This window comes from Cololabis saira, chromosome 9 (assembly GCF_033807715.1).
Source record: "Cololabis saira isolate AMF1-May2022 chromosome 9, fColSai1.1, whole genome shotgun sequence".
Taxonomy (NCBI): Eukaryota; Metazoa; Chordata; class Actinopteri; order Beloniformes; family Belonidae; genus Cololabis; species Cololabis saira.
Window position 1 is genome coordinate 21670289 of NC_084595.1, and position 72089 is coordinate 21742377.

The following is a 72089-nucleotide window of genomic DNA, read 5'->3' on the forward strand; positions in this document are numbered from 1 at the left end:
TGGTAATGGCCCTGTAATGGCCTGCAGGTCCTTGGGCATCAGCTGTAGGGACCATATTATTGGACAGTCACCTCTTGACTGACAGTTTGTGTAAATCTGTTGAATTTGCCATGAGGCAGGGGAAACCATCCACTCAATCAGCTAAATTGAAAACAAGTCCACCAAGAACGACACTGATGAGAGAAAAAGCAAATATCTTACAGCATGATGAGCTTATGGTAGTATTTTTTTTAGTGCAGTATGAAAAGTAGAATTTTATCATCACAGAATCAGCCGGCACCTACGTGAGGTTGTTTCTACGCATCTACCGCCTATAACTTTATTGTTTTAGACAGAATTCCTCCTGCTGAGATCATTTAGCTTTCAGATCATTTTAGATTGAGGTGATGTTCGAATTTCAGCTCTCAGACGCCATAAATTAATCCAGTCTGATCACTGTGATGCCATTTGCTGGAGTATCTTTGTTGTAAACACTAAAGATGGCTGGCACCTGTCTCTGCATATGCAGCACAACATTGGCACCCAAGTGTGCTTTGCATATTTATGTTTTAATCGTATTTCAACCCGCATGGTCTATTAATGTTGATCTGTTCCAATTGCTGGAGTGACTCAAATGCGCCATGTTTCCCATCAGCGTGTAGAAGGATGGCTCGCTAGCCTGAAATATGGGAGCTATGAATAAAAAGTAGTGCTTTGCATTGTTTGTTTGTTGTTGTTTTTCCCAGAATGAACTGTAACTATGTTACAATGCAGCAGTGGAAGCACACGGAGTCAAACTAGCATGCGGGGAACAGAAGCTGATGCATTGGCTTAGGAGCATAATCTTTGAGGATTAATGACTTTTTACCTCCCAGAGTGACTATCAAGTGGTTTTTATCTTCTGCATCATGCCACACAGACTGAAAACTTGGACCAAGTGGATGGAATTCAATGTTCCCAAGGCAAGTTGACAAGAAATGTCAAGAAGAGACATGCACTTTCAAAGGCGAAGCCACAGGCAAGGGTTTGTGGTTAGGTTTCTGTGAGGTGGCAGCTTTCTGTCAGGGCTTGCTGCCTCCACCTGCCTCTGGTACTAAAGCACCTGAAGACAGTGCTTCTTCGTGTAAGTCAGCAGACTCAGATCAACAACTTAAAGGAACATTCCAGAGTTAAAGCAACTCTAAGTTTATTATTAGATAGCAAACAGTGTAAACTTTTGTAAGGAACACTGTGTCTCTGTGCAGTTAGACCCCCAAAGCACTTGTTGGTCAGGGAGTTTCAGATGGGAGCTATTGTGTTGTTCTTCATATTCCTCAAAAGATAGGCAGAAAAAGCAGAAGCTACAACATGTGAATGTGGTTTTGCTAAGCTTCGTGTAACTCAGTCCCATTTAGTTATACTGTAATACCTGAACAAAGGGAGACACTTTATCTCCCAACAATGTCTAAAATATGGAGCAAAGAAAACAAGAAAATGTCATATATCTCCTTTGGCAGAACCCTCATCAGTGTGTTAGCATTATGAGCGGTTCTCACACACTTCCTTAAATTAAAAACCACAAATTGAAAGCCAACTTCAGTTTAGTTTGTTGTATGTTGGGCCATCTATAGCTCAGGAATTCGGGAATTCATTTGTCAATAAGAGAATCAGAAGCTCCTTCCTGGCCTCGGTTTCCGTTTTTCAAAGCGTCCTTGGAGCAGGCACTGAACTCAACATGGCCTCCGACACATTTATAGATGGGTGATTGCGTGAATTTGAGTGAAGGGGGCATGTTTAGACCTGGTAGAAAAGTAAACCTTTGTATTTTGCCAAATAAAAGAATCCATTTCCATTTCAACTTTTATATACTTCCCACTTCCACAGAGTTTAACTGGGACAACAATCACGCTCAACTTTGAGCTCAGCTGGAGGTTAAACTTAAAATGTTTAAAGGGGACCTATTATGGCATCTAATACCTATTTTAAACAGGCCTTGAAGCTTTAAACATGCTTTTGATTGTTTTTGCTAAATAAATGAGAAATTCAGCCTCTGAGCCATGTCTGCAGCTTCCCAGTCTCTAACCTCATTATCTATGCAGGATTCTGAGTGGGAGGGGCTATGATAATGAGGCTCTGTGCTGATTGGCTGTCTAAATGACGCGATACCCCGCTACAAAAAAATGGCGGAAGCTCCGGCCGGTGGAGTTAGTTGTGAGCGTGGTTTCACGCATCGGAGGCCAACCGATGTAAATCGTATTTTCGTTACGTAACGACGGGAGCAGAATCTGAACGGCTCGTAGAAGCCACATCAGACTGGATGGATCATCCGGGCGGCTGTACAGACACTGCAGAATTTGGTTGCTTTCCTCCTTCTCTGAGTTGGCAGGCTGAGGAGAGACCACTGTATATATGTTAAAGCAGGGGTTCTTAACCTTTCTGACCTTGGGGCCCAATTTTTTCAGTACAGAGTGGCCCGGGGCCCATTAAATATAAACACTCTATAGCAGGGGTATTCAACTAAAACTTTAAGAGGTCCATTTAGAGAAAATTTACTCAAGCGAAGGTCCAGAACATCATAATATATATATATATATATATATATATATATATATATATATATATATATATATATATATATATATATATATATATATATATATATATGTGTGTGTGTATATATTCAAGTAGCCTCATAGTTGTATCAACATCTGCATCTGACTGTTATATTAAAAAAAGTACATATTTGCCAATTAACATGTTTAACTTGAATTAAACATATTTTTTTCTCTTAAAAATAAAGTAGATTTTATTTTATTTTTCAAATGCTATCTTATTTTATTTCTCTACCAGCAGTTTGAATTTCCCCTTTTCTTTGTTAATTGTCTCAACACATTTTTATACTAAATTAATATAAACACATCTTAACAATTTAACAGTTTTGCAGTTTTTCTTTCTTCCTCTCTTATAATCTTATGCCCTCACTTTCTGTTGTTCAGTGAGAGAACTGAGCTCTAACTTCTCCTGTCAGGACTTTAAATCTGGGCTGGATGGTGTCAGGTTCTCATATGCATGTGGAGGTGCTCATTGATGAGCCTGAAACGATATTTAGTTTTAATTATGTTCACTGTGGAGAAAGCTGCTTCACAGCTGTATCTGGACCCAAACATGGGCAGGATGTTTTAAGATGGTCAGTTTATTTTTCTGTGACTTCAGTTCAGACTTGAGTGGATATGTTTGATGAAAAACTTTGTGTTTTGTTTCAGTGGCGTTTCACTTTCGCACTTTGAACGCCACAGTCTCTGAACGTATGAGACACTGGTTTTGTCCCAGTGGGAAGACTGAATAGGATGAATTTGTCCATTCCGGGTTGCATATTTAAAAATACAGCGAGGACAAAACTTAGTTTGATTTTACTTTAAGTTATTTACATTAATAAGTTGTCAGGACTCAGTGTGTCGGGTTTCATCCGAGCCTAATCAGCTGCGACGGGCACAGCCCGCACCGCAGCTCTCTGGTCGCGCTGCAGCAGTTACTTTCCGATGCTTTTTCGAAAGCCCGAACAGTCCAGTCCAGCAGACACGACAGCCCACGCATCTACATCTACCATCCTTCAGCAGCATCCTTCAACGACGGAGCCCACCGCCCGAGCGGCAGCCTCAGCCGACCTCCCCGGCCGCGGGGACACGTCGGGATAAATGAGCACGCCCTGCTCGCTCGCTCTGGGCGCAGACCCAATTAATCGATCCCTAATCCTGGCGGATCTAAACCTACTCTGTGCAAAATGAAGGATTTTCTCTGTAAAGACACACCATTTCTCTTACTATTACACGTACAGTTAGCTGAGTGTCTTCTCCTCATTTGGTCGGGAGTTGCTATGCAGTCCCACGGCCCTCGCGGCCCAAACGTACAAAACTGAATTTTTTTTGGCGGCCCACTAGATGGCGCTCGCGGCCCAAGTGTGGGCCGCGGCCCTATGGTTAAGAATCACTGTGTTAAAGCAAGAAAAAACATGTTTTTCATAATAGGTCCCCTTTAAGTAGCATTGTCTTAAAGCACCTCTCAGTTATCCACGTGCTAACCGAGCATGCAACCGTTTTCCTGCTGGAAGGACTCAAGCCAAACGCACATCTATGCCCAAAATAGGGCCGAAACTTAAAACTGACTTTGGGCTATGTTTAAGATTCATTTATCACACAGGGGCATGCCTTGGTCCTACAATGTACCATCCCCTGACCACAAACATTTTAACTTCAGTAGGGATGTTTAAAAAAACCCTTCGAGCCTGGCTCGTAGGTTCTACATGTTCCTGGTCTTCATGCCACGTTAAAACTGATTGTAGTCTTTTATTTACCATGTAGACATAGCCTAGCTTTTTTAGCTCTCTCATGTATCCATCAGACATCCCTGTGCTCTCATAAAGAGAACCGCATGCTGTGTAAAAGGTTTGGTAAAACCAAATATTTTCTGACGGAGTTTTACTTATTTTATTTCGAGGTCCTGCTCGGTGGCTGGAGCCCAACGCTGAAGGACTGATCGGGTCTCGTTTGTCAGCAAAGGAAGTCAACAGAGTGCTTTCACCGAGGTGGGCACGGCGAGTCTGATGACATGCATGACGGTGGGAGTGAGGAACATGTGAACTCAGATACTGCTGTGCTGTTTTGGGAGTCAGCCAGCCAGCGCCCCAGAGGAAGCACGAGCACGAGGACTGCAGAATTCCGGGAGCTTGTTCCGATGCACCACCGTGAAGGTCTCGCACCAAGCAAGAGTTCGGGGAAACCTGAGCCTGGTGCAGAGCCACACATGCTGATATGCACAGCAGAGAGAAGCACACCGGCTGGGGAGAGGGCATGGCTGAGAACAGATATTACTCTTTGGAAAGGAAAAAAAAGGCATCATAATACATGGCTGTGTTCTACTCTGTGGCTCCAGTTAGTTGACTGACTGCAGTGTAATCAATATTTACTCATAACAGCCACGCTGAGAGGTCACAACCTTTATTGCTCATTGCTGGTTATGATCCTGAGTTGGCGCTCACAGATCCTGATCTATTGAGAAGTAAAAAAAAAAAAAAAAGAGAAATTAATAAGCTCAATTAACAACTTATTAACAACTGAGTCATCCAGCTCACACCTCACACGGCATGCAGCTTCACATTCAGTCAGGAAAAACCTGTCTTCTTTTTTTTCTTATTAAAGTTTGTTCTTGTGTGGTCAAACAATCTGTATGTTTTCTTCTTGTGGCAAAGCCTTAAAGGTCACACTGTCTTTATTACACTCAACATTTCATCTTTAAATCCATCTTCATTAAACACCAAAGGGAGGACAATGGCCTTCCATGAACTCCCAACACTTAACCTCACCAGGCACGACAATATTGTAAAAGTGCAAATCTCTCTCCAAAATGGCCCCACAGTTAATAATTAAGCCTTGACATTTGGGGGAGACACCAAAAAATCCATATGGTGAGATTTACTAACCTTTTGAAACGCTAGCGAGGGACGGCTGTTAATCCTCTGTTTATTTGGGCCGTTTTGCTCCTTATAATAAAACTGTCAAAAACACACCAAAGGCCGAGCGGCACACAAAGGATGATTGCCTGCCGGTAGCTGCGCGAGAGCTGGAGGCTAATCAATGCTCGGCACATCAAAACTCAATTAGAGAACCCCCCCCCCCCCCACACACACACACACACACACACACGCACTCACACACACACACAGATTTGACAGAAAGACAGGAGAAACAAGTAATATTCACATGTAACACTGGATTATTATTGTCATGATGACCTGATAATCATGTTGGTTTTTGCTGCACTGATAAAGGTCACATCAGGGCAGAGTAGCACTGACCTCTGTCTTCTGAAAATAACTATCGCGTAAAATAGGGTCACGGAGAAAATGAAAAACAGCGGTCATTAGACAAGCTTGTTTACAAGCACAGTTTTAAGAATTATACCTAGAGATTACTAATAACTGGATCTAACTGGCATAAACTAGCAGAAGGAGTGCAACGTAACAGACTTCTTTTATATCGTCCGTGGTGAATGATAGAGGTCAAGCTGTATTTCAGATCAAAACATCTGCCCTAAATCATAGATGTCCATATAAAATCTCTCATAGGAGCAGTTAAGGGTATATACAAAATAAGGTATACAGGACAGGATGTGGAGTTCCTACCAATGTGGTTTAGTACTCACTGGCTGTTGACTTTCAGATTTACTGTCCACGCTCAGCTCCGAACGTACACTGCAGGCGATTTATCGGACTCACAGATGACTTCTGTCAAAACAAATACATACATTTACAAATATCGCTCGGCTGAGGCTTTCCTCCGCTATCCAGAGGAAATATTTGTGAGGGCAGTGAACAGCAACTCTGATCGAAGTCATGAGTGGGTCAGGAGAGACGGCCTCCCCTCGTCTTCAAGAGAAAGACATTACAGTGAAATCAAACTTTGGCAAGCACTGGAAAACAAAAGTTCTTCTTATCATTATTAATATTATTGACTTGTCTTGTAAATCCTCAGTGCCCACCCTCTTCTGACTTTTCATATCTCCTCCAGCCGTTATGATTGCTGCCTTTCACTGCTTCAGATTTAATTCACTTTTCCTGTTTGACAAAAGTTAAAATATCAGGTTTGCCTTGTTACTATTGGTGTTCTCTGTTTGCAAAGATATCTATTCAAGGAATGAGTGTAAACACGGAGGTATCAGTTAGTTATATAAGTCAGCTTTGCATGATATGACAGGGAAAAACACAAATAACTAATCACCTTTCCCAAGTAAAATGTGTGTGATCTATCTTGCAACTGGTCTCTTATTATTAAAAGGAAATGTCAACATCACATGTGTACGGGAGAGAAAAACCATCACTGTTGCACAGCCAATAATAACTATTAATCCAATTTGTGGGCCTACGTATCATCAGGATTTTTCTTCATAAAATTTAAGAACATTTATTAGCCTGCGTTGCACTTTGGTCCAGTTGCTAATTAACTATTGTAAACATGCGAGAAAGTTTAATTGAGATGGTGGGCATGACGTAGCCTCTGATCTACGATATAAAGGCCAGAGGGGAGAGTGCAGTGTTTGCAAAAAACACTTTTCTTTCTTCAATTTCTATTTCTTGAATAGAAATCGAGGGGAACAAGTTGATCGTTTTACTCTCATCATGTTGCTTAGATCAAATCTAAGCTTTATGCTTTATAAAGTACAGTTAGACTGAAACATACAAGCGAAAACATGGTCACAAGTAGTTTCCATGGTTGTTTGTAAGATTCATTGCTTGCTAATAAACTTCTTTTTTTTTTTTTCCAAAGGAGGACGATGGTGACAGCCAAGGGCTTTTAAAAGGAAAATTCACAAACTAACACTTGATGTTATGATGGGTTTGATTTGTTTTTTACATATATAATTGTTGATGGGTGTGCAGTATCCTTTAGATCAAAGACATTGTTTAGCATGCCAACAACACAAGTAGATGTCAGCCTCACATCGCAGTTGTGTCAGCTCAAAGCTTTACTGCTGCTTGTCTCACTTATAAAAAGTGGGTGAACTCTTGTTAAAAGTAACAGAACAAAGAACATTTATTATGCTGCATATGACAACTATATTCAACATTTGCAGTATTTGAACTATCACTAGCCTTACACAATTAACCTGTTGTAAATCATGGGATGTTTCTTACCCCTTGTAGTTAATATGGTTTTTAACAAACAATTTGTTCACTATACAGTATGATGATCCATTTGTGATCAAAACAAACTAAATTATAGGAAAAAATAAAAAATAAAACAAGTGCCCTAATTCAAGCTGCCCGCAGCTGAAATCTTAAATACATGAATAAAAGAGGTTTCTAAATCCAAAACTGACGAGTTTGTGGGCTTCCATTTGAATGCCTTTGGTTTGTCTTGTTGGCTGTTGCTAGTTTAGTTTTTCGCAGCCCAGACATCAAGCATTGTTATACTCTTCACTTCACTGAACTGAGGTTTACCAAAATACACATCCTTTTGCAATGATCAATAGATGACAGCAGCAATTCAGAATGTGTTGGCAGCGCGTATCTTAAGACAAAACATCAAGTTAGATCATTTTGTGTAGAATCAAAATGCTTTCTGGATCCAGTTGGGTTCCTACCCATCTGGCCATTAGAAAGAACATTATGAATGTGAATGAGTGAGTGTGACAATAGGAATATTTATGTTTTTATTTTAAATGCATTGCCATATGATAAAATATCATAACCAGGACATTGTTCAGTTACCAGCTAAAGAGGCAAGTTTTTCCTCGGTGCCTGAGGTTGGAGAGAGTGCAGGACTTTGGATTCCAACATCAAGGGAGAGGCTCCTGGAGGTTAGGAGTGCTGGCTTGTGTTAGACCTTAAGGTCATCATTCCTTCGGCTAATGCCCCTGGCATCACCTTCCTCCTTCACTTCAAAAACCCAGGCTACATTCCTCGACCGTGTACCAATAAGCACTAATAATGCAGAAAAATGAAAACCAAAACAGATGGACTCCAATAGTGGTGGGGATTACTGAGCCCTATCCAGGGCTCTATCTACACCCCTGGGCACTGAAAAGTGAATCCCACACCATCTTTTTCTCAGCATAGGAACAAAGGTAGGAGGTGGAAAAACAGTTGCAGCAATATGTTTACATGTTTCTGAAATGTCCATGAAAAGGTTCAAACGGTCATCTTTTCCAGTACACGAGACTACTGTATGTGATTCAGTGTGGATCACTACTGAATTCTCTTTGAGTTGTGCCTTTCTTGCATATATTTCTTTAATATCACTTATAAAATCTTCTCCATTAGCTGTATCTGTGCTTATTTTTTGGTTTGCGAGTGCAATAGCGTCCTACATCTGAATGATTGTCACAAAAGACACTTTCTGCTTCTATTAGATCTGCAGGATGCAAACACTGCTTTCTGCAGCGCACTGCTGGGAGAGCAGGGCTGGATGTTTGGTTCTAGCCCCTCACTGCAGCCCAAATTGTGGCGTAGCCTCTGATTTGATTATACACAAGCCCTCCGGGCTCAAAGAGTATGTGTCAGACATTGGTTAAAAGTCTCCCCGAACAATTAACCACACGCCATGGAAAATGCCCAGTGAAAACACCCAAACGCTCCCCCTCCGTTTCCACTGGAGACTGGTTGTGAACTCCAGCGAACCCTGTGAAATCATGAGAAGAAATCTAGACTGTACTGAAGCCACAAGTGTCTGAGTGTCTTTGGCCTGGCAAAGCATTTGGGTTTGGTTACTTAAAAAAATGTAATATGGGTCGGTTGTAAAAGCATGTGTTGGGTAATGACAACTGCAAACGCCAATTACGAGGACAATAAATCCAAAGCAACTGTCTTTTTTTTTTTTTAAATAGTAGAGTTGCATTGTTTGAGCAAACCTCTCGCCTGAATGAGTGTGATGAAATGAGTGTGAGATGTGCAGCCATGTTGTTCACTCTTCGGCTACTGTCTTCAGTTCCCGCTGTGCTTTTATGGGCCAGAGGGTCAGAGGCTTGCTTTAAATTATCCTGAATAACAAACTGAGCTCCATATGTTTTTCATGGGCTGGGCGAGAGTAAGCTAAAAGTTAGGAGTGTAAATGAGTCACAAACTTCCAATTGTGTCTCAGGTGGAAAATTTCAGGATTTTGGTTATCTAACGAAAATATTGTTGATAGACTCATTTCCTATGTGGTGCCAGAACGGCAGAAGAGTAAATGTGTGAACAGTGTACTGAAGGGTGACTCTTAACTCGCCGTGAATTTGTGCGTCGCCAGCTCAGGTTTCGAGGTGACTGTTTTCATATCGAGGCCACGCTTCCCCAACCTCTTTAGCTGATTCACGCCCAACAAAAATGTGGCAGTATAGTTGACACTCATTCATCTCCTGACTGGCAACAGCGAGCTGGAGAAAGTCAGAGGTGAGGAAAATACAAGAAGTGGATGGAGATATAGACATATATTTATATCTATATATACAGAATGAAAGGGAAATTGTTGATAAAATGCATGGCGAGCTTTACTTCTGTTTACCCAAGTCTGCTGCCTGTGATTCTCTGTACCTGAATGCAGCGTGCCAAGATCTTGGGCTGATAGATACGCTTTGTGAAACTGACGGAGTTGCAAAGTAAGTATATAAATAAATAAATAAATAAATTGGTTTCCAAAGATAAGTATCAGGAACAAACTGAAGCTCTAAACCAAATATGTAGCTTGATTGTAGGTCTTGATACAAGGTTAAGCTAACAAGTGTTGACTACATATTTACTATACAGACTTCAGAGTGCCGTTAATGTTCAGTTTGTGAATAAATGATTGCAGCAGACCACCACGCTGAACTAATAACATCAATTTTATGCTCTGCTGCAGCTTTGTTGAACAGAGCGACCATGTACTTGTTTTCATTTGGATTAATCTGCTAAACTCAAGCACAGGAGTGGGCAGTTTAGAATAGCAATACAAATTAAAAATGTGTTATCAAAATCACCATGTAGGAGAATTTCTGGGTTTTTGAGGGTTTAGTTTCACGTTTCCTGCACAATGTCAGCGGGAGGACCTTCAGTCCTCCTTTCTATCGAGACACCTCTCCGTAAACTCACCTGGCCGGCATTGAAAAGGGTGAATTTCAGCCAATTGTACCATCTATTCCCCGCAAACATAATGTGTGCGTAGCAGCCTCATCCATGTTTACTGTAAATGGGAGTCTTTGTCACGTCTGTTTACTCAGTCTTTGGCACTTTAATCCTTATATATAGCAGGAACCTGATGCAAAGCTGTCCATTGTCCTCATAGCGCTTGTGTCACACACAAAGGGCGCACATGCACGCAGGCTGCTTTTCTTGTCCATCTGACAGTTTTTTTGTTTTGTTTTTTCATCTGTCTAGCAGCACCATATACCTGTTATCAAGGTGTTCGTCTAGCAGTTATCTTGACTTTTATCATCTCTACAAGACTTTCTCATACGCTCCTTCAGCTCAGGAATCACAGCCAAGGTTGTTAAACCCTTTCATGGGTATAATATTAGCAATATATTGAGTCACAGTAATGCAAGACACCTCAAATGTTTGGCAGTGCGGTCACGTGACTACTCAGACAGTGCGTGGAAGCTTGCCTGGCCGCAGTGAAAAGCTGTCAGAGAGATGAAGCTCCCAGATGGTACTTCCAAGCAACCGCCTGACAAGCCCCGAGGTTATAGGCGTGGATTGCTCTGCAGTCGTTCAACTGCACTGGAATGTCACCTGAACTTCACCGACCTCGCACTCACTGCACATATATAAGCTTCTGTCTCAGTGTCCTCGTTCCCTCTGCAGACACGTCAGACACTGGAGCAGAAACGTACTTTATTACGGAGTCCGACTGCTGAAGTAAAACCATAGATCGGTGAATAAAGACAGCTGAAGCTGTAAATGCATTGGACTCTGTAAAATATCAGTGTTCTAACATACTTGCAAAGATAATCCTGTCATTCTGATGTTTGGTGAGTATTTCAGTCAAACCCACTGTTTGATTTTAGGCAGAATTAAATACAAGCTTCATTAAAAGTCTAGACGTCATCTGCATTTTTATAATTCATCCTCATGGAACTATGAATGTTTGTACCAAATATAATGACAAATATACGAGCCACTATGAAAGCAAAAATAAAAATAAAATAGAATAGAATTCAAACATATCTGGGAGATCATACAAAACTGGAAACTATTACCACGTTTACAGTCACTGGTGGGTATTTATTTAATGTTATCAGGAGAAAGACATTGTTTATTTATCAAACCAGTCAACTTTGGTCAATTAGCAACTTTTAACATTTTGAGAATGCACAATGGACAGAGACAACAAAAGGTTTATGGTGTGTACGAAATAAATAGCAACTTTGCTCATTTACAGCTTGGCTGAGAGGGAAAAAAAACAAACAAAAGGGTTAATCTTCATATTAAAATAAGATATACAGATGAGTTGTCATACTCGTGAACTCACTAATTGCGCAACAACAACAAAAAAAAAAGGATCTTTTTAAATAAAGCTTTTCACTTTTATAATGTACCTTCAAGAGCCTGTTATAGTTAAATAAATAGAATGCTTTCCATTTTTAACATGCACATCCAATTTGCCTGGGGAAAGTATTTACACTTCACTGATCCGACTTGCCCACCCAATGCTCCGCTTTTTCCTTCGCTAAACAACTCGTTCTCATTACGACCTCTCATACATACACAAATGTACAGTCACTCTTGCAGACATGCTGCGACCTATTTACTATTAACACAATACCTAAACCTATGGCAATTGATCAAAATGCTAACGGTGAACATGAAAGTCCATGTAGTGTGAAGAGAAAACAGTCCAAACACCACATTCTTAACCGGGGGTGGAGGTTGGAGGGGGCTTACAAAACGTTTTAGTTTACAATTGATCATGCACTGTATAAAGTCACTGTGTTATTTGGTTTGAGAGTGTGTAATTGGTGGCTTCAATATCTACTTATTTTCTATAAGTGAACCAAAAAAATATCCCTTGTGACAATTAGGCAATCCTACCAAATAATCTCTAACAATATTTAGGTCTCCCCCTCCCCCCGATTCTTCACTTTCCTACGACAAGTGGTTTACGATCTTTGAGTAAGCATCCGCGCGTAACCAGGGGCGTCGGCGCGGGCCGTGTCCGTTGCAGTGTGGAAGCCCCCTGGTCGTCGCGCTGTAGGTGGAGATGGGCAGTTTATTCTGTGCTGATGCGTGTCTCTCTGCTGTTTTCACGAAGCAAAGTAAGAGTTCTGCATGGAGTAGAGGCGGTCGATGGGGTTCCCTATGCGGGCCTGCAAGGAGTTGACTTCCGATGACGCCATGAAGCAGTCGCTGAGGCTGGTTAGAGACGTGTCGCTGTCTATATCATGGAATGCAGAGTCGTTACCTGCGGAGAGAGAACAAGGAGAAAGCTGTCAGGATCTGAGGGGGGGAGGCAAAAAAAAAACACTCTCAAAGCCCTCTGACTGAAATACTCTTGTAACTGAGATTTATAATAGGGTTGGGAAATTGTGATTACTAATAGTCAATTTGGGAAACTGCTCTTGCGTGTCATCACAATTGTGAGAACAGTTTTGTTAGATATCATCAAAGCTCACTTTTTGCTGCCCTCCCTGGAACAATCGCAGTCTTTGAGGAAGCATGTAAACAGGGGGCATCCTCCTAAAAGATCTGGTTAATAGCAACTGTTTACGCCTTTCATAAAACCTCAACGTGTTATTTCTCTGGGGGGAATAGTTAACTTTATTACACTCTGGATCTTAATGATAGTGTTGCAGAAAATGGGGACAGTGTTTTGAGAGATATCTTTTAATGCCTTGCCAATATTGTTCTGTTCCCCAAACCAAAGGAGAGTGATGAGACGGGGGATTTGGTTTCTTACTACTGAGAAGAACTAAATGGAAGCAAATTATAAGGAAGTTATGAACTTCAGGAAATGGTCCCTTTGGGACCTGTTAAGGACATCACTCAGAAATGTGTTATTCCAGTTACATCCTGTGCACTAACACTTGATTGACTGATTTTTCTCCCCCCTCCCCTTCCTTGTTTGCGTTTTAATTCCTTCTTGTATCAAACAAAAATCAGAGACTTTTGTTTTTTCCCATTGTGGTTTCATTAGATCACACAGTCCTCAATCCCTCTTTGGTGCGCCGTTTATCTCGAACCGTCCACACATACCACATGTTTTCACCAACATTCGGAAAACATCATCAGTAACAGGGCCGTCTTAGAAGTGGAGGCGAGGAGTTAAAACCATATTAAACGGATTTGAGAACACACTTCAAAACCCGAGAGCTCACAAGAACACTTGTGTTATCTCGTGTGGGAGGGGAAGCTGCTCGTTCGTCTCTGAGAGAGAGCTTAAATCATGGAGCTGCGGCCGGAGCACATGTCCCACACCGAGGAGCAACGAGGTTGATCAAGGGACAGGCATGTGTGTGTTTGAGTGTCTTGGTCCGTGGATGCTCACCATATGGGTTCATATGGTCCCCAGGCATCTGTGGGGGGGTGAGCCCCTGCTGGAACGGGTCTGTGCTGTAGCCGTTCTGATCCATGGCGACCAGCTGCTGCTGCGGCGGAGCCAGGGGTGTGAAGGAGTTCATCATCCCCTCCATTCGATTAGACATCACCTCTGCAAGGATGGGAGAGAACATGGAAAGACTGTCACACGAATGTCTGGTGAGGGGGAAAAGCCACAAGGAGCATTATGAGCGAGGACAAGTCCCTGCCTACTAGGAATGGGCGATATTTTACCGTTCACGATATACCGTCCAAAAAATTGCTCACGATAAGAATTTGTCATTTCGCGGTAAAAACGATAAATTCCCTTTGATAAAGTTTTTGTGTAAAAATGATTTATGGTTCTGCGTTAAATCCACAACGTACGGGAAGGAAGGAAGGAAGGAAGGAAGGAAGGAAGGAAGGAAGGAAGGAAGGAAGGAAGGAAGGAAGGAAGGAAGGAAGGAAGGAAGGAAGGAAGGAAGGAAGGAAGGAAGGAAGGAAGGAAGGAAGGAAGGAAGGAAGGAAGGAAGGAAGGAAGGAGGGAGGGAGGGAAGGAAGGAAGGAAGGAAGGGAGAAAAGAAGGGAGAAAAGAAGAAAGGAGAGCAGGAGGAGAGAAGGAAGGAAGGGAAAAAAGAAGGAAGGAAGGAAGGAAGGAAGGAAGGAAGAAAAGGGGAGAAGGGAGAAAACAAGGAAAGGAGGAAGGAAGGGAGAAAAGAGGAAGAAAAGAAGGAAGGAGCGAGCAGGAGGAAGGAAGGAAGGAAGGAAGGAAGGAAGGAAGGAAGGAAGGAAGGAAGGAAGGAAGGAAGGAAGGAAGGAAGGAAGGAAGGAAGGAAGGAAGGAAGGAAGGAAGGAAGGAAGAAAAGAAGGAAGGAGCGAGCAGGAGGAAGGGAGAAAAGAAGAAAGGAGAGCAGGAGGAGAGAAGGAAGGAAGGGAAAAAAGAAGGAAGGAAGGAAGAAAAGGGGAGAAGGGAGAAAACAAGGAAAGGAGGAAGGAAGGGAGAAAAGAGGAAGGGAAGAGGGAAGGAGAGAGCAGGAGGAAAGAAGGTAGGAAGGAAGGAAGGAAATGAGCCTGAAAGAAAGAAAGAAAGAAAGAAAGAAAGAAAGAAAGAAAGAAAGAAAGAAAGAAAGAAAGAAAGAAAGAAAGAAAGAAAGAAAGAAAGAAAGAAAGAAAGAAAGAAAGAAAGAAAGAAAGAAAGAAGGATAAATTCCTGTTGATGACGTTTTTGTGTAACAAACATGGCGGATCTGAGAGCGAGATAGATTTATAGTTGAAAAGGTGGAGTTGAATTGGTATTTTTTTATCGTTATCGGGATAAATGCCGGAAATTATCGTGATACATTTTTTAGTCCATACCGCCCATCCCTACTGCCTACGTGGGTCAGGATCGCTTGCCTGCCTCTCTGTTAGTATTTCCATGGAAACACCCAGTAGTTCTCTTGGTGACATCCCACAAGTCCCTTTGCAAACATATCTCTTGGTGAACTGACTGACTGGTGGTTGTGGGGGGGGGTAACCCATCCCCCGATGCCCCCCTTTGAGGTGGTTTTACAAGAATGATCTGTGTCATTCATTGTGTTTGGTTCCCAAACAGAATGTCGCACTTCTGAAGAGCCCTTGTTTACCCACTGAGATATCTGTAATCTGCTGTCCACTGTAATTATTGAACACACATTTGATTACAGTGCCGGAGGAGGAGAGCACATATTTTCTGAATCAGTGGTCACAGAATTACCCTCCAACAGTTTTGTAGAAGCCTGATTACACTATCACGAGAAAACATATGTATTGATACACAGTACATCACTATAGAGGGCAACTCAGCGACTATTTTCCCCAAATCCCACCTGCATATGTTGCCTGGGATCTGTGCGTGTGCAGTGCCGTACCTTGGCCGAGCCGTTGAGAGTTCTGTTGTTCTTGCTGTTGCTGCTGCCTTCTTGCCAACTTCTTCATCTGAAACGAAGGAGTCAGAGTTGTGAGGAGCCCCCAAAACTAACACGCTGCCTTTAATTTAAAAAGGATGCTCCTCGTTGTTCACCCTTGAATGAACTGAAGCAAGTCTGTATCAGAGTGCACTTCATTGTCAACTATCAAAGGTCTCTGCGAGATAATCATCAGAAAAAAGGAGGGCGTAGACATTTATGCGAGGGTGAGTTGGATCTCCAACTCCTCGCTCTGCTCTTTGTATTTGTGGAAGGAATGCAGCGATAAGTTTAACACACATAGTTGTGGTGATTTATTGGCTGGACTTTAAAATGGTGCAAAGCTGCATTTTTTTTGTGTTTTTTTTTTTTTTTTGAGGACACAAAATGTAGTCCATCCTGCGTTAGTTCTCTCACCTTAGCTCTCTGGTTCTGGAACCACACCTGGACCACCCGAACACTGAGTCCCGTCTCCGCAGCCAGCGTCTCCCTCACCTAAAGACACAGAGGCAAAATGTTTTCAGAATCACATCAGGCAACAGGACGACTGAATACACCCTGAAACACTTTACCCCCTTAACATTTCTGCCACATTTTCCAACAGGCACACTGTTTTTTTGATTTGCTTTGAATCTGAGCAGTGGTCTCTTTTGGACCTCTTGGTTATTGCTTCTTCAAAGCCTTGGACCGAGCGCAGCGCCCCGGCTACCCGGCTACAGCGGCTGCTCTCCTATCTCAGTGTGACATTTGATGCAGACGGGCCGCGTTACAGCGGCCTGCCTCGGCTAACGCAGACCAGAATGCTGCTTGCCACTTCAAAGCTCGGCTTGGTGATGGGGGGGGATTTTTTTAATTTGAGAATTTTATTCGTCAAACTACCGTTAGCTTCGTGGGCCGCGTCTTAATCTGAGAATACAAATCGAAAGAAGCCCTCACTTTGTCATTGCTGATGAGTTAAACGTCGCCTTACCTTTCTGCAGGGCTTTGAGGACACTTCAAAGGAGGCCTTGAAGGCCCGTCTCTGCTGAGTGGTCAGAATGGTGCGTGGTCTTTTGGGCCTCCTTGGATCCTTCCCATCATCCCCTTTCCCCTGGCTTCCGATGCCTTTCTCTGGTTTGATGTCCAACTCCTCATCATCACTTTTCTCTGCAGAAATAACCATTTTTTTTGGTGTCATCAGAAGGAGCTTGAACTGACTACGGCCTTTTAGCCGCTGATAAATAGATTTTCATCCATTTCTATTCTTGCAGATTCATGTGGCACAAATGCTTAATCAAATGAGCCACATGTGTTTTTGATACTTCAATATCAATTTACTACAAAAAGAGAAGGCCACATGTACAACTGCACTTGCAGAAGTCTGTCAAGAGCACAGTGAAATATGTCCATTCGTCAGTGAACTGGACGTAGTGTCACAAGTTATTTATTGCTTTCAGCTTTGCCTGATTTACACTAAATCAATCTCTTACAAGATACTACATCCAGCATGACATACAAAAATTCAACAGAGGCTCATGGGGGAAATGCATCCCCCTTCAGCTGATAAAGCAAATGTAAGCCCTGCTCGGATTTAACTCCTCAAAATAATGACAAACTCTGTACTGATATCTTTATTATCTATAAAAAGACATTATAGCTACTCCTTTTTTTCTACCTCTATTGTAAAATATCCCAAGTCTTGCATTTATCTTTCCAGAAATTTGCAGCTGACACAAATTCAAGCCTGAATATTTAATAATCTCCAAGATCAATAGATTTTTCTATTGAGGAGGATGCAAACAGAATGAAGGTTTTTCAGGCGATATACATACATATACACATACATCATTAATGTCGAGGAAATGAATTATATGTACTTTCACTTTGATTTTTAGTTAAAATTTTTGGAAATATGTGTGGTTTAAATCTCCAGTGAGGTTAAATATTTCTAGGTTGAATTACAAATAAATAACAATTATCATTGCATGTTAAGATAAAAACAAGTGCTTCCAAATCTGAAACAGCCGTGCTGCTAACAAAGCCTAATGACTGTGGGCTCTGGTGAGTGAAAGGAGAAGCTCACACATGAGGGCCCGCTGTCTCCTCATCTGGTTCTGATATGCGTCTACATTTCTCCACCGAAAATCCACGTTTCGGCTTCCACCGGCCGAGGTTAACCTCTGCTCATGTCGACAATTTCCCCGTGCTGAAGCTTTGGAGATGTGCGCAAAAAATACGTGCCTGAGCGATGTGCTCGGATGCGAGCAAACGAGGGGGATGCGGAGCAAATATTCCCACAGGTTGACAAAAGTTGACACAGGCACAGATGTATTTGACAAATTCCCCGCTTTTGTGCGTGTTTAAATGTGAGCCAGATGGTAGTGAACAGTGGGGCTTGGCGAAATGCCTCGGTGTGTGGAGTCTATAGGCGAGGAGCACGAGAGCTGATAAGAGCGGAGGAGCAGGCTTTCTACAGCAAGGCCCCAAATCCCTCTGTCACTCACCATGATACAGTGATTTAATTCTTTCCAGCTCCAGATCCTGCCCACGCATGGAGAGCCATTAATATAGGGTGGCTTGGCTTTGTCCTGTTTCCACTTCCTACTGTATTATAAACCTATCCTTGCTACGTATCAGCCATAGACTGGTTGCAGATGGAGCCACGTTAGAAGTTTCTACTCTTTGTAGCTCATGCAACATCTCAGGCCTCTCAGCAAACGATCTGGCCACAAGAAAAGGGTTTGATGTTGTGATATATTTAAGGATAATAATAATTTAATAATGAAGCCCGGAAGATTCAGTTCAGATTCCTCATGGAGGGTGTCTATGTTGCCTACCGCTGTGATGGAACAGAGTATACAGAATACAACACCTCAGTGCCATGTGATGATCGCACCACAGTGCTGTTCTCACTCCTGCGTGAGAGGCTGCGGAGGGCTCACCTGAGTCTGAGTCATCTGGGCTGACAGAGCTGAGTAAGTCTTTCTCCCTCTCGTAGTCAACCTTGCAAAGCAGCTGACCCTCCTTCAGGACAAACTCGTCGCCCTTCCTGAGCTGGCGGTCACACACGCAGCAGCAAAAGCAGTTGAGGTGGTAGACGCACTCCAAGGCGCGCATCACAAACTCCGTGGGGGCGATCTTCTCCATGCAGCCGCTGCACTTGGTTGCAAACAACCTACAGGGCGAGAAAAAAAAAAAAAAAAAAAAAGAAGAGAGAAGTGTGAGTAAAATTCTGCTGTGAAAAGCACAGAGAGCATTCATCCGTTCGTATTGTAAGAACTGCTACGCCTAGGCGCACATTTCTATGATCAGCATTTACTCCTATTTTCTTTCAACTGACTACGGCCACAGTTGAGTAAAGCTTCAGCCGCCCATCAAGGGCTTTTTGAAGTCAGCTCGTTGACCCTGTGGGCAGTCGGAGAGGTACCTCCTTTGGCAACAAGTCATCTGTTAAAATTTTAGGGTGGGTCCAGCTCTACATCACTCCAAAGTGCGCTTAGTCATGTGCACAAAACCCCCTTTCCCAAACGAAAGAAGAAAAAAAAACAGAAAGAGACTGGATCGTGTTCTAGTGCACTGATCACCAGACGCTGTGATCCCAATCAAGCATTTGTCATCAATGTACACATTTCTTTAATATCCACAATACTTTATATGCATCAGATACCATATCGAAGCCCATGATTCATCGCTGGCTACTGGTCATATCTCATTGCCGTGTCTAATACCATGCCTCTACAGTGCAGCGCTACCTCTATCACCATTTCCTTGACAACACCTCCATCTTCTTTTATATCCTTTCAGCAAAGATGTTTGCATTGTTTTATTGGTGACTGAGAAGCATTTAATTCATCCTCTGTTGTTCAGAAGAAACCACATTAAATGGAGCAAGAAGGCAGGGAGTGCGGTTGATCTTGTCCGGCCGTAAAGCTGGATTTATTAGCGGCCTCTTTGTTTGCTCCGGTCTGGAAGACAGCTGGCAACCGCCTATCTATTTGTGGTTGAACATCTATTTCATTGTGCAAGGCAGGGAGGCAGCGAGAGGAGCAATTGACATCATCTGCTGGTTCGGGCAGGGATGAACGATAGTGATGAATATAATGTGTAAATATGAGAGCAGGGGAACCAGAGCATGGTTTTGTTATGGTAATGCTGTTATAGGTACTGATTGAGTACTAATATTGTGTGTGTGTTCACACTCACGGGTGCGTGTGTGAGCAGCTGCATGCGTGCTGAAAACAAGTGTGCTCTTCTTGGTTGCTTATGCAGCTTACTAAAATAATTGCTCATCAGATCAGAATCAGGAGAGCTGCAGTTTATATCATCTTAATTACATCACAACAATTAATCGTCTGTTTTACTACTTTCTAGATCTCCACCTTGAATAATGAATATCGCAACCTGTATCTGTCAGCAGAAGATGGTGAGAGCATCTATTTTCCTTTTTTTTTCCCTCCATCATGCAGCAGGAAAACAACAGAGATGTCAGAGCTGGCACTCCGAGGGTTCATAAAATCCTTTAATCTTTCATTTATTACAATAAGTTAAGAAGATTATTATTGAACTATGGAAAAACCTCAAGGATAATCCCTCAAAACAGAAATGTTGGCATCTTTCTCAAACAAGCAGTGCTCTTGTTGCAGTGACCCGCCAACCTGGATCTGTCTTCTAAACAAACCAACAAGTTTGGTCACTAAAAAAAAATAAAAGGCCGGAGCAATTAGGTTTCAAAGTAAGAAGACGAGAGAAAAGGCATGAGAAGATCCTCACATCGATTCATTCCTGCATGTAAAAAACTGAATATTCAATGACTTGTCTGTGTTTTTTTGGGGGGGATTACCATGTTACATGCTGGGATCAGGAAACAGAGGTGATGAATCTGTCAAGACAAGTTCCCAGCTCTAACCCTAATGTTTAGCTAATGATTGCCGGCTTAGGCTCAGACAGAGTAAAAAGTTGAGGAAATGACTTGTTAGCATGGTTTTGATGCGTCCGAGACTCTGCATTCACCTACGACCGCTCTCTCAAATCTTCTCATCTAGATGAAAACATTCTCATTCAGCCCTCTTTCCTTTCTTCTTTCTCCTTGCCGGGTCTAATCTTGTAAGCCATTATTTTTCTATTTCCCCTCTCTGTCACTTTGCATTATTTTTGCTGCTGTAATTCCTATTCGTCCCTTCTGGAATCTTCCTGTCCTGCTTTGTCCTCGGGTCTAATCCGGACTTTCTGCCTGTTTTCAGTCCCCAGTCCCCATTCTCAGTGGGGTTCAGATGGAATAGCCACGCATGACGCCCCTTCTATGGCAACCACACCTCCACAGGAAGGCAACGCCGACTTTTCGGATGGGCAGAGAAGGCCTTTGAGAAGCTGGCAGCAGAAGTAAATCCTTCTCTAAGGAACAAGGAGAATTAGCAGGGAGCAGTGGACTAGGGATTTAACCCTACCCCTCTCCTTTGAAAGGCACAGTCAGTCCCACTCCTGCGGCTAGCCACAATCAAACAGAGGAGGAGTGGGAGGTGGCGGCGGGGAGAGGAGAACACAAACTCCCTGAATGACACAAGCAGTGGATTGTGGAGGAGCCTAATCCCACTTTAATACCTTTCCAAGTTCAGCTGCGAAAGAATGCTCTTTAAAACAACACCACTGTGTGAGCAGTGAAGGTTGACTGGGGGGGAGGCACGCCATTCAACCTTCCCAACATTACCTGATTAGTGCTTTGAGGACTAGGCTGCTGGGCCAGCGTACCAACGGGAGACAGACAGAAGATGTAAATGATGATTTCATATATAGAAACACATGAGCTGTGGCGGGTGATGCCGTTAGCGGTAGAAAAGACTCCACTTCTGTCTCTTAAGCTCCGTAGGGACATCAGAAAGAGCTGTTGTGTGACTGAAATCAGTCTTAAAAGTAGATTTGGGTGATCATTTACCAATTTCTCCTTTCACTTGATCCCTGTGACACTCGTCGCCACCTTAAATCCACTCTCGGGACATTCAGCTGCTTTGGTAACATGACACTTGGTGTTACATCGGCGACACCACAAAGAGGACCACCAGCATGACGACCCACATCCCGACTCTTGCTTTTCCTCCTCCCACACCTGATTGTGCAGATCAAGCGATGAGACCCGCCTGTGTGGATCAATGGCTGCATCTCAAACAGAGAAAGCTGTCAATATTTACCTAGGCCTCCCCGAATCGGGACTCATAAATGAAAAAAAAAGAGGCTGTCTCAGCACATACCACTCTCCCAGAGGAATCATTACGTCCTCCTTTTTTTAATCCTGCCACCACATACCTGTAATCCCCTGTCTGCACTTTTCTTTCCTTCTTCTTCTTTTTTACATCAACTCTAGTTGTCTCTCCCTCTCTGTGACAGATTATCACACTGCCGAGGCTTGTAATAGCAAATGCACTAAAGAGCAGACGTGAAAAAAAGAAACATTAAAAAGAAAATGAAAGCCAACAGAGTGTTGTTGTATCTAATGAACACTTTGGATGTACAAAGTGCAGCTGAGGGACAAAGGCTCTTCTTTTTCCTCAACTTTTCCAGGCACTTTGGAAACCCATGCACTATCCCTTTGGACATATTACAGGCAACTTAAAACTGTGACAACATCTTAAACTCTGACCACAAGTTACCAGTGATTTCTCCTCAGCAGACATCACATTTAAGGCTTCTGCTGCAAAGATAAGCATCAGGAGAACAGGACAGGACAAAAGAAACAAAAAAAGAGAGAGCGCAGGGGGAGGAGGAGGGGGCACTGAGCTGGTTATGGCGCTTGATAATCATGCCACATTTAGCAACACGTGCAGCAATGTCACCTACTCCCCTTTTGCTTTTGAACAACACTCAGAGAAAACACCATAACAATTTTGGGGGGGAGAATGGTCAGGGCTATTATGTCAGCGCATCCCATCAAAGACGGGGAGGATGAGGATTATCCAGGCAGCAGCTGTAAGCCATTACTTTGAAGATGGGCTCTCATTCTTGAGCAGGAAACCTATGCCCGTGCCAATCATGCAGAGGTGAGAGGAGAGGCCTGTGGAGCAGGTCACGGATGTTTTTCAAGAATCACTCTTTTCTCAACAGCTAAGCATCGCTCTTCAGGTTAATGCAGAATTTGCACAATTATCAGCTAAATATATGGGGGGAAAATAAATCCTAATCTTGTTAGTCTACATTAGCACTGAGACATGCCGGAAGGTGAAATCAGTGCAGGATATGAAAGTAGATAACTGTACTGTGGTGTGGCTCAGGTCATTGGCCTGCATGTCATCCTGTCAGAAAACTGGTGGTTTGGTTTTTGGATAAAAAAAAAAATGGAACCCTGCATCGCCCTCACTATTTTCACCGGAATGCATAGAAAAAGCACTGGCTTTTGTAGTAAAATGAGCACATGTGGAATATGTACTGTGTGTATGAGTGTGTGTACAAATGGATGAAGAAGAAGAAACACAATTCATCTATTTATTTATTATTTTTTTTTTTTACTATTTTTGGGAGTTTTTCTCTTGCTGCTGTCGTAACACACACGTCTCACTGTGAGAGAATGAAAATGTATTCTTATTCTTACTATGTAGAATCTAAAATAAGAAATTATACATATGCAGGCTATATTGAGTTTTGTCTTTGTTTTCCACATTTTACTTCTCCAAAACCACATATCCAAGACAAATATTGTGCTTTTTTCTCCTCCACATCTATCTTAGAGGACTGGTTACCTATTAATTCATTACAAAATGAGGAGTTTATAAGAAACAAAGTATTTTTATTAAGTGGGCCAACAGTCTATACAAGTGGAGCTGAGACAGTTAATTATTTAAACAGTTAATTAACAGAAACTATTTTTTTAGTGCACTTGTGATGGTGTTTCAATTCGTCCATCTATCAACAGTGACAGTGTAGATGAAAACTATTCCTAAACTGCAGTTGGAAATGTAACTATCTGTAATGAACTCAACCTCCAAAAAAGTCCTTTTTTACATGAATACAGGGTTATGAAAACCTAATGATGTAGTGATAATGACATCATTTTCTAAAAGAAGGATTTTTCATCGTCTCAAAGAAGGATTTTTATTGGAGACATTGCTTTCTACTTTTAGATGGGTGGAAGTTCTTATACAGCACTTCTTAAATACAAATATGGCAAATTTTCACATAGTTTCAAATTCGTTTTTTGACCTAATACTTCTAACGAATACCTGACATTCTTGAATGTTGTCTGTTTGTTGTATTCCCAGACAACAAACAGTTCTGACACAGCAGGGATCCCGCACTGCTGCTCTGCCTCTACTCAGGTCCTCACGTGACACGCCTCCGTGTGTGAAAATTGCTTTTCAGAAACAGTATCAAGAGCTTTAGTGACAGAGGAAAACATTTGATCCCCAGATGTTTTGCTTCACACAGATGAACGAACCTTTTCAACTTCGCCCCGACGTCACGAAAATTGCTTTGTTATGTTTGGCTCTGTTGTCCTCTTCCAGCAGGAGACGCGGGATGTTGACCACGCTGCACTAAAAGCACCTGAATTGCTTGCAGAGGCTGTGATGTAAAAACTGATTCTAAAAATACTCAATTATACTCATTCCACTTTTATAAAAACAGAAGCTAACTCTAAGCTCATGTGAAGTCCAGGAAAAAAAAAATAGTTGTGATGTTGTTTGTATGAACAATCTCATAGGTTGACCTTGTTTTACTGTCTCAGCATTTTTCTTTGCAACATAGGTTCATGGAGGGTAATGAAGCCAAATAAAAACTGCCATCCTTCTGCTCCCAAGGGCCAGCTCCAGTCAGCTCTAAAAGCTGCTTAATCACCATCCCTTGCTTACTACATTAGCATAATAATGGCCTTTAAATTGAGGCTCTTTGTTTTTTAATTAAACTCCCAGCAGGTAAAAGTAAAACACATTAACGGGAGACACCAGTACACCATTAATGGCCCAAAGGTGCATTCTTCATCACGCAGCTCCGGCCACATAGGCCTCCGCCGGTTCCCTGCATTCACACGTAGCACTAGCTGCATGCGAGCTCACGGGGGACGAATGAGACGAGCTGATTGCACTTGGCATAGCAGTAATAGTGGAGATTTGTTTGATGTGTTTTGAGCGTGCATGTGCACCTGCCCCTGCTCCATAGAGGGGGCACACTTAGTAATAGCTGCTGAACTGAGCCATACCATACTGTATCTGTCAGAAGATGCATGTGAGTGTGCTGGAAACGGTTTCCGGGATCAGCGTTGCAACGTGTTTGTTATTGTGGAAAAAACACAATAAAAATAAATAAATAAATAAAAACAAGCTGTGGTCACTTTATATCTATGGTAGCATGAGCTCCTATGTGCTGGAATGTGCAGCTCCTCGGACAACTCCCCGGCCAGACGGACATCCCAGGCAGATCTGTGCACAATGTTGCACTGCACAGCTGCAAAAAGAAATCCTAACCCTTAAGTGGTTATTTAAGTGATCTCATTCAAGGGTTTGCAAATTACTCAACACCTGAAAAACAGCTTGGAAGGGATTTGGCACTCATGTGCTCCGAATGACTCCAAGAGTCTAATAACATACAAATTGTGAGCTTATCCTTCATCTTTTTTCACAAGTATACGTTAAAGCAAATACTTGTGGCCACACATAATTTCATCAATACTCGGTGTTCATAGAGCGCTCCAGGAGAAGCGCTCTATGAAGGAGAAGCAGGGCACTGGGAAATGTCCTGCAGCATCAGGCGACACACTGCTTCTCCTCCACACATCCCTGCTAATGAGTGGCTGCAGGAAAACAGCATGGAAATAATCCTCCCCAGCCACACAGGTAGAACAAAGCTCATGGAGTGAAAAGGACAGTGCACTGGGCAGCGGCGGAGGCTAAGTACACATCTAAATACAAGTGTAAGCAGGCAAGCACACACGATGCTGTTTGAACAGCTGCTGTTCCTGAGTATGTAAAATGAGTGCTACATCACATTTGGGCTCAGTTTTTAGAGCCGACAACAAACAATATGGTCACTCTCTCTGCAAAGTGGCATCTGCAAAGAAATTATGACTGTAAACATGTTATTCTGTATTTGTCATCTTGGCTCTCTTCCTGTTTACTTTTACCTGTTCTGGAAGTCGGAGTCGTTCCTTTCGGCATTGAATTACGACACTGAATTAAAAAGCGTCTATGGAGTTTTATTGTGCTGCCCTTTGTCACTTTTGAGAGTAAGACGCTTCGTAAAAGGCCATCACTGCGGAGATACGAGACATATCCATGAAAACCCTCTTTGATTTAATTCCCACGGAACCACCTTTAACATAAATGGCACCCATTTCACGAGCGTCTCAGTGACTCTGCTTTTCACAAGTGATCTTGCAACATGTGAAGAGGAGCCACGGTGAGTGATTACGGCTCGTGACAGTGAGTGCAGCAGCTCTCACATGCATCAGAACTACAGCGCGGCCGGCTCCGTCTAAACAAACACACAGAGACGGTTAACTTTCACAGTAGTGAAAACAACTATCATATGTAGTGCAATTAAAGACCAGATTCAATCATTAACTACCAGATGATTTATCCACCTCTTATACTTTCCTTATTGTTCGAAAATAAATGGACTCGCATTTCAGATTCAGAGCTGGAATGGTTAAAAAACAACATTTGGATTGGAGGGCTTTATAATTACTATTGACCCAGAGGTTCTGGGTCTAAGAAATAAAATAAACAGTAATATGAGGTGTTCTAAGGCACAAGTCTGCAAATATGCAAAGACAGGGTCTGGTGGAGAGCATCACGTTTGGGCTTCTTTTCTCCGCTCTTAATCTGTGGGCCTACACAATATTAAGATGGCTTTGGAGCCACTTGTGACCCAGCTGTGCACTAATGAAAAATTCCACAGCTCTGTGCAGAGGCCAATGGAGCTTGACCCCTTTCCACCCTCAACCAAGCAATGTCCATCTTGAGGAGTTTACCAGCGGAGAAAGATACTGGATTAAATGGTAGAATAAGAGAAAGAGACACAATCTGGGAAAGCCCCTCCACCACTGCCATCTTTTTTTTTTCTTTTTTCTTCACTCAATCTCCAGCATACTGATGTGAAGTAAAGTGTTTGCCCAGGTTTTAATGGGCAGAGATGATCTGGAGATCCTTGTCATTGAGGATTGTTGGATGAGGGGGCTCGTGTTTACTTTACCGAGATTCTCTCGAAGCACAAAATTAGTTCGGAGGGAGAGACTGTGAGACGACCAGGAATTAGACATTGTTCACAAGATCCGCATTGATGTGTTTGTGATCCTGCTGCCCCTATGATTCTCTTCCTCTGCGCCTTAACTAAGACACAGAAACCAGCAAACGCAGCAGATATGGAAAGAACACCAAACATGTAAAGATCCACAGACTGCAGACGCATTTACAGATAGCAAAGTAAGTCATGTTCACCACTCAGAAAGGTCAATAAGCAGTCAGAGCTTTTACACAGATGTAGATGTTTTGGTGTGCTCTGTCTTTCATTATCTTTTTTTTTCTCAGCATTTATTTATACAACTTAAACATAATTTCAAGAACAACCAGATGAGCCACCCACTCATCTCCTGTAGTAACTAACATCCAGTCATGCAGATACACAGCAGTCCAGATAACATCTAGGAAAAACGCCAAGAAATGCAGAGGAAAGAAGACAAACACTGCAGCTTGAAGGGTGCAAGAAAGGGATAGATGAGGGGAACAAAAGTGCATTTTACTGCTTCTTTCAGGAGAAATACAATATCCATCCTCGTGTTTCTAAAGGTGCTGAATTGTAAAGGAGCTCAGTAATTGTAAAGAAATGCATTAAAGGTGAAAGGGATTTCTAAAAAACTTTTAGACGTCAATTACTTACATTTTTTTACTCAAAATGTATTTAAAATGTTATATATGCATTATTATCATTAAGTAGGTTCTTATTTTAATAGCTTAAATATGAAGACAATTTATTGAAAAGTAATTTTTGGGATATTAATATCAATGAATCTAAAACTGAACATCTTTCGGAGTTGAAATACTCAAATCTCAAATGCAAAGAAACAATAGATATACATTTTATTTTTAACTGAAGTGCCTCACCGTGTATTTTCATATAAGGTATTGCACAATTAGTCAACACTGGGAGGGTAATCAGAAGAAAGCAGCATCAGATAAACTCCACTAGATTAAGTTCTTATTAGAATAAATTATAACAGTCTGTCTGTCCAAGAGCTCCTGAATCACAGATGTGCCCAAATTGTTGCATCCTATGGAAAATGAGTCCTCCGTTCCTAGAAGGAATAGACTACAAAGGGCCAGGAGAAAATGAAAAAGAAAAAGCAAATGAAAAATAAACACGGTTATTGAAAGGCAGGATGCTTTAAGACCTGGAGGCCAAGGATTAACGTTCGGCTTAGCACTCAAATAATATATTTGAATATCTGATCAGCAAACCTCTTCAAAGGGCTAAATCCTAAGATTAGCAGGTGTTATGCTAAAAAGCTGTGCTTTTTTGTCGGGAACGTAGCTACACTAGCCAAACAAATATGTCTTTGAGTGTGAAGAGCTGGCAAGGATGTATGGCTGTAACCATGACGACCGGCTGGTAGTTAGGAGCCTTGGAGAGGGGTGCGGTGTTGGAATGTGTCAAACAGACAGAGGGGCGCACACACACCGCAGAGCAAACCAAAAACCTGCTGTTTCACTAAAGACCATCAGCTATATTACTGAGACCACCTACAAATTCCAGGGAAGCTTAAAGGTCATTATGATCAACTTTCTTTTTTCCTTTATATTTTAAATAAATGTTTCCATCATTTATCAATTGGTTTGATGTTTTAATTTAAAATCAGTTGGGCCCGGCTGAAGGAGTTGGATATAAAAGTGATGAATCTATAGTAGACGAGCAGACTTCTCCACGAGCATGAATCACAGACTGTGCTACGAGTTTCACATAAGGTGATTCATTCATTTACTTCTAATCTAATCAAATGAAAGCCTTCTATACAAGTAGTGTTCAGATCTGCCAAAAGAGCAGACCCACCACCACAAAAGTAAATATATAAATATATATATATATATATATATATATATATATATATATATATATATATATATATATATATATATATATATATATATACACGTATGAATATTAGTATTTTTCTTCTGTTGTTTAAAGGTCAAATGACGGCAAGTTTAAACTCACATGAAATATATCTTTCTCTGATAGAAAAAGAAAATATGAATAAACTGCCATAGTTGCTGCAGGATCGCAGGCAGCTGTAACTGTTGCTGTGCTACAGCAGCTATTGTGGAAATGAAATATTGGGGTTAACACAGGTTCTACTAATCACACTGTCGTACTTTTTACATTTTCAAAAGTTCCTCGTGCTGTTAGGGTTTAAAAGGTATTTAAAGCAAGCGACTGCTCTGCAGCTTGCCCCTCTGCTGCAGCGCTTCAGAGTAAACACCTCGAGGCACCTGCTTTCTCTGAACCTGCCCTGAGAGTCTGTACAGGAACTTTCACGAAGGTCATTGTCAGATTTTACGGTGAATCAGAACAGACATAATTTGAATGAAAAAAAGGCCATTTATAAACATTCTGAAACAAGATTATAAACTATTTTTTTCCTATAAGGTATGTCTTTATTTACTGTAGACTGGGTTGATACAATTTAATTCATAACAATTGCCTCTTGTTGACTGGTACGCTCAGATATTCTCATATTAAATTTACAATTGTAGTTTTATTTCAATTAGTGGAAATATGCCTGCAGTATACATCTATTAGTGTGAATGTACATGTTCATATCAAAAGGTGACTATTAAACCTCAAATTGTCTCTGAGATATAAACGAAAACATTGAAAAAACAATTGTACATTTTTCAATAGTTTTCCTCAATTGTAAAATCCTGTTACAGACAGACAGATTTACATTTTCACAATGATATACAGGATATGTCCAGTTTTTAGAGGTTTCTTTTTAAATGCAGTATAGTTACTTGCAAGAGAACATCTCCACGTTAAAATGTTTTTCACATTTTGTGCGTAAGGAGTCGAATATCCTTCACCACACGTCGAATCAGACATGTTTTTGGTTCTTGTGAAAAATGTGGTTTCTCCAAGAAGAATCATATCAGTCAAATAGGATTACTCAGCGTTGTCTCTGTGTCGGTCTACGATACAAGAACAATAAATGAATTGTTTCTACATGTTGCTACCTGCATTGTGTACGTGAGTGTTTTTGTGTTTAATCTTGAAAGGGGAAATTCTCTCTCCATTGTTGCAGCTCGAGTTACTGTGGAACTATTTTGTTCATGTCTTCAAGTATTCAAGCATGCATTTTGCCCCGGGAGGTCTGGCAGAAGAGTTGCCTGATGCCCTTGCTGCTCTTTCTCTCTGCTTTTCTCTGTCTTTCCCACACACAAACACACACACGCACGCACGCACACACACACGCACGCACACACACACACACACACACACACACACACACACACACACACACACACACACACCAACCCCAGTCATTTCTCTGTCATGTGGTTGGCGGAGTGTAAAATCTCATCTCTCCAGCTGGAAGAGAACAGGTTCGACAAAATTCCCTTGTCTCCACATGGAGCCTTTAAGGCCCGGAGAAGAATGGCGAAGCATGGTGCAGCACGTCTGCTTTCTTCACAGACCAACTGACAGTGTATCTGCATGGCCCCGCGGCGCTTACCTCTAGTCAGCTCAGTGGCCTTAACCACAACCCTTCAGTGACTGCATTATGACCCCTAACAGGGCGATGACACGCTTTATTTTCTTCTCTTTGGCTCCGGACTCAATAAACTGACAGTGCATTGTGCCTAAGTGCACAGATATTAGTATTGAGGCCTCAGCTCGATCATTCATGCATATAGGGCCTGGTTAAATAGTCTGATATGAATTCTTAAGAGGGGATGATGTGCTAGCAGCTGTAGTTATGCATATTTAGCTGTGAAGAGGACCGTTCTCACTGGCGCCCCCGCTACTCTTTGTACACATGACTCGGTCGATATGGATCTTTATTTGCCCTCAGATGCAGTGACAATGTCTTCTGCCACACTGACACCCTTGGTCAGCCCTCTCAACGAGGAAAAAGGTTTGCATTCACCCACCAATTTTACACTCTCTTTAGGTCCAGGAGTGCCTTTGTGTGCAGGGGAGCAGCCCATTCTCTGTGGCTGTCTGGAAAAAAGCAGCTGTTTCTATAACGCTGTGGCAGCATTTTAAGTTGCAGAATGATAAATGAAGGGGAAGAGGCTGAGCTGAGGTGCAGCTGAGGAAACAATAGCATAGGAGGGTCCATGCACTACATGGAAACGCTCCCCATGCCGCCCTTCTGCTTACACACCCTGCATCTCTGCAGGTTAGACTCCTACAGCTCATAGCCAGGGGTTATGACAGCGTGTTGAAGTAGAGAAGGGGGGGAGCTAACAGACCGACACGTCCCACCAGTCACTGTGGAAACCCAGGGGAACAAGAGGTCGTGGCTGCCGTCCCATTGAGACCTGTCGCTTCTCTGTCCTCGGGGCAGTCATCTTCCTTTCCACCATCGACCTAATGACAGAGCCCCGAGGCTTCATCACTCCACCCCCTCCCCTCCCAACTCCACGCTTCTCTGTCCCCGTTGTCCTGCCCAGGTGCCTGTCAGAGGGGTGTCTGTTCCACGACTGGTGTAGCTGTCCACATAAAGGAGCCTCCCCCTCCCGCCGTGCCTCCTCCCGATGGCCCCGGGCTCAGCCTTTCATTTTGAAGTGGCGCGGGCCAGCTCTGCGCCAGCCTGGGCCCTCAGCCTGCAGGCTGCTCCATTGTTTGGCCTCAGAGAAAGACTATTATTTCAACTCAATTTACTGTGAGTAAACACTGAGTGATAAGGCCCCCCTGTCCTATCCGTCACACACACACACACACACACACACACGCCTCTTTGATCCCTCCCTCCCTGACCGTGGGCTGTAATATATGATGCCAACAAATCACTGCTCTCAGCCCATTGCCATCACTTGCTTTAGAGTAAAGCTTACTAATTCACTTTCCAACACAGATCAGAGGACAGGCCTCATGTGTTTCAGAATATGGCTCCATCACTGAGTGGCGTTCGGAGGGCTTGTGGCCTTATGGTGGTCCGTTGTAAATTGTAAGCTACTGCATTCTCACATCCTTAAGATACTATTCACATGCTAAACCTGCGTCCTAATCAGATGTAAATATGTCAAGATACGGACTGCAAAACAGTGTTGCCGCAATTTATTAAATGGGAGTTGTAATCATTTTCGGCATCATTAATATCAAAAGCGAGCTATATGATGAATGGCTTGTCTGCTCAGACAGATCAGAACTGAATAATCATGATGCTGGCTTTTCATGTTTCCTAGACAAAGGATACTGATTTACTCGCAGCTGCAGGAATAAGACGCTGCGGCCGAATGCATGGTTAGTGATATTACGATATGAGCCAAAGCAGCGGACATGACTGAAGCTGGATTTTTTTCACAGATCAATATGATGCTCCAGTGATCTTTCAGCCTGGAATCCCCTCTTTCACTTGAGAAACAGCCGTACAACGTGCACCAGTTGCTCCATTTTTTCATTGTTTTGCTGCAGAAAAGCCCTTAGTCCCTCTTCTGTGAGATGAGCTGTGCTATATCTTAATTATACAGAATTATCAGCCAGATTTAAATAGCAGTCATTTGCACTGTCTCCGCCTTATGTGGCTAATATAATTATTTGGGACCCACTTTGTCTTAGGCAGAAAGAGGCTGACACAGAAGCACAAACTAATGTGATAAAAGCTTAGCATATCACGGCTTGATTCAAGGATTTTAAAGGTAAGTGTTTATGACAAGGTAATAATGCCTCATGCAAAAGGCTGGTCTGTAAATTGGTTAGTTAGGCCATGATGGATGAGGGGAAGCCTAACCTTATTTCCAATAGAGCCTCTTGATTTCTGGAGCTGAGGATAATGAATTTGATTTAATTAGACCATCCCTCATCTAATTAAGAGTGGGAGAAATCTGACCCTGTGTCTTGTCTTAAAACGTACACTAGTTTACTCAAATGGACATATCTGAACGAAGACAAAATTAAGCATTTTGATTGAAAGCAATGCCTCTGTAAAGAGCTTTCACATTATTCCCATCTATCTAAACCACCCCTCATGAAATAAGGAAACTTAATCAATTAAATAAATTGTTATTGTGAGAAATAAAAACAAACAACCTGCCCATTAAGAATGGAGTTGAGAAGATGGGTGCAGGGATCAGGCAGCAGCTATAAAGGTCCGACTGAAGTAGTGATTCATCATCAGTTTATTAATGAAGCTTGTGAAGGTCCCCCACAGTATTGGTAATGGGCTGCTTGGCCTATCTCTCCCTAAATCCGCTGGGTAGACCTGCTTCTTACACTGCCAAGGTAATCTCTTTAAAGGCCAAGGAGATCCCGACAACCGGGCCCCCAAAGGCACCTTTGCACTGCTCACACATCCTGCTACGCTCCGCTTTGTTTCACAAGCTTGACAACTCTCATTATGGCTCCAACTTTTCTAGGCTTTAAGAAAAAAAAAACTCTCAACGTGATCATTCTGACAGCCACAGGTGTTGCATTTCTCATCTATAAGACTAAACAGAAAGGCGTGAGGGCGCCGGGGTTCTGATAAGACATGTCAGGTCAGTATTGTCCAAAGTCTGTTTCTGGGCTCCAATGGTATCTGCTGGTGTGGGCAGCAAACATATCTCAAATCAACCATTACCTCTGCATGTGCTGGAGAGAGTTACGATACGTATCATTGAAAGCTCATCTCTTAGTGCCCCTTGTAAGCCGAATAACCAAAACACAATACACTACAGATGCTTAGGTAACCAACACACTGCAGATCCAATTACCTGTAATACACACTTTAGGTTTATCTCACTCTCAGTCATTATCTAAATTGCAGACATATTATTAAGGTACCTGCTTGAGAAGTGTGTGTTTCCCTTTGTCTCCTAATAGGGCCCAGAGGGAGTGTTATTTTGTATGTAAGCCTCTGCAGCCTGTAAAGGAATGGGCTTCATAATCGTGTTCCAAAAAAGAAGGCATGTGGGAAGCTCAGAACTCTTCACTATTATGCACCTAACACAAACGTATCTGTCATGACATGATGAGTGGTAGAATCGTGAGATTAATTAGGTGATTGTAGAGAAAGAAGCCCGGATCTCAGTCAAAGTGGTCCCTCATTACATTACCTCTTCCTCATGAGGAGCCCAATTGACTTCAGTGGCACGTGGCTCCTCCCCAGAAGAGCTACACTGATTGAGAACTGTGACAACGATTAATGGCCTATAATTCATGGCCTTAGTAGAGGTGGCTGCACTTGAGTGATTCTAGCAGGTCAAAAATCAAACCGCTGGGAGTAGAAGCATGCGTCTGTCCTAATTTACTAGTCAATCAGGCTTGCCAACATCCACGAAGCCACGGATGATCATGTGCATTGCATATGAAATAAAGCTGCTTTCAAAAGTAATTTCAACATACGTGAGTGCACTGATTTTTCTGATTCAAACCAAAATGAGCAAAGTCCAACCTTTAAAAGAAAAAAATAATTTCAAATATATAGTCTATGTTAGTTTCAGAAAATGCAAGTGCAAATTGTGAGAGCAGAGCTACTGTCTTTCACTGTTGTATATATTATATTCAGTGTATGTATGTATGTATGTATATACACATTATATATATACAGTACAGACCAAAAGTTTGGACACACTTCCCCATTTGTTTGAATAAGAAGGTGTGTCCAAACTTTATATATATATATATATATATATATATATAAAAATAAAAAAATAATATAAAAATAATATATATATTACTTTATTATATATATATATATATATATATATATATATATATATATATATATATATATATATATATATATTCCCCATTTGTTTGAATAAGAAGGTGTGTCCAAACTTTATATATATATATATATATATATATATATATATATATATATATATATATATATATATAAATACAAAAATAATATAAAAATAATATATATATTACTTTATTATATATATATATATATATATATATATATATATATATATATATATATATATATATATATATATATATATATATATATACACATATACACACACACATACTGCACATACAGCTGTGTATTTAAACAAATGTATCTTAACCATCAGCTAACCTGTGACATTCACTCCTGCACATTACGGTTATGCAATATCATTTTCATAACTCTTTTACATAATGCAAAACGTGTGCATGTCCCATTTTTGGAGTCACGAAAAATTAGTAAAGCAAAAAAATACATGTCAACTCTTCAAAAGAGTAGTAATTTGATTGCCTTTGTTGTGAAACAGCTATGTTTTACACTGTGGACCAGTGAAGAGACCACACTTTCTGGACGGAGATTGATTTGCATCGGTTGTAATAATGTAAGACTCTCACAGTTGGGAACCTGACAGTCTTAATACTGGAAAACAGGCAGTTTGTGACTCGCCCCCTATCCTTGCTTTACAGCCTGCATTTTGTGCTTACTGTGTTTTGTTCACAGTGTTAAACTCATCTAATGAGAACACCAGTACCGAGACCGTCTCAAGCCCACAAAGGGAGAACTGAAGGCCAATCTCTCCTCGCATCACTCAAATCGTGTCCATGCAAGTGAGATGTACTCTTGACACTGGCCGCTCCGCCGAGGCCCATATATGCAACAGCAAAATAACTTTGGCTGAAAATGTCTCATCCATAGGGACGTTCACAAGCAATAATGCACTATATGAGAGACAGACAGCTAGATTGAATAGAGAGACAGCTAGACGGGCAGAGATCAAGTCCAATCCCGCTCCCGTCATCTGGCCGCGCATTCACAGGTCAGGCTTAGTTAATCTAATTCCTGAGCTTTCCCACAAAAAGCCAAGTGCCACTCAGGAGAAGTGGCAGGGAGAGTGAAAGAGAGGGGCTGGGAAGTGGAGGTGGAGAGGGCTGCCGGTGCCTGTAGTGGTGGGCTTGAATAATTATGAATCAGGGAGCTTAACCTTCTGGGGAGTTAATTTGAGGAGCACTGGGGATAGGGGAGTGGGACTCTTTATTTCCCTGGGGTGCCCCTAATGCCATTGTGAGGGAATGGAGAGATCAGGACACGCAGCAATATCATGTCTGTTAGCCACCATATGACGAGCTGACCCCAGAGCTGTGCTCACAATCACACCTGCCGTCATCAGCGCTAATTTGTTAAACATATCAATAGCGCTCCGCTGGCCTTTTCTCTGCCACATTGGAGCATTGATTCAGCCGCAGTGATGAGTGACAACATGCGACCTCTTGACTTCTTTCCCTCCTCCTCCTCCTGTTCTCCGATAGACACATTCAATCTTTTACAACCTCAGAATTGTTTAAGAAAAAAAAAAAGTAGTGTCAAAATAATTACAGTTAATCGGTTCTGTTTGTTTAATTAGTACTCTGAAACTATACTTAATCGCCAAAGAATCTACACATTCAAGAGCTTTTTTTTTCTTCCTTTTTTTCCCCTTCAAAAGCGAGCCTCACAGGCACAGTAATAACAGAGACACAAACAAAAGGACGAGAGGAGACAAAAGGGAGATAGAGACATAAACTGACGCATAGATAAATCACAGCATGAAGAAATGATACTTTGCTGCGCTCAGCTCTGCGAAAAGGCTGCGAGCTGGAATTCTTTTATTTGGAGCGGGGCCCTCTGTCCCGGCTGCTCACCGGGAGACGCTCCTGTCATGTTTGCAAGCACGAAGGTTGAGAGATTGGTGGGCCGGCTGCTGGCTGGCTAGCTGGCAGAAAGACCCTGTTATGTAGCTGTGGCGAGAGCAGCGGCAGCAGCAACCTATGGCAGCGCAGACCTCGACATCTGGATCCAGTTTGCTGGAAGCACTCTCAGACAGGCCTGACTCTGCCAAGGGGAATCTCAGTCCTTTGATTTTTACTCCCATGGCTTGCTCTAATTGTCATTCCTCATTACTTAGTCAAAGGTGGAGGGATGAATCATAAACTATTATAGAAAAATGACATTTTGATCTCCGAGAGAAATCCTCCGCGGCTTCACTCCCCGTCTCATCTCAGCTGATAAGGACAATGAATTTCATACATGGCTGGAGCACAAACATCTCTCATGTGTGCTCATGTGATTAAGATTTGGCCGAGAGGGTCTTTGTTCTTTGGAAACCACAAGCGATGCAAGAGGAGAAGGCCAAAAGTTGCAGCATATTTGATGACAGTCTTCGGTTTGAGAGGGGATCCTTTTTCACAGACTAAATGTCTACGTTTTCACTGGCCAATAAGCACAGCCACTGCACGGGTTACTGCACATAAAACAACTGTGCACACGTAAAAACTGTAGGGATGATAAAACACCACATACAGATTAATGCAGGTCATTTTGTTGCAGCTTTGCTCCACCCACTTGAGAGGTGCAGCGAAGGCGGCGTGGTGTCTAATTAGGAGAAGATAAAGATGGGGATGCTAAAAACTCTGAGCTGGGTCTATGACATCGCAGTACCCTGCAAATCTGAACAACTCACTAAATGAAGGAATTATTTCAGTGAAAGGTTGGGAGTTTAATAGTTCCTTCAAACAACTGTATGCATTCAAATGCAGAAATAAAATTTCACCTTTAAAAAAAATATTTATGTAATTGAATTTAAAAAAAAGAAGAACGAGTTAGTATGATATGACTAATGAAGGAGAACCAATAACCAGACAACTAATGACAGCTATGTGTCCGTGCACAACGGCAGGCAGAGTGGGAACAGGTTTTGTCGATATGGAGTAAATCACTGTGGCAGATAGCTCCTCTGCCTTTGATATTTTCTCTGTTTGTTTTGGAAAGTCAGTGATGTGTGAATATGTCGCATGCTTTAGTGTGTTTGAGTGTTACATGTGCCCTGCTCATTACCCCTGAAGTGGAACGTGTGCTCTGCTTTCCATGACACATGACAGCGTCTGTCTGTGAGTCATTCAGCAGCGAAACTCTGCGGTGATGACAGATCTATTCAGCTCTTTCAGTTTTTATCTGAAAAGGAAAGGAAGTTATCCTGCAGGATAAAGTGCTTCAAACTCTCCTGCTTTTTTGCTGCACTGTTTTCTGTGCGTTTGCAGGAATTTGCAATGGGAAAGATGTGTATCAGCACCTTCTCCTTTACAATGCTCTGAGTCTTGCTTTTATAGTCGCCATCATTCACTCACCAGCAGCTAGATGAGCCATTTTTCCTACTGAATGTTAAGCCTACTATCAGATTAAGCAGGCTCTGATTTCAGCGCTAATTGTGCACGTCCACTTAAGAAGCTGACAGCCTGGCGAATGAGAAGGCTTGCAGGCCTCTGCAGCACGATACTCATCCATCACAGCCTAACCGATTGCATCCCTATGAAGGCTCAACACACTAACACCATTAACTCTACTGCTGGGAATCTAACTAGCACATCACTCACGCGGCTACATGCTAACAGCATTACGGCTAATGCTGCCCCTCCAACTAACACATCCGTCACAGGGCTGGAAATCCTACGGCTCCACACAAACACGTGGAACCACACTGTCTTTCCCAAACAATCATCCGCATTATTTTGGCTCTGTTACTTTTGTTGCTCCGTGGCTAATGCCATCATTTGTCTTCGACGGCACTGAATGCCACTGGAAAGAGGTTGTTTTGACTCCGTTTTGTTCTGCCCACAACCTATCTAGGCATATGGTTGAATACACAAGCCCCTATAAAGGGAGCCATTCAAATACAATTAGAATTTCATATTTCACAAAGACAGTACACCACTAGGATGATTTTTAATTAGAATGAGAATCAGTAAAAAGAGTGGGGCATGGAGACAATAAAATGAGGAATGCATTCATGCATGGGATGATTCTCTAGCTTTATTTAAGATCTGTGCCAATGTTCTAACAGCATTAATGAAGTTATAAAGAATTATGAGGGGAAATCAAATTTGCCTCGCCACTTGAGCGCCACTAAAATGCCAAACAATAAACTACCAGATTGCAAATTAGATCAGTAAAAATATCAAACACATTGCGGTGCAGGAAAATCCATAATTGCATTTAGTGCCTGGCCTCTCCTGGGGGAAGAGACACTAAAGATCATCAGCAGGCTACACGGGTGCTGCTATTGACAGAGCGGTAAAAATCGACAGGCTAACTAAATAAACACTCCAGGCTCCATTAAATATTCAACGGCTGAGATTTGACAGTCGAGCATGCCTGCCTCTCCCCATTGCCTCCATTGGCTTCTCGCTGCAGCACATCTTCTCCCTGTCTCCCCTACTCCCGCGCCCCCACTTCCCCCCCTGCCTCCTATGTGACTCCTGACAGCAATAAATGATGCGGTGCCTGAGGGCGCCGCTCTAGTGGGAGACCTGGGAGGATAGAGCAGGAGAGCAAAAGAAATAAAGGGGAGACAGCCTATGACCAATGGCTATTAACCAAAGACTGAGACAGAGCCCTGTGACATCCACTGACACTCCACCCCTCAACACACTCTCATTCTCGCAGGCAGACTCACGTGTGCATATAAACTGTTGCAAACTTGACAGACAACAGCCGTCTTTCTGTGTTGTTGCATGTGTTGTTATACCACAAAGAGAGCTATGAACGATCCATATGCACAGAACAGACAAAAGGTGGTTTGCTTTTTCATTCTGCTTATCAAATAATAATAATGTAACAGTTTATCCTGTGTTTGAACAAAAGTAGCATCTAAAAATAGGTGAAAAAAACTCCTATCTTAAGCCATCTGAAGTCTTGCAGCCTCTTCAAGAGATCATAAGCGTTCATCCGCTGCTGCGAGTCGAGTGAGGTTATGCAAATGAGAGATGACAGTGTTATTGTGTGAGGAATATCAATGGAGTAATTACAGTTCCATGTCGGGCTATTGGCCCTCCGCTGCCGTGCCCAGCCAGCGTGCTTCATTTCTCAGCGGCCTCTCAGGGGAGAGATGATCAGCGTGCTCTGGAGAGCAGAGCTAATAATGGCAGCTCGGATACAGGCAGAGCTTAGACGAGCCCCGGGGTCCTGAGCCGCAGACTGCTAAACGTTGCAGGGGTCTCAGGAGAGCCCCCCAGCAAAGATGAAATGATTAAAAAACCAACCAACCTGACTGACAAGCTGACCGACCACCTATAACTCTTTGTGTACCGGGTCAAACCATCCCCGCTCGCTTCAGTCATAACGGCAGCTGACCTTAGCGGACATAAGTTTGCTGTTGAAGACGTTGCTTAGCAGAGGGCTTAGACAAGAAAGAATAAAAAAGAAAAGGAGCAATGCTGGCAGGCGAAGTGTCGCATGTATGCAACCAGCTACATATACTGTTGCTACAGTGATAATGTCTGCAAGATCCTCATCATCTGCTCTGCCTTCGCTTGGCAGCTGTCCAATGAGCAAGCTTCTCTGGCATGTAAAGAGTCATTAAATTTAAAGCTCAAATTTGCTGGGATGTTTAGCAAAGCACTCTCCTCAACGTGCAAACGCGCCGCTTGTGTGTAACATGTCAACCCTATCAACCTATACATGAGAGGGATCGTCTAATGAATAAAAAAGCTGAGAGGCCACAAGTTCACCTGATGGGGAGAAGGCAACGCCAAGGGAAACTTCAAAGAGCAGGGGCCAGTACAGACCCCGGAGCGGAGAATTAACATACCAAGCAGGAGGAATGTGTCTCCCACACATCTTAAAGAAACAACAAGATAATCAATTTTTTTAGTAAAAAAGGAAAAAAAAGAAAAATAAAGGCCAGGCATGTGATTGTGAATTTGCTTACATTCAGCAGATTTTTCTTTTTTTTCAATGACCATCAAATTCTAAATTTGCATAATTTCGTGAATTACTAAATCTTTAGATGTTCACTTTATAAACTCATCATAGCACAAAATAACACACATTATTAATGTGTGTGTGTGTGTGTGTGTGTGTGTGTGTGTGTGTGTGTGTGTGTGTGTGTGTGTGTGTGTGTGTGTGTGTGTGTGTGTGTGTGTGTGTGTCATCTGAATCATTTTTTTTTCCTGATTTAAATGCATAATAATTTTCTAATTCCCAGTGGACCATAATCGGGTTGATTTTAAAAATACAAGTGTGCGTTTGGCTCTCATGTATGGTTAATTTAAACACACTAAAACTGTTTGACTATTAGGAAGCATTACAGGGGTAAAAGGGTCTTAAAATATTAATCGTGGCTTCAAGAGTCTTATATTTCTTTTCAGAAAGGTGAACCATGTACTTAAACATAAGTCTGCGTTCAAATGACATTCACAAAGTCCCAACGGTTCCTGTAGCTTTAGTGTTACAGTACAACATTTTTAACTCAAACAGCATATAAAAATTGTATAATTTTCTAAAAATACCTAATATCTATGTCAAGATCTGGGGCGCAGCACATATGCAGCAAGGCCTGTATGAATAAGGAGAATCATGTGCTGCACTTGCACCTTCACACCATTCATTTCCAGGTCAGGTGCACCTCTCGCCGTGTCCAGACACCTCATACATCTTACAGGCAAGGACCAGCTTATCTCCATACTTATCTCCTCACCAATAATTCCTGTAAAGCTGTAGCCGCGAGCAAATGACTGGGCGGGGCGGGAGTCGCAGGCCCGGGTGGTACACTGCTCCCATTCCTTCAGGACTCACACAGACAACAGTGATGGCGGAGCTACGGCGGCAAAACATCAACCACACGTCCACTAGCAAAAGGTCATGAAGCCACCAAACTCCAAAACCTTGGTTTCAATTTTAACACACACACATGCACACACACACGCACACGCACACACACACAAAAGCAATCCAGTAACTCAACCAAGCTCAAACAGTCAAGTGAACCACTGTCTGATGCTCAAATACTTTCCTCTGCGAGGCAGACGGACGGCTGCTCAGGAAAAAGAACAAAAGATATGAAGAGGCAAAAAAAGCATATTGAACATATGATTGTGATTGTTTTTGTTCAGCTTGTGTGTGTGCGTATGTTGTTTTTTTTTCTACTTGGAGACTGTTTTGAACTGCAGTAAAGAATGACCTGACATGTTTTTTAGTTGTCATAAATCCCATTGTATTGCTAGCTGACTGTTTTGTTTATAATGCCCGTGTCTTTGCTTAATGTCCTTTCAACAAAGCTTTGATCCTGCTAACCTTAAGGATCCTCACCATAAACACTTACCTCCCAAAGACATTTTTATCGCCCCGCGGCTCGATGCCAGGCATCTGCGCGGAAGTGCAGCAACAGATAAACTTGCCAGTTACCAGCCAGGGTAAAGAGGACAACAGACTTTGTGATTGAAATGTTGTAAAACTCCTCCATCGCCCTCTGGTTACAGATTTGAGCTCTCGTGGCCTGCAGATCTGGCATGGAAAGATATCTTTCACGGCTCGTTCTTTAAAAGCGTTATGATCAGTTTTTTTTTTTTGACTACCACAGTAAATTTATTCTAGGCATTGAGAGTATCACAAATACTCCGTCTCAGCATTGCACATTAAAAAAAAAAAAAGAGTGTCCGTGCCCAAACAAAGTCATCAAAATTGATGTCATTGCTTTAAGAAACAGATGAAGATCTTCGTTTTGGAAAGGGTTGTGAGCAGATAAGAGCACGCGTCCACACACGGGCTCTAACCAAGCATGTCTGTGCATACTTGCAAACACACTAACCACCCGTGAACACTCAGTCGTTACCAGCGACGTCTCCGTTAGCAGGAGACCACAGGAATTGTTTATCACTGCAGATCACAGTGACTAATCAAAAGCAGGCCGCTCCGTCTTGAACCTGTGTGAGGTTGAGATGTTTCCTCATCCCACACTGAGACACGAATGTGCCACGGCATGACCTCCCCCCCGCCTCGCTCCCCCCTCGCCTCCCCCTCCTTCCCCCTCTGCAGTATCTCGTCAACACAGGACCCGGCATCAAACCTTAACACAGACCTACCCTACGAGCGACTACAAACTTGGAGTATGCGGATCGTAGGGAACCATGGCTGACTCCAGGCAAATTTTCCCTTCGGTTCTGGTTTATTTATTCCACCCTTAATCTTAATAATTAGCCGATAATGCATTGCTTTTTTCCTCCTCCTGTCTGGTAGCCAACAGTTCATACTTAAGTATATCAAAGACGCAGAGGAATAGTTACGGTAAATAAGAAAAAAGAGCAACCATAGAGAACGGGATAAAATGTGATTACTAAGCAAAGTAAGAGTTTCCATTAGTTTTTGCCAAAGTCCCATTAAATGTTATGGGCACATCAAGGCCCACAGAGCATTTTGGTCAGCACAGTGGGAGTATGACATCTTACACTGTGCAGGGCCTCATTCTGGACCATGCAGACAGCTTCAAAAGAACTTAACCTTCAAGAAAAACAGTGTGTAGGCCCAAACCGCACGGCAAACGCACCTCTCGCAACGAGATAGATGTTGAACCGACCTACCCCAGGGGAGACCATAATGCTTGATGTATTAGAGTTAGTTACAGGACATTTCTTTGATATTAACAACAACAAGCTGATCATAACTTCCCCAGGTGAGGCCATATGCTGTCAACAGAAACAGGCTGACTTCTACGGGGGGGGGAGAAAAAGAAAATTAACACGGAGCCGCGGCGCTATGATCGCATTGATGGAGCTCTGTTGCCCATGAGAGATGTTTCAGAGCCACTCAAACATTTGTCAGTGCAGTTTATTACTTCCTTGAAGTATCAGTAAAAGAGGAACCATTCAGCAAAAGAAAACTGTTTGGGAGCAGGGAGTGTAAATCTCTTTTAATGCTGCTGATCCCTGTGTAAGTGTTGCTTCCAGAAACCGCTCGCTGTTTCTTCTTCCCCACAGTTCCCTCATTACGCATCGTCTTGGAGAAATGGCTACCTTTTCACTTCCCCTTCTCAAATACTGCAAACTATAAGCAATTTTCTAAGTCATGACTGCAGGGACGGCGTCTGCCAAGAGTCTGTCGCTTCTACTTTGTTTTTTTTAAGCCCTTTTTTCTGTCTCTGGCTGTTGGTTAGGAGACGTCGTGCCACAAACCAAGAGTTGTGACACACAGACATGTGTTGTTCTAGTATAACGTTGATATTGATATTCTGGCACCACAAGAACCTCTTACAGGATATTCTGACGAGAAACAGTCAAAACTGATTAAAGTTTCCTAATTTTGATGAACCAAAATAGTTTTTTCTCTGTGTATTTTCTTCCCCGAAGGATAATGTTTGACACGAGCCCTGGAGCCCTCCGTCTCTGCCCCTGGTTAGGGTAGTTCCTGGTGGGATGTTTTTATGCAGAGAGGCCACCTCTCTTTCTTATCTTCCTGTCATCTCTGTGGGACGGCAGGGCAGGACTCCCTCTCTGGCTCCAGAACCGCAGGCTTCCCCCGGACACCAAACCGCCGCTCCACACTAGATGTACTCTCTGAGAGGTGGTTGTTTAGGGTGTGTCAGAGCTGATTAGTGGCAGAATGTGTGAAAAAAACAGGGCCGGGTGAAGCCCCGTACTCGCAAAAAATGCTGTTTCTATGACTTGCTTCCCTCGTGGTGCGTGTCTGCAGAGTGGGGATTCTCCCATAAAGCAAAGCGGGCGGACAGAAAATTTAAATCATAACAAGTGAGGATGAAACGTTTCATTTAGTCCACCTATTAGTGACAGCTTACCAGACACTTTCTGTATGTTGGGAGTTGGAGTAGATCTCATCTCGCTGATATTTGGAGCCGTATAAGATAAATGATGTGAAAGTAAAGTCACACAGCCATTCTCATCGACCATTAGCTTGAGTGGGAAGTCAGTGCTTGTGAGCATAAATATCATATTTCTACCCCCTGAAGCTGCGTTTCCCAACCTTTATATCAGACACTCTCACCCTGTCAGATGAAGCCTCTTTGCAAAGGTAACTCCTCCTTGTCCTAAATATGTTTGTTTCAATCACTTTAATAACACGATTTTATTGGACTGTTAATAATACTTAAGTAGAAAACAGTTGTGTTGTTTTTTTTCTTTTTGCCATTCTGCTGCTAATGTTTGCACCAGGGTTGTGCCTATACATATATATACTGTATACATATATACATATATATATTTTATTGATTATTTTAACTGTCAAATTCATTCAATGCATTTTTTTACCCAACTCTTTCTTAATTGTACCAAAATCAGTATAAAATCAAAATTAAGGTTTACAGTACGTGATTTATATATCCTTCTCTGTGGCAGCTAGCTGCTTCAAAAATGAGAGAGAAGACAAGATGCTTTGTTGTTTTACCTTCACACACACACACACACACGCACACGCACACACACACACACACACACACACACACACACACACACACACACACACACACACACACACACACACTCTCTCTCTAATTCCTGCTCTTGGGGGTGTTTACTGCGCTGCATTTGATTAAAAGCGTCTTCCTAGCGTCAGGTCCCTTTCAGATCCATTTGGGTTAAACATATACGTACATTCCTCCTGATGATGTGAAACCATCACTTCTGTGGACCAATCAGAGCAGTAACTTTTCGGGAGCGGGGGATGGGAGGCTATGAACTCTCTGGGCTCACTTTTGTACGGAAAACTACAGAATATAATAAACATAAGCTACTCGCGGGCAGCTACATGTTTCATGGGAACTTTCAAATCTTTTGACTATTTGTCATCGCTCTTTGGTCTATCTGTTTTTTCATTCAATTAATAATCAATTCCTTTGAGCTGTCCTTGGGAAAGTCGCGTATCATTTCATATATAATTTTCAAGATGTTAAAATCCATCCATCCGTCCAGCCATCCATTTTCTACGCCTGATTCATCCCGCTGATCCTGGCGTCTGTCCCAGCTGTCATCAGGGGAGACAAGATCCTGATTTCTTTTTTTTTTCTTCATCGTACGATTTCTCAGTTTTCACATGACTTTAGTTACCTCACGATCTTCTCGTTCTGCCCCATCAAAGCACGACATGTCTGCATTTTCTACCAGTAATGATGACCCTCAGTAGCCCACAAGACATAATAATCAGCAAAGTACACTCAAACTGAAGTATGCGTAGCGGAGCGCAGACTGCGAAAGCTGAAAACAAGAGCGGGAGACAGCGAGCATTACTTATTCCCATGTATAAATTGTGGTGAGGTTAAAAGCTATAATAAAATCATGAATGGCAGCGTGTGTGTAGATAGTCCCTCACATAGACATACTTGTGGGCAACAAGAAAAACACGCAGCGCTGAACCTAAATGCAACTTGGAGAATGTTAAGAAGGATTATGGTTAATGGACTTCAAATATTCGTCGCAAAGGCTGCGAGTGCGAAGCCACCGTATTTGAGGAGGATGAGGCTTCTGCCAAGCAACACCAACCTTTATGTTTGTGCTACTGATGGAAAAAAAAATGTTTGAAATTGAACTAAAAGGAAAAGCAGCTTCGATAATTCAGAAGTCTTGAAAGGAACAGATCAAAATTCAGTCGATGTCAGACAGAATGAGGCCGTAAGTGCTGCTATAATTTTTCAAACACGCAAGCCATGAGGAGATGCTGACGCCAGAGAGTGTGCTGTGACCCGTCTGACCTTACGCCTGCTGCCTGTCTTCTGGTTAGTGTAAGCAGCGTCCAGCTGAAAGCTACCAGAGGCCTTGATGTGTATATGTGATGTTTCCAAGGAGAGATGGGCCAATTAATCTGATTATAGCCTCAAATCCTCTGACATGTGGAGACCTGTGTGAAACCATGTGCCGTACAGATGTGTGTACATGCGTGTCTAAGTATTTATGTACCTGTGTTTAGATGTGGTTTTCAGACAGACTCGAGGCACAGCTCGGCATCAACGGACAAAAATCCCAATTTGACAGAAAATATATGACCTGCATCGTTTACTGGAGGGCCTTGTGTGATATTTGTAAACTTTTAGAAATAAATGGGACTGGATTTTTTTTCCTGAAAGTTGCGGTTGCAAAAGGACTGTAACCGTACACAAATACACACTTCGGATGACTTCCTCAGAAGTCAGAAAGCAACGGTTCAAAAGTACCTGAAATGAAATACTGGGTGATATCGTAAACCATCTGTCAAAGCTTTCGCGGTCTGTTTAAAAACACAACACCCGAGCACTTTAACAGCCCCTTTTCACCGGCAGGTCTATGAATATGCCTATTATAAAAGGGGCCATCGTTTCGTTTTCAAGTCGAGAGATCTGACTCGGCCTCGGCTCAACGTGTGTTTGTGTCACTGGCTGCAGCTCGCGATGAGGGCCAGGAGGAAGCTGAATGAGGAGCTGACAGACAGGGCCTGATACTGCACTTCCACCGCAGGGCAATCCCCAGCTAAACCTTGTGCTGACAGCCAGGATGTAGCACTCATCCACAGGCCACAGCCCAGATTCTGGGGCCCAGGAAAAGGAGAGCAGAGGGAGCAACGAGAGGGTTTCTTGACTGATGACAGAGAATGAGGGCTGATGCTTTGGGAGGCACATGTCGCTTTTATGAATCGGGAGCTGAGAGGGAAGCCCGCGAACTGCGTTGCCCGCCGGCAGCATCTCCGAGGCTCGGACAATGACAGACCCGCTATGAGAGTAGGGATGGGCGGTATGGACTAAAAAATGTATCACGATAATTTCTGGCATTTATCCCGATAACGATAAAAATGAAAAAATACCAATTCAACTCAAAAAGAATACTAAATGCTACTAAACTACACCAATTAAATTGAATTGATAAAAACCAATTAAATGAGTAACACCTGTACTGCAAAACTGTAATGACTCAGATCCGCCATGTTTGTTACACAAACACGTATCAACAGGAATTTATCTTTCTTTCTTTCTTTCTTTCTTTCTTTCTTTCTTTCTTTCTTTCTTTCTTTCTTTCTTTCTTTCTTTCTTTCTTTCTTTCTTTCTTTCTTTCTTTCTTTCTTTCTTTCTTTCTTTCTTTCTTTCTTTCTTTCTTTCTTTCTTTCTGGCTCATTTCCTTCCTTCCTTCCTTCCTTCCTTCCTTCCTTCCTTCCTTCCTTCCTTCCTTCCTTCCTTCCTTCCTTCCTTCCTTCCTTCCTTCCTTCCTTCCTTCCTTCCTTCCTTCCTTCCTTCCTTCCTTCCTTCCTTCCTTCCTTCCTTCCTTCCTTCCTTCCTTCCTTCCTTCCTTCCTTCCTTCATGTACGTTGTGCGTCGATTTAACGCAGAACCATAAATCCGGCTTTACACAAAAACATCATCAACAGGAATTTATCGTTTTTACCGCGAGATGACAAATTCTTACCGTGGGGAATTTTTTTGACGGTATATCGTGAACGGTAAAATATCGCCCATTCCTACATGAGAGCAGGTTACACACAGTTAAACGCACGTATACTCAAATGCAAGCACTCTTATATAAGGAGGAAAAAAAAACATAAAAAGGGAAACAGCAATAACCTCATCGTATTTTCATTGATGGATTTTATTGACATTAGAAATGTCGGGAAATTTTGCAGGCAGACCTAACGTTTTGGCTTTAACTTTTCAAACTAGATGTATTTGATAAATGCACCAATCAAACTTTTAGCTCTCTGATATTTGTCACAAGGCAGAGCCTCAGAGGGAACAGAGGAAAGATGGTCAATAAATCACACAGCCCTCGTCGGTGCTGCACAAGAAGCTCAGTGGAGTGATGAACACTGAAGCCTGAGAGGCCACTGCTGACTCCAGCTGCATGCTGCGCTAGGGCTCCGCTCAGAGCCGGAGCTGTCTTTCCAGCTGGGATCACAACGCAACGAACGAGCTCTGGTTTCAGAGCACAACTCAGGCCTGGGGCTGGGACAGCACTCCCCTGTGAGGCTTGAGTTTGGAGGGCCAACGCCGAGGCAGACGGACACCCGAGGGGGTCGGTCCATCCACCCACTCTCAGGAGGAGGCAGTGGGAAGCGTGGAGACCAAAGACTGATTGGGCTTGAGTTTCTGAGGTTGGAATCCCATCAAGCCTCAGTCTGTTTCCATAATTTTGTTCAGCAGGATTTGCAGTGACACCGCTGATGGCTGGAGAATTACATCTAGATGAACAGAACAAACAACTCTGTCTTCACCTGCAGCAACCCATTCATCTCATCAAAGTGGCCGTATAGATATCTCCATTCATACGGCACTGTGATTTTTTTTGTTTTGTTTTATCCCCTTATCCATCCCCTTCATAGACACCAGATCATTTTGCAATGTTCAGTAGACCTGGAATTTCCCAAGAAGACGTATTGTGGCAGTTTTCTGGGAAATATTAATATCCAGCCTGCAGAGGAACGCTAAAGGGAGAGAAGGGATAGGGGGTTGTACAGCAGGGGGGTGGGGTACAGACGATCAGTATCATGGCATGGTACCTGATGATAAAATGCCCCCTCTGTTGCAATTCTTTCCAGCCGACAGTGCATAGATACCTTAAATGCGTCTCCTTTTTCACGCGGGACACAAGATTTGTTTCCTATGGGACACCAGGGGTGGTGGTGCCTGGGTGGGAGGGCTAAAGAGTGCAGAATGGACAGTCATCTCCACACACACACTCCCCTGTCATCACGGCTGCGCTGCAGAGTCTCCACATCTGCCTTGTCTTACACCCCATAGTCCTGCTCTCGCCAAGCCCCCATCCTCTCTGCCTTCCTCCCACGTCTCCACTCCCCCATCAGGATCATCCAAATATTTCCCCTCGCTGCTTTTTGAAGCTTCCATGGGTCACGGGACCTCATGCACAAATCATGCTGGCTTGCCGTGGGGGGGCCGGTCAGAGAGGACGGCAGTGAGTCAGACGCAGAGAAATCCAATCTGCACTGTTTTCATACGGGGTTATTTTTCTTGCCAAGACAGCCATCACTAATCAGTGGCCGGTTCTAAACAGTGAGTTTAGGGAGCTCCTGCTATAGATGCCGGTGCTGGCAGCTGATCTCAACCATATTCCCCGGCCACGCCAAGAGGAAGGGATGGAGAGTAAATTCAGAGAGCCTGACAGCCTGCCGTGGTTTAACATGGGGGTTAGCCCCAAATACAGAGCTCTGGGTTTATGTTGATGGATGGATAACCAAATCCACTTCAGTGTTTGCAATAAAACAAAGAATGTTGGTTTTTGCATCGAGACACCAGATTTGCAATGGTGCTGAATTATGATGTAGTGAAAGAAAGCTGACAAATTAGAAATAAAAATAAGGAAGCCACCGGTTTTGACCGTATTTTTACAACGTAAGGTGAAATACAGAAGCGATTCAAGATATACAAGAAAAGAAAAGAAAAAGTGTGACGCTACAAGAAGTTTACCGCTTATAAACAACATTTCCATAACAGAGATGGTTAAGAAAAGTAACTCAAATCTGGCTGCTGTACCGGACAGACAGAGAGGGACGAGCCAACTTCGACCTTCCTTCCCACCTGCAGAGCACTGGCTCAGCGTGAGAGGAGATGCTGGGCAGGAATCTGCAAGCGCTGGTTAAAGTAATCACATTGGTCTCACTGCATCTGATCTGCAGTCTAACAGACTTCCAAACAGTTGAATGAGTAAATAAAGTGCCCCGGGGGATTCCTGCTGGAGCTGGATTACCACACGGGTGCACACACAAAAGGAGCTGAAGCCCTGCAACCCGGTGTGAGCTGCGGACAAAGGCCTCGCGCTGGACCTCGACCAGAGAACCGGCAAACTTTATTAATCTCATCCTAGACTGAACCACTTGCCATTGCAGTCGATGCAGTCATTGATGGACGCAAGCTCTGCCGTGCCTGTGAGCAGGTACACACACTGAAATCATTGTGCATGTCTGTATCAATCTGTGACTGTGAACCGCGTCAGTATATGCAACATTCTCCTCATGGCTACGAGCAAGCATCAAGTCATACAGTCTTGAAGAAGAATATGCATTTGTGTGTGTGTTTGCGTCCGCTGGAGTGTATAGACCACATAAGATGAGACCTATGCTCACTTGCCTGTGGCGGCCAGGCCTGGAGGGGACTAAGAGCCACGACATTCTGGAGACCCAACCCACCCCGGCCCCATTCTTCCCTCTTTCTGGGTCTGACACAAATAAAAGGATTAGGAGCCCCTGTTTCCGTCAGACCCTCCATTCAAGACAAAGCTCCAACCAGCTTAGTGTCACACTTAATGATAAAAGTGCAAATCTCTGTCACTCACTTTGAGCAGGAATACCAGTATTTGTGGGATAATCTCATTTGATGAAGATTAAAAGAGATGGGGGTGGGGGGTGGGGGGCAAAGATAGGTGTTTTAATGCGTCTCTGCAAAAGTCTACACTGCAGATTTAACATGCAGCAAACTACAATGAAGTGCCGGAATGTACATTTATACATTTCAGGTGGTGCATTTAAGGCTTAGATTAGAAACAAAGAAAGGAGGAAGCGTGTGTGTGTACACACACACACTTGTGCCTACACACCCCTGCAAAAATGCGGGGTGTCTGTAGACAAACACACTGCTCATCCCATTCGCGTGCAGGGCTAGAATGTGTGACATGAGTGTGAGAGTGAGCCCTGGGCACACAACAGTCTGAATGCAGCACTTGCCACTGCAATGCCAGTCCTCTCTAATGTATCTGTGAAAAGCCTACGTGTTGGAAAAACATTCCAGAGTGGGATCACATATACACGGTTGGGGCCAGCAGCCACACTGCGAGCCAGCAGCAGAGGCCATGTCTCAATTTCTCATGCACGTTCGACTGGGCTGCCTGAAGAAACAAGCGTGGGCTATCTCTAGACGATAGGTGCAGAAAGAGGCAAACCGATCTGAAATGTTATAAGATATATCGCAAATGTGCAGGGAATAAATTAGAAGCTGCTGTACTTCCTCTGGTACTTTGAACCATAGCTGAGTTAAATAATTTCACGGCAGCCGGCAAATATCATCGCCGTCACAATTTAAACGTGCAATCTGGCAGCTCAAAATTCAACACATTTGCTGACTATGTATATCTATGAACTGGCTACTTTAAAAAGTATGTTGCAGTAACTTATAGATTTAGCCGAATAACTAATTTGCAAATTGTACTTAATGGTTTGTGGTTGCCTTTATTTCTGTTATGTAGAGGTATCATGCTGTGAAAATAAACCTGAAAGCCTGAGGATTTGGAGCCAGATTTGAAAATTGCTGCATTGCCGAGCCGAGGGCCTTCTCTCCACCATCACTGATTAGCATTCTCGATTGACTGACATGTCCCACTGGCTGCCTAACAGCCGGCTTTAGGAGATGAGGTTAAATTGTGGCTACCAACAAATTGTATGCTTGAGTTCCTCTGCACCCCTCTGCTATCATCCAGCGTAATGTGAGCACACCAGGCAGATCCCTCTGCAGATCCTTCTCCTCCCCGGCACAACAGCTCCCCCACACAAAGCCACAGAGACCTCTTTCCACATCCCTCGCCACCAGTCTGGCCTCTAAAGTGGTGATGGGCAATACCGTGCCTGAGCCTCTGTGGCTTCCCATAGAGTCCTGCAAAGTGCTTTGTGTTCCAACAGCTGCTACACACACTGCATAGACCCGGCATCTCCGCCGGCACACACTCGGCGCCCAATCGCCGCGACAACAACATGCAGGAGAAATGCCTTTGCAGAGAGAAATCTTCGAAAAATCACCTGATTTAATTAACAATAATCGGCTTCACGAAAACAACCATCAGGCACAACTCCTGTAAAACTTATATCAGGACTATTCAAATGTAGTGAAATAGCTAAACATAAAAAATAATCAAATTTGCATTATTGAAAAAGCTCTATATATGTGAACCCGAGGGGACATTAAAAGAACAGAATCCTTGAATTTGCAGCAGAGCAAACAAACACATTCAAGCACTTTCCTTTTCACTTTCTTTTTTTTTTTTCAAATGGTTTTGAATGCATTGGGTGGAGGATCCAGGGAGCACAGTTAGCAAACCATGAGATGACAGATGATGCATCCTAGTGTGCTGCTGGGACAGGCCGAGCCATGTTGACATAAAACCCAATACTTCCTTACAGAGGAACGGGGCCAGCTTCAGCTAGCTCCTGGACGTGCAGTAAAAGTCCCGGCAAGCAGAAGCAATATCTTCCGGCTTTGTGTTTCTGTCATAAAATTCATCTCTCTGTAGGGGTCCTCATTTATTTACACAAGAGCCGTGGCTAAACACACCTTTTTATCCCTTTTATGGAGAATTAAAAATGAAAAGATTGTACTGCTGGAGGTGACAAAGCGTTCCACAATGTAAGCTGTGCACAGCTCTGTCACCGGCTGCCTCTGTAACGCTTTAGCAGGACCGAGGACGCTCTTTAATTAACCGCAAGAACTCCTGGGTTAACGACACAATTTACTTTTTTTTCTTCTTAACACTTAATGTGCATATGAGCGTTCTCCTTGCACTCGGCCACGCGAGAGTAAGTTGAACACACACAAAGGGCTGAGCCAACACAGAAAGCCAGCCGTCAGCATCTATCCGGCACACACTGCTGCAGCGTCCCGAGCACAGCTAATTAAAAAACAACAATTTCACAGGAGGGCCCTCCAAACAGTTCTAAACAGCACCTCTCAGCACACTGGGGGACCGTGCCGGATGCATGGGAGGTGAGACAGGTTCTGGGAGCTCTGCATTTACAGCTTCATCACTGCTGTCTTTCTCTGCTCTTCATACGACTGGGAACTAAATTTAGTTTTGTACGAGTTTGAAGATTAAAAAAAAAAATGATATGTCATATTATATTATATACATATATATACATATATATATATATATATATATATATATATATATATATATATATATACACATACATACATACACACATGTAAATAGAAATAACATGCTGCCACACTGTAAGCAAAGAATAAATAAAAAATAGATAAAAATATCCACTGTGGAATACATAATCAGACCCCCCCACTCCTACACACACACACACACACACACACACACACACACACACACACACACACACACACACACACACACACACACACACACACACACACACACAAAACTAACAAAAAATAAATAAATAAGGCAGCATGGTGTAAAATATAGTTAGTTAATGTTCGGCTTTGTGGTTGGAGCCTGTGGCAGTTTCTAACAAGGCAGTCCATTACAGGGGTGTTGTCCAACACTTCGGTCGACTGATAGGCCTTATTACATGGCTGCCTTCAAAGCATCTGCTTGGTTAGAGGAAAGGTCCCTGTGGGGAAAAGATCTCCCTCTTTCTAATGATGTATAATTGACCTCCAAACACCAGGGCACAACAAACTCTCCTGGAATGGTGTAATTCCACTCTGCCTTCTACATACCGCCCGTCTCGTTCAAGCTTGTTTCTCCTCTACGTCTGTTGTCCAACTGACAGCTCTGCCCGTTCGCCTTCAGATCTTCAATATTACTGTAAATATTTCTCCTCTTTTAATGTTTATTTCATTACATTTTCCGCCCGAAACGCATGGATGTAAGGAGTACTGGATCTGGGATTATAACACTTCAAATTCTCATTTGCAAAATAAGAAAAACAAAAAAAAAAAAACTTTTTCATGCACACATAGCAATCTTGTTTGTGCACAGCTGTATTATAGTGAGCAGGATCTCTTAAACAGTGTTTGTGAGTTTTTTTTTATATCACACTGCATAACCGTTTCCCCCTCATCTGCATTTAAACCTGTACCGAAGGTGCAAAAGAGAGAGAAAAAAAAGACCCTGCTTGCCAATTTCTTGATTTATTATAGCTTGCAAGAGCTGATTACGGGGCATGAATCAGTTGCTGTAGGAATGTAATTAGGCACGAAGACCTCTGTAAGGGCTGGAGCTCTCTTCGCAGCCCAAAGCAGTTTGTGGGCTGACAAATGCATCTTAAATGGGTGTCATAAAAGTCAAAAAGGTGGCAATTACATCTTTAAGTATCCAGTCAATGAAAATGGAATAAACAACTAAAAATAAATAAATAAATAATAAAACGTCTGGGGATTCTTGTGTTGGTGTAATAGAGGAACCCACCAGCTTATTCGGCCTGGGAGGGGTTAAAAGAAGAAAAGAATTCAAAGGTGTGATAAATAATAGTGTGTGAGGGCAGGATGGCGCCCAGCAGCTTGTTGTATTTGGCTGAGGAGAAGATTCAAAGATCCAAGCTCACGGTGCCAAGAAGAGAAATAAAAGGATGGAAATGGTCATTTATATTCCAAATATAGCTGCTGAAGAGCAAATCAGAAACAAAATGCCAGCGAGGTCTCTTTGACAGCGAGATACTTCCAGTCTGTCTCTGCATGTGTGTCTCTTCATCCCTGTCTCCTGCTCTTTCCCCTCGTCAAGAATACTAAGGGGGAGAAATAGAGAGGAAAAAGAAGCTATATGGACAGTGCTGCAACAGGCATGAGAAAGAGATGCCTCTCTCTGCCGGACCGTCTCAGCTTCCAGCCACCTCTGAGCCGTGACGACGGGACTCCGGTATCCCCTGGTTACTGCTATGAATTTTCCATTGTTGTTGGCCTGCTACACTGCTGTCACAAAGCTGGATGAATGGCACGCATGGCAATAGATGTAACTCTTTGTTGCTTGCAAGGTATCTAGCAGAGAACCATAATGTCCCGGTAATCGAAGCCGAATTGTTAAAAAGACCGGACACAAAAAGCTGAAAATTTAGTGACAAGCATGAAAAGCGCTCATGCGATGGGAAACACAGGGCACCCCGGGCTCCTCACAGGCCAAACAGCAGCCCTGAAATACTTGTGTTACCCAACCTCAGTGTCTCCTTCGCTTTATCTGCCATCTCCCATTGAATTATGTGATAATTTACTAATTCAATTTGCTAATTCATCCCACTCCCTGGTGAAGGGTTGAGTAGTTGACATTGTTTTAACGGGGGAAATGTAACAAATTAAATTGAATTTAATTTTTTTTTTATCCTTCCTGTGACAAACTTCAGTTAGAAGTTAAAACTTTTACATTTTAAAATTTATGACAAAAAATCAAGGGGAATTTTTTATAAATCTGGTTAATTTAAAACGATAAAATATATAAAACACCTCTAATATGAACACTGCTTTTTTTAATGTATTGTGTTGTTGTGACTCCTGCAAATTTACAAATAATTTGAATATTAATAAATGTTTTCAAACTGATTTGCTGATAATTGACATAAATTGTTTTTATTTTAATTTAACGATATTTAATTTTTATTTTAGTGGTTTTCAAATGTTGTCTTGGTGGTGCCTTAACTGCAATTATTTTAAAGCCTTATAATAGGTTTCTTTTTATGACGTTAATATGGTTAAAGAAAAAAAAAGAACTAATATATATATACATATATATACTTGCGAAACGAAATTCAACTAATATACAATAACTAAAACCGAGAGAGAAAACAAGATACCTTTCGAGAGTCAAATGCAAACAGCATATTTAAAGGCAAATGACGATGAGTGATTTACAGAGAAAGTAATATGTGCAGATCGGAAAATAAATCTGAACTGCGCTGTGGGCTTCAAATCTCCCAAGAAACCAGTTCTCCGTTATTTCTGAAAGACTGTGAAGAGGTTGTTGGTGACGGAAAAATGGCATATGATTCAACCAGAAAATAAACGACCGAGGGCGGAAAAAAAACCGAGAGTGTTCGCCTCCACAGTCTCGGTCAGGATCAGGAGTTGCTGCTGCAGAGAACAGCGATGTGGAAACACCGTGGGCCTGCGATAACTGATCATCTCTGAAAGCTACAGCGGCACAGTCATTTATTTATTTGAAATATATATATATATAGGCCCTATATATTTTTTTTATTTATTTATTATAATTACACTAATCTTTTAAAAGAAGCTGTAATTTAAGTTGCTTGTTGCTGCTATTTTATTTATTTTTATTTTTAAAGCAACATGTCTGCTGGAGATTTGAATAAAAAATATTAATAATTAACGAAAAAAAGGCAACGGGTTTTTTTCTGCCTATACTGTCTTTGATAAAAGCTTACTAAATCAAAGCAAGTCTTAACACGGAACGGGACGACTTCTAAGACGTGTTTGTGGACCGGGAGGCCTTCAGATCAGCCAAAGCCATCACCGCGGCTTCATGATTACAATTATTATTCCCGTGTTTTTTCCCTTTGTAAAATCACAGCACACCAACTAAAAGAGGAGATAAGCAAGAAGAGAGAGGAAGCACGGAACCCCCCTTTTCACCCGCTGACGTTGTGCTTACTGTTGGTAGTCGTGTTTGCAGTAAAGTTTCCTTTCTCTGAAGTAACAGCTGGTGGTGAGAGGTTGTTGACACACGGTGCACTGCAAACATTCCTCGTGCCACGAGGAGTCGTTGACTCGCATCAGGAAGCGGTCGGAGATGGGACGCTGGCATCCTTCACACACAGACCTGTGGTGGCACTCGGTCCCTGGAACAGAGAAGGAGAGGGAGAGGAGGCCCGTCACAACACATCCCATCAGGGTCGGTGGGAAATAAAACTCAAAGTAATATGGGACATAACTTTCCAATGTTTGAATCTTATTTTTATATATATATAGGCTATATATATATATATATAGGCTATATATATATATATATATATATATACGTGCAATAACGTGTGCTGTGACGAATAGAGGGATGTGCAATAATGATTATGCTGCTATATGTGTAGAGGGAAGTGCAATAATGTTGCTGTAGCAAGGTATTTTTTGTGTAGAGGTGTTTTTTCAGGACATTGCGAGGGGGCATGCAAAGAGCGGGGGGGATATGACGATGTGTTTTTGTTTATTGTGATGTTATATGTTTTGTTATATATGTGGTGCCTGGAGTCTCTAGATTTTGTCCAAGACAAATTTCTCTCAAGAGAGACAATAAAGATTATCCTTATCCATATGCGATTCAAACATTGGAAAGTTGTGTAAAATTCGCTTTATCTGCCATCCATCTCCCATTGAATTATGTGATCATTTACTAATTCAATTTACTAATTCATCCCACTCCCTATCTTGTAAACATACATATATATATATATATATATATATATATATATATATATATATATATATATATATATATATATATATATATATATATATATATATATATATATATATATATATATATATATATATAGGAAAACTCCTCAATCATTTGGGTTACTAATTGGCACCCTCAAATAGCTTTCTACCCCCATATTTTGCATTAAAAATGAAAATTGAGGAAATAAAAGAGCAGAGGGCACGCGTGCTCAGAGCGGCCCTGCCGGCTGGTGGAGGTGCGTGTGCGTCCCCGGAGCAGAGCTCAACCCCGGGACACCGAGCCGGGACTCACCGAGCATGACTCCCAGCGTGGCCGGCCCGGATCGCAGCGGATGATCTTCGATCTTGATGCCGTCCAGCATGACGCACGTCTCGGAGCGTTCTCCCGCGGAGAGGCGCTGCAGTGACACCAGACCTGTTGCAATATCCATAACAATACGGTCAGACTGGAGAGTGGAAATCCCGAGCACTGCGGAGGAGATGTCTGGCCAAAAAGCAGGGGCTGGGAAACCTGTTGGAAAAAAAAGGTTTGTAGTTTTGCGCGGCGTTTTGACACACAGCCCGCTGCCCAGGGGAGGAGAAGTGTTGGGAATAAACGAGGTGAAGTGGAGGAAAACCCCCGGCTGGATGCACGCAATGGTTAAAGAGCAAGGCGGTCTGAGCCAGACGTGGATCCCTGATGTGTCAGGGAGGCGTAGTGAAGCAGACAGCAAGCAATAAGCGTGGAAAAGTCTCGGAACAGTCACCTGTTATGATTAGAGGACCGAGGAAGCGCTATCTTCTCCTCCCCGAGCCGACGGGAGAGAAGGCTGGAAAAAATGACTTCACCGAGTGACAGTCTCGCCGAGGAAGAAGAGCAGGGGAGTCAAAGTTGACAACAAATCCAAAGATAAGAGCGTGTGTATATGCAGATGTCCCGGCAGTAACTCTTTGGATGTAAAAGAGACGGTTGGCTGGTTGTGCCCCTGTCGCTGTAAAAGTCTGAGATCAAGATTGAACCGAGTAGATCCTCCCACTCTTGCACGGATGGCTACACTTCTTTTTTTTTTCTTTCATTCCCCCATTCACCGCCATTAGGATGCTATTGGAGCAGGGTACAGTCCGCTCCTCGCAGTCCAATAACAGCACACAGCCCAACACAATCCTGCTGGAGTCATTCACAGATGTCTGGATAAGGACCAAACAACAACACGCAACAAATAATAATAATAATAACAATAATGTCAAGTCACGCATTTGTTTGCCAAATGTATGCACCAAGTGTTTATACTGCACATGAACCCCTGTTCAAAGGTCTAGGAATCCCTGTCTTGATGTTTTTATCAAAGTTTAAATGACAAACATTTATTTCCCAATGTCTTTAAGATACAGGCAGAAAATAACAGGGAGCTAAACTGTAAAAGTGAAGGGTAATATAATAACCTAAGACAGCGTCCTTAAAAAGAGTTACACCTCGTCTGATGGATGTCACACTAGATGATGGCTTTTGTTTGTTTTCTAGTGTCATTTTGTTTAGAATAATCTGTGGTTTTATTTTGTCAGATCTTTGGTAGGGCGATAAGGGTTTTTTTCTGCGGTCAAAGGCGATTATTAAACAAAAGAGCAATTATCCTAAAAGTAATATCGTTGAGTTTTCTTTGGACAAGAATATGGGTGCCATATATGTATATGTATGTGTGTGTGTATGTATGTGTGTATATATATATATATATATATATATATATATATATATATATATATATATATATATATATATATATATATATATATATATTATGGAGAAAAAAAATCATTTATCACGAATTTGCATCTGCAGTGGAAGCCACAGATACGTGCGTGTGTCTTCCTGAGCATCACAAGCTCTTTTGTGTATTGTCTCCGATGGAAGCTGCTCCTTTCAGCTGATGCACCTGGTGATCGGCGGTGATAACAGGGCTCGGTCCGGCCCTGAGGTGGCCTGCACCAGACGTGGTTGTCTACCTCCTAGACAGGGAAAAAAAAAACAACAACAAAAAAAACTGTTGTCTTGAAGAAAAGAATAAAATAAAATAATAAAACCCGGTGTTATTTTGCAGGAACATAGGTCTTGCTGTAGCGAGGCCTACCTGTTCCTGCAAAATAATAGATCTCTTCTCATTAAAGCTTGCATTTTCTGGATTTACTCCTTTCTGCACATCATTCATTACTAAAATACTTGAGAATTCCCCAAACGGCCGAAATAAATATAATCTTAACAAAATGCACGAGTCTGTAGGTGGTGAGCGCTCAGGATGTCGAAACTGAATCACTTCAGAAACGAATTTCTCTGGTGAAATATTTGCGTTTCCTTCAGTCTGCTCTGCGATCGGGACGTTTGGCGCTGGAGAACATGAGCGCTGCGGCCTGTCGGAAATTACAGGCGCACTAATGTGATTGTGCGCAGCTCCCCGCGCCACGCTGCACGTGAGGATCATTGTTATCAAGTCCCATAGGTGCGGGATCAGAGGAGACGCACATAAGAGCGCACACATCGAAGAGAAACGTTAAATACAGCCAACAGATATCAGGCACCGGAAACAACGCTACCTTCGGAAGATTAACTTTTAACAACAGCAACATCAAGACAATAATAATACTAATACTAATAACAACAAAATAATAATAATAATAATAATAATAATAATAATAATAATAATAATAATAATAATAATAATAATAATAATAGAAACTTGCATAACGGTTCTAAATGTTAATTGAAGGGAAGATACAATCAAATTAGCAGAAAAAGAAATTGCAGCCCGACGTGCTTTTAAATCCGCAACTGTTGTGGAATCTATAGTGAGCGTTTACCTTTAGTCCAAAGGCCTTATGTGCGCGTTTCCGCGCTCCTTAGTGGGGTATCAAGGCGCTGACCTGTAGCCCAGTTTAAACAACACAGGAGGCTGTTGACGGCGCCCTCTGTTGGCCGAACTGAGAATACCGGAGGTGACTAAAATATGCAGATAGGATTTTTCAATAACAACTGATGAACCGTCACAAAATCAACTGACACAGAAATGCAACGTGGATATTGAAATTGTAACATTTTTTTTTTCGATAGAGGACTCGTGCTCTGGTTAAATAAATCCTCAGCAGCTTCTCATGAAGACATCCTGCGCCGGCTTAGCTTCGTTTCCTCCTATTTCCAGCACTTCTATCAGCATGGGGTCAATTACCTCCACCTCACGCTATATTGGATTAGCTCGCCGCTAAGCAGCATTATGAGCTGAGCACTATCAATACAATATAATCAATAGATTTTTATTTTAAGGACATATTCATCCTGCCCTTTCCACCCTCCTTCCCTCCCTGTTTCCATTCAGCAGCTATCGGCCCGGCCGCCTACGTGAATGAGGACATCAAACATTCATTCAATAAATCAATCCGCCAACTTTCAGCCTGCGGTGTTTTAATGAGCCTCTGCATGACTAGCCCTCCTTCGCCTTCGTGGGGCCTGACAAAATATAACTCGTATAGCAGCAGGTGTGCAGTACAGAAACCAAGAAATGTAGTTTAAAGTAAGCAGAACTATTGCATCCAACGGAAAGGTAAGAGAGCGTTATAATAACAACTCGTATTCATGCAGGCCTGTGCTGTGATTTTGGTTGCAATCTTACCTAAGGCGACTGCACTGATATGGACTATAACACACGGTTAAATGATCAAACAACTGAAAACAGCGCGCAGCTTTCCTGGATTTTAGATCTGAAATAGAAGATGTGAGATTTAGGCTTAAGAACTGGTACAATGAATCAAAGTTAATTCTATCAATTCTAGGAATTGTCTAAAATCATTCAAAATATGTTCTTTAACAGATAGCTAAATAAATAGACTATAATTATAATCAATAGATCAAATACGCGTCTCTGTTCAAGTTTGAAAATTGAAATAGCTCCAATTAATATGTCTAAGCCACGGACTAATTTTCCATTTTAAACAATCATTATCTTAAATATTTTTAAGCCACAAATCTAGAATAACTGGAAAATTGAATCTTTTTGTCAGTCCTGCTCCGCTGAAAGGTTTTGTGTATTTGCAAAACTTGAAACCATTTTAGCTAAAAGCAGAATGTATTAAACTGAAATAAGCGGAATACATATTTGAAGCAGTTTTTACAACTGATACAGGTTTGCTACGGGGGAAATGTCCCATTTTACAATTATGTCTGTAAAAACACAGCATTTTAAAATAAAATCCCTTGTTGAAAATGGCAAAAGCCCTTCACATCCTCAAAGGAGGCGCACAGCTAGCTAAAGACATAATGACTGCTTAAATTGCAGGGCATAAGAACTTTGATAGTCCTCTTACTTTGATCTCTTAATGAGTTCACCATGATGCTTTAAAACTCCAATGAAGGGGAAAGAAAGTTCTTAATTTCTGTAATTTTTAATTTCTGCTATTCAAGCATCTTTTTAAAATTGACGTTTGGCACCAGAATGCAATTTTTGATCTACTTGATATTCAAAATTGTGACAACAAATACTGATGCACGCTCGCTTTTGGCCCACGGCAGTTTCCCCTGCATGGACGCGCGTTTTAAATCATTACACGGGCCGAAGGTGCGTTCAGGGACGCAGCATTTTATCGTCAAGTCAAAGAAACCGCTGACCGTCGTGGATCAACAGTGGGGCTTATTGGGGCTCTGGACGTCGGCAATTTGCGGCCGATCATCTGTAATCTAATCCGATTTTGCTGAGTCCATGGTGTTCTCCGCGTTTCTTAGTTGCTATCATTCCTCAGAAATTAGGTTAATGCAGTCGCACGGTGATTTTACGACGCAAGCAAACAGGCGGTGCGCTGCTGTCATAACAAACATGCTGCTGGAAACTGACCAGTGCCCCCCCTCCGGCCTCTGCTGCTAAACCTAACAAATAGGCCTACTTTTGTTTCAAAATTCATCCAAACACGAATGATATCCAGCCATTTTTTAATGATCATCAACATTTTCACAGTGAAATCATATTTGATCTTACTAAATCCACAGATGCAAAGGCACAAAGTAAACATTGGAGTTATTTTCATCACATCTCCTTCTTCCTTCTCCCGCTCACATTTCTACTTTGCTCAACCCTGCTCACAGTCCAGTCTTATTTTACCGAGCCAACCGAAAGGAAAAAAAAAAAAAAAAAGAAAGGATACTGCAGGATAATTCCAGCTCCCCGAGGATTAAACCAAAGTATAACACAACCCTGTCAACCAATGGCTAGATTTGTTTACGTTATGATTTATTGGATTCGGACCCCCCCCCCCCCCCCCCCTCATCCTTTCAACTGACAAATTTATTGAGTTCTTGACAAATGGTCTGACAGAGCCTGTGTGACAGCATGCTGTCATATACTCCTTCAAATGTGAGACTGAACTGTTTCTTTGTAGGCCAGTTTGTTTAGGCATCAAACATAACGGTAACTCAATTAAAACAGCAGATCATTATGTATTCATATTTACAACACATGGCAATGTATATGGTTATTGTTAAAATTAAATATCTGTGTAAAAACGCTGCTCACGCATACGTTTTGATAAAGTTACATGACTTAATGCATATATCTCTCTCACAAGCCACAAAAAAAGATTTAAAAAAAATCCTACTTTATAACTAGATTTAAAAGGTAAGTATTCCCAATTTTCTTTTTGAATCACTAATTCACCAAATTGCTGGTTCCATCCGAAGAATTATAAACAAATCACAGTTAAAAATCACATATTTAGACTTAAAATCCTTCTTGTTCTAATTCATTATTTCCAATGAAAAATTCAAGAAACATGGTGCAGAAAAAAGAGCCGTTTAACCACAGTGTTTATCGAAGTATTTTATTTTATTTAACTTTTTTAATGTAGTGTTGTTTTGCTCATCTGATGAAGGTGAACCACGCAGTCAGATCATGCCCCGTGTCCCCCGATGCAGCAGCGGTGACTTCCCTGTTGTAGAGTACGAGGCCGCTTTCAGAGCAGCACCGCCCCCTGCTGGACAAAACCAGCACGTGCAACTCCCTCCGTCACTGCGCAGCAAAATTTCGATTATCAATCCAACACTAAAATAAAGCGTATTAATCCGGTCTACGGGATTAACTGTAAATGCAGCAAATTAACTCGATAGATATGTGGATTGAAATGCAGATAAAGTCACATGATTTTAGTATCTTATGACTAAGCATAATTTTCAATGAATAAAGGGAACTCATCTGTTTTTACAACACTGCTAATTCAATATGATTTAAACTGCTATCTTTCCATTTTTATAAACCCCAAAATTCAGATATCCCCGCAGTCATGTTTTGCCTAAACATAGCCTTAAAATTCTATTATGTTGTTTCACACTGTTGGCGTAATTGGGTTTTGAAAACATCTAAAACACCTATTAAAACAAATGTCAAACTATTTTTAAAAAGCCAGTTGAACATTTTGCACACGTTGAATATGATCTCTGATGATGTCTATTATATTTAATATGTCTCACTTATGTGATTTTTGTGATTGAACTGTGGTGTTAACAAAATACAAAATACAAACAAAAAAAGCACAAAAGTATGAAATTGTGTTTCCTTCAACAGGTTTATGGACAAAACGACTTGACATAGGACAAAAGACCTCAGGGGGAAAAACATTTTTTATACATACACACTATAATAATGCATTATGTTATTGGATATGTTTCTCTGTCTTTCATTATTTTCTACACCCCTATTTAGTCATACATTGTATGACAGAGAATTAAAGCAAGATGTTTTTTTCTATTATTATTCAATTAAATTTGCTTTCTTACATTATCTAAATTGTTGTTTTTTCCACTAACAAAGCAGCTAAAAGTAAATGTCTTTTAACATAATGTTTTTTCTAAGACTTGATGTGTTTAAGTTTATTTCTGTAGTAGTCACAAAAACTAAAATGTAAATTAAAAAAGACTTCAGAACCTCTGTTTGCAGTCACAGCAAATTTGCCTCAAACCGCCTCTGGTCTGATTGCAACTGCAAAACAACAGCAAAACACAGATAACTATAACAATATAATAATAATAATAATAATAATAATAATAATAATAATAATAATAATAATAATAATAATAATAACTAATTATATATATATATATATATATATATATATATATATATATATATATATATATATATATATATATATATATATATATATATATATATGGGCATAAAGGGGATAATAACAGGGATGATCACAACCAAATAAAACAAACGTTTTTGTAATGTTTTCTTTTTTAATAACCTCCTAAATGTTTTCAGACGCTGGTCAGAATGGGGCAACAGATGGGAACAGGCCTGTTATTAAAGCCAGCAAGAACGTAGTTCTTTGGTTCTGTTATGCGGTAATACTTTGTCAGCTGGATTTTCTTCACATAGGTGATGGTAAATGAGTCTTTCTGACAGCCCGTGATATTGAGACACATGGCGAATAACTTACTGGATACAGATTTCCAACTTATCTAATCTCCAAGTGCTTGCTTTCAAACACAGACTCCTAAAACAGAGTGTGTATAACTTTTGTTGTAGGTCCAGTTTTTTCCACCGAGGACCATTTAAAATCTCCCACAAAGCTGCTGAGTTCAGAGGTATCAGTGAAACAAAAAAAAAAGGTAAGCATTCTGAGAAAAGTATTTGGAAAACTTTAAAAACTTTGGCCGGAGTATAACTAATGTTGCATTTTCATGCCAGACCTGGACACGCGGCATTTGTCGTTACATGGTTGCTCTCAACACTGGCAAACAGCTTCTCTGCTCGGGAAGGATTTGCAGCTTCTCTCCCCAAATGATGAATGCCATTCAGTGGATTTGTCTCCGCAAAAATAATGTTTCCTGTGAGGAAAAGGTTGAAGCTGCGGGAGGCCAGACGCATGATTTTAGGACGTGTGCCATTAACAACAAGCATCGGCCTTTATGTGGAGTGTAAAAGTTCGACGTCTCCTGAATAAACGGCATACGCTGGCAGACGCTGTGCCTGAAGTAGTGAAAGATATTCCAAACATATCTTGATATATATTGTCTGCTATGTACAGCTACAGGTGAAAAGCTTTATTTTCATGGCAAATATCACAATATAATCTGTGTCTATGTATGCATTACTGAGTGAAGGACCTTGGAGACAAAGCAGGCAAAAAATAAAGCAGAAAAAAATCAATTGGAAATCAACTGAGAAAAAAAAATCCGCTTACCAAAGCCAGAGGCAATAACTCTCCGAATAATCAATAAACTCCCTGCAATCTGCCATCTGTACATGTGTGACTCTTTTCCTGTCTGAATCAAACACAGTGGACGTGTTTGTATGCACAGAATGTGTGTTAGTGTGCGCACAAATGATTGTGAGTGTGTCATTAATAGGCTGCACTTCAGAGAAAAAGGTAGAAATCCACCAGATGTTTTGCAGCTGGGTGGATCTGGTAGTGAAGATCTAGACAGCCTCTGTCACAGGCGAACATTTCTAATCTGTCCTGAACATTAGACAGAGTGCACTAAAAACCCATCACTTGCAACATGTGCGGCTCAAACTGCAGAGCCGGCTCACCACAAGCTCTGCAGTTGGCTCTGAGAAAGTTCACAATGGAATAAGGAACAAAAGTCACATTTATCATGCTCGGCAGAAAAGAGGCAATTTGAACTTTTCCTTAACGGAGAGTGTAGCTGAAAAACCCCGCAGAACGGGAGGCTAACTGAAGGTATTAGGCCCAAGCGCCTGAGGCAAGAAAGCAGGGCTTTGAACTTAGAGATCCAGCAGAGGTCAAGATCTGCCAAACAGCAAGCAGAACAAACATCACAACGCTCTGGACGAATCCATTTAAAAAAAGAGAGAGAAAAAGAAAGAAAGAACACTGTGCCCTGCGCAAGATATAAAGAATCCATTTATAATATACTTTCTGTTTCCATTTAAATCCTGGCGTCATGCAGCCAGTCATCCTTTTTGATCACAAATAGGTGCAGGCCTTGAAACTTTCTTCAGTAATTTCAATCACGTCTCGGTTATTACATTTCAACAGTGGCTGTATTTCAGAGCTAACTAAAATTCATTAGCTGATGTACATGGCTTTTGGAACTGTGGGAATTACAGCAAGCTGACCATGATGCTATCTGGATATTTTCCTTCCTGGGTTCATGTGCCTAGTTACCACTTGGTCAACCTTGTGCCCTGTGAACTGACCCTGTCCTCCCTCCGAGGTTTGAAAGGAAAAGAAACCCAACCCTCTGGGGAGCGCTCCTACTAACAAGAAAACTGCTGGCCCGAATCTCTCAGAAGTGCTGTGTTTTCCCACTGGACCACTTTCAGCTTAATAAACATCTTAACTAGCCAGAGGTCCCATGGGAGCTGCTGGGAAATCCTCTGGGCAGCCAAAGCTCAGGAGCTGGCTCTTTATTGCATCCAGGTGGCTGTTAAAAAATGCTGGCTGGCCATAAATGTCCAATAAAATGCAAGTGGCACCTTCGAGGGTGGACAGGGTCAGTGCACCTGTCTGTGGACGAAAACTCTATTCACTTCCCCTGTGTCCGACCAGTTTGATGTCACACTGTGCTTTGCCACCGCAGTACCGACAGCTCACTTAGTGGGGCTGCCAGGCTCAGAGTTGTAAAACAGCGTATTGAAAGTAAAGAAAAAACAAACACAAATAGAGGAAAAATTAAAACAGAAGACCCAAAGTAAAAAAGAACTCCAAAAAAAGACAAACACGACAGCGAACGAACTAGAGATATTATAAATAGACACAAAAATTCTGCAAAAACACAAAAGTAACAACAGTTAAACAATGAAAATAGACACAAAAAAACAGCAAAAAAGTAAAAAAAAAAACTGAAATAATCTGCTTGATAGATTCTTAAATAAAGAGACAGAAAACTACCTTGGTAAACACAACGTATCGGTAAGAGAAAAAAAATGAATACATAAATAAGTTCTTTAAAAATAATTAAAAAATTGCAACTATGACAAAAAATAACCATTGCCAAAATTTTAATATAATGAACCAAATAAAAAAAGAATAAAAGGTTTAACAACTATAAACTATGAACAGAGTCAAAATAAATGAAAGTAATAAAAAAAAACTCAGCTATTAAACATTGAGAACTGACTTCAAACAGACCTAACACAACCACTGAGACACCAACTGACTGCAATGTGACCAAAAATAACTAGAAACACATGCATCGCATTTATGCATGTTGTCTCAAAACAACATGAAATGATATAGACATCCAGGCAGAGCCGAGTCTTGTTCCTGTGTCGGAGAGCTGGGGTCCATTACTACGGGTCCTATTCATATACAACCATATTGCACGGTAAACAATAATTCTGGTTATTGTGCAATTAATATTGGTGCATCTTCTCAGCATATCATTCAGTTAGTCATGCCATTACTTAATGCACAACCAGTCAGTAAATTGGTGGGACGCTTGTTGGAACTGGGCCTCAGGATGTCCCGTTTGTTTATGACTACTTCACACATAGGTGAACAGTGGCAGCAGCCTCCCTTCAACTGTCCAACCTGTGCAGAGGGAGAGTTAATTGTCCCACAGGTCTTGGTAGGACCTGGTCGCTGCATCGAGGCTTTGATCTGACTTGAAAGGAGTTAATTGATTTCTGTGTTCCAGCCAGTGTTGGAGGAAAAAAAAAAGATTCTCGCTGGTCATTTCACAACATGTGCCGAATATCTGAGAGAAAAACGACAGAGAGGGGTACGAGGGAGGGGGTGAAGAGAGAGATCACCTCACACCCGGCTCCATCCCTGCACAATTACAATAATGTGACTCATGTGGGCTGGCCGCTGTGGCAGAGGGAGAGGGAGAGGGAGGAGAGCTGGTGTGTGGGGGAAGAAGAGGGAGGGGGGGGGGTTCCCTGCTCTGGGAGATCACTCATCTTACCTCTGGCTGAGGTATGGAAAGACAGATATGATGTGAGGCTCCCCTCAGAGTGCAGCCTGGGTGCTTGTTAAGGTGGCAGCACAGTGAAGACCACACGTCGCACCCATGCCTTCAGTCTCAGTGGGGCTCTCCAAGGTTTGATGACAACAAGGAACAAAGAAAAAAGAAACTGTTGGAGGTAAGCCAAAAAAAAGGAAAGTGTTTAAGCTGCAAGTCTTTTTGTTTGAACATTATAACTTGCCTATTTAATATTTATCCCAGCATGCACTAGGCTAAAGGAATCAATCAGGAAGCACTATGTGTTTGTTCCTTGTTATTCATGAGCTAAAATAAAACATCCACTGAACTTCACATATTCTGGCAGCATGATTTGCAGCTTCACCTGCTTGAAAGTGCAGCTCCAGCCTGAACCTGCTTTGACAGGCCTCCTGCCTTTACTCCTTCACCTCACTCTGTCTCTGGTCACCTCAGCTCAGGGGGAAACAGGGCTGTCTGAGGGAGAGTGGCAGGCTAAGCCCGTCTTAACGCAGCACCTCAAACCACCTCATAAATACAGGCTTCCTTTTCCAATTTCCAAGCGGCCCATCTACCTCTGTCTACATGCTTCCACACTGCTGCATGTCATGGGCCAGGGTGTTAGTTTAAAAATGACCACAAGACATCTGGCAGGCTCGCAGAGGGAGGGGCTTTGATGTGCTGCTCTGCAGTTCGCTTCAGCTCCAGCTGAGCCAAATCCTCGAAAGGTAACGCAACAGCAGTGACCCTCGGAGCTAAAGGTGGGTTTGGTAGGTTATAGCTAGCAAAAGATCTTGAAACAGATTAGCTGCAAGGGAAAGAAAGCGAGAGTAACTAACCATAGAAGAGTGCAATGATTTATAAACTGCTTAGACCCTACATTTAAATAAAAATAATGCAAATACAACTGATCAAATACTGGAACTGAAAAATAGCTGGTTTTGAATCTGACGCTAGTTGGTTTTAGTTAAGTTAACATTGAGTTGCATAACTTATGACTTATTTATGACTTGAGGAGACCAACCGATGTCCTTTTGAAATCATATTTTCACGTCTATTCACGGTTATTCCTTTCACATACAGCATATTAATGTAGAGAATGAGAAGTTGGTCGTTGCTTCTTAGTCAATTGAGTTTGACATCTTCTCATTTGTTGTAACTTTTCATTTCATACAGCACCAGGTTTTCAGGGGCTCAAAACTGCAGGCAGGTCAGTTTGGCACCAGCAGTCTTTTAATCTGTTGCCATGGTTTTGTCACATGTACAGAGTGTGGTTTGGCATTGTTTTGCTCAACTAAATAAAGCCTACCATGAAAAAAGGATGTCAATTTATTAACGTATTTGACTTCAAAACATGTGGTATAGTTCTGCAGCAGTTCTGCCATCCGAACAGCCGTATCGTCACGGATGTTAGCATGATCAGAAGCTGGATGGTCCTTTTTCTATTTAGAGCAGCAGACATGGCATCAATGAGTTCCCCCCACAAAACTTCAAATTGCTACTTTTCAGATTACAGACCATATTTGCGGTTCAGTCCATGTTACATGTGTGCACTTGTTACGTGCATGTGAGGATAAACTGTGTTCACTGAAATCACGCTTCAGAGGTCCATGCGGTGATTTTCACAGTAGATTCCTCTGTGATTGTAATGCGATGCAGCCTGAGGACCAACACTGGTTCCCAGTCTTGTCCCGGCAGACATTTTACAGCTTCTCAGAATCTTTTAATGATATGCACGAAGAAATCTCTCCAAAGTAAATGTTAAATTGTTTAATTGCTGGACACATTGGTCAAATAGTTTATCACAGAGTTCGACCCCTGTAAACTATTAAAGTATAAACCATGAAAAAACAGCCATGTTAATGACCTTTTGACAGTTACTATCATGTAAAAACTAGTCATGACTTAATGAAATGTTACTTTTGTTGCTATATTCCATCTTTTTCCCCAGTGAAGAAACTTGCGAAGAAGTTTAAATCATTTTCAAAAAATCTTAATTTTCTTTTTTATATTTGAAGAACAAGGCTGTTTGTTTGAAAACAGACTTCTTCCTTAAATAATGATCGTTTTCCTTCACAAAGGAATTTTTTGTTTTTGTAAAGATGGTTTGGCTTCGCTGATTCTCATGTTATGAAAGCAGAACAAAACAAGTGATTACATAAATCTAACCACTAAGCTGTGAGCTACACAGCTAACAGCAGAATCTACCTGGTGTTTGAATTTACACAAACACCTTGTATATATAGCTTTAGGTCTTTTCATTTATAAAAAAAAAAAAACCTAACCGTAAGAATTTATTGAATAAAACATGTACCGTATATTTATTACATTTTATTCCTTTCACAAACAGCTTACTACCATGAGGAATGAGAAGTTGGTGCAGCTTGACATTTTGGATGAAGAGTTTACAGTATGTGAGAATTTTAGTGGCATACTGTCTACAATCAGTGTGTAAACAGCAGGAGGAGGAGGATTAAAACGTGTCACTGTGCTTCAGGGCATCACTGACATGAGTGTCACCTTCATGAAGGAGCGTGAAGCTGTTACCTCTGCGGAGAATTCCTCCCACCATCACTCTGAGTTTAGCAGCACAGCAGAGGAACAAATGCTCATGGAGGGTTGTCATCTGCTCTACACTTCACTAAACACCTGTAAGCATCAAAATCCATTAGGAATTTTGGTGAAAACAAAAAATAAAAAATAAACAAATAAATAAAAAAAGATACAATTAAAAAAACACTGATAGAATACTTACAATAGGAGTAAAAGTAGGAGTGCCTAATTAAAAACACATTAATGTAATTGACATGAGAAGGTAGTTCTTATATGAAAATCTAAATTCTTCATTTGATTAAATCAATGAAGTGTTTAGCTTATTTAAACAGAAAAAATTATAAACAGAGATGCTCTGGTATTTTTGGATATTCAGAAACCCATTCCACAAAGACCACTAGCCAGAAAATTAAAAAAAAAACAAGTATTTCACCTTTCCAGAATCATTGTCTCTTGTGATATGACGCTGCAGATTGTGTAAACACATGCCACAGCTGTAGTGGAATATTGTCCTGTACTCCGAGAGCTGACTCAGTAGAAGATATTGGTTACGTGGGTGAATGTCCTGGGTAAGTGTCCCCGTGTCTCAAAGCTCTGCTAACTCTTGCTGCATGTAACTCATGATGAACTTCCTGGTGGAAAGATGCTTCTACTGGAAAGGGAGGCTGCTTAAGTGTCAACAAGCTGCACTCAGTTCCCAACTGTCCTCTCTGACTTCCTCTCACAGTTAACAGACATGATGAAGAAACAAAATATGAGTCACTGCTAACAAACTCCCATAAACACATTTGTTTTGGAATATGAGCAAGTTT

At 41.9% G+C, this 72089-nt stretch overlaps 2 protein-coding genes across 4 annotated transcripts in view; both read right to left on the reverse strand.

The window, feature by feature from the left end:
• Positions 1–11688: 11688 nt before the first annotated feature.
• On the reverse strand, positions 11689–58803 carry lmx1bb (LIM homeobox transcription factor 1, beta b). 2 transcript variants are annotated; one of them, XM_061729911.1, is made up of 9 exons: positions 58568–58803; positions 58114–58236; positions 57022–57208; positions 18825–19057; positions 16874–17049; positions 16321–16398; positions 15868–15934; positions 13950–14111; positions 11689–12866 (listed from the first exon to the last, which is right to left on the reverse strand). In XM_061729911.1, the coding sequence occupies exons 2-9, from the start codon at positions 58181–58183 to the stop codon at positions 12709–12711; spliced, it is 1131 nt and encodes a 376-aa protein (XP_061585895.1). In that variant the 5' UTR covers positions 58184–58236; positions 58568–58803; the 3' UTR covers positions 11689–12708. The 2 variants fall into 2 exon arrangements, with proteins under 2 accessions (XP_061585895.1, XP_061585894.1); XM_061729910.1 differs by having other exon boundaries at positions 58114–58332.
• Positions 58804–71043: 12240 nt separating this feature from the next.
• Positions 71044–72089, reverse strand: part of mvb12bb (multivesicular body subunit 12Bb) — a 46948-nt gene continuing 45902 nt past the window's right edge. For both annotated transcript variants that reach the window (XM_061729912.1, XM_061729913.1), the window contains exon 10: positions 71044–72089. This exon is cut by the window's right edge and continues 465 nt beyond it. The gene's annotated coding sequence lies outside the window, so the exon portion shown is untranslated.

Bases quoted from the DNA above. Each gene is read 5' to 3' on its own strand.
- lmx1bb (XM_061729910.1), bottom strand. From the start codon at position 58,252: ATGGATATTGCAACAGGTCTGGTGTCACTGCAGCGCCTCTCCGCGGGA. The intron at 57,209-58,113 runs GTGAGTCCCGGC...TCTCTGTTCCAG, and splicing joins CACGCTGGGAGTCATGCTCG to GGACCGAGTGCCACCACAGG. The intron at 16,399-16,873 runs GTAAGGCGACGT...CTGTGTCTTTAG, and splicing joins CCTCAAAGCCCTGCAGAAAG to GTGAGGGAGACGCTGGCTGC.